We start from the raw sequence: 72,089 nt of genomic DNA on the forward strand, positions 1-72,089 counted from the left end.
AACAGAAAGATGGAGTAGCTATAGGGATCCCTCACAGCCCAGTCATAGCAAATTTCTACATGGAACACTTTGAAAAACAAGCCCTGGAAACAGCAACAAAAAAACCCACTATATGGTTCAGATATGTGGATGACACTTTCACCATCTGGAGCAATGGAGAAGAAGAACTAAACAGTTTACTAGACTATCTTAACAGCATCCACCCAAACATCCAATTCACCATGGAAAAAGAAAATGAAGGAAAACTGCCTTTTCTAGATGTCCTAGTCATCCACAAACCAGATCAACAATTGGGTCACACAGTTTACAGAAAACCTACACACACAGATATCTACAGAAAAACTCCAACCATCACCCAAGTCAAAAAAGAAGCACCATTAAAGCCTTGGCAGGCCATGCTAAAAGAATCTGCGAACCCCTCCTCCTCCAAGATGAACTGAACCACCTAGACTGGGCTTTGCAGGCCAATGGATACTCCACATCAGAAGAGCTGCAGGACCAAAAACAAGCCACGAGAGTAAAGATGAAGATCCACTCAGAGGAAAAGTGTTCTTGCCATACATCAAGGGAACCACTGACCGCATAGGGAAGCTGATGAGGGAACACAACATACAAACTATCTTCAGACCCACCAAGAAAATCCAACAAATGCTACATTCAGCAAAGGACAAGAGGGCTCCTCTCACTTCTTCAGGAGTCTACCGTATACCATGCAGCTGTGGACAAGTCTACATTGGAACCACCAAATGCAGCATTACCCAGACACGAATCAAGGAACATGAAAGGCACTGCAGACTACTTCAACCAGAGAAGTCAGCCATAGCAGAGCACCTGATGAACCAACCTGGACACAGCATATTATTTGAGAACACAGAAATGCTGGGCCATTCTCACAACCACCATGTCAGACTACACAGAGAAGCCATTGAAATCCATAAGCATGTGGACAATTTCAACAGAAAGGAGGAAACCATGAAAATGAACAAAATCTGGCTACCAATATTAAAAAACTCTAAAATTATAACAGTAAAACATCATCCAAACACAGGGAAACTCGAGAGAGGAAACAATCAGGGACAGCTAATCATCACCTCTCAACAAAAGATTCCCCCAGGCACTAACAAGCCACACCAAAAAACTGCCAGGCCATCAAAGGCTAATCAAGGTGCCAACTGAAACATTCGGACCTAGCTCCAACAGACAAGAGTTTTTTGTCCCACCCTGGACATTCTACAAATATATAAACCCCTTTTCCTAGTTCCAACAGACCTCACAACCTCTGAGGCTTATATTCTAAAATGGAGAGCAAATAAGGTAAACGTAAGTAATGAGAAAACCATATTGGATTGTTCATTATATGCAGCAAACTGAAACCTGCCAGAAGAACAATAGCTGGCCAACCTAATTGGCTCTCTAGTTGCATCCATGACTAATTCAGATGGTATGTATTGATCTTTAAAGCTTCAAGTGGTCTCGGACCAGGATAAGAAAAGGATTGTCCCCTTCTACAAAAATATCTATTTACATACTTGCATTGTGCTTTGCAGCCCTAGGTGGGTGGCTATGTGGAGACAGGGACTTTTTGGTAATTGATCCCCAGTCTTTTGAGAATTTCTTCCTGAGATGTTTTCCTGAAACCCTCATTTTCCCTGTCTTCTGATTCACGCCTGACCCAGCTTTCTGTGTCCTTCTTTTTGAAGATTTTTAGGGACAGAAAATGATTTTATCTACTGGACTCTAGCATATTCTGGTTTTGATTTCCATCATTTGCTTGTTTATTGTTTTGATTTTAAAACTAAAAACTGTTTTAGTTATATACATTCCTTTTCTTACTACTATGAGCTTCTTTGGAGGTTATTTAGAACTACTTTCCCTTTTCAAAAGGATATTTATTATAGATATTATTTTAGTATATAACATAATTCTATAATAAATATATATATATTGCATTTTCTGCCTCCCCTATCCCCATGTTCTGAACTTTTTTCTAACTTACAGGAACACATAAGTGGTGACTAACTGCAGTATCTCTGTTGTAGTCATACACCCCAGCAGTAGACACAATTGATCCATTACTTTACTTAGACCATTGATCTGAAATGGGCTTTGATGGGAAGTGAAAGGCAAAATGCTCACCTGGAGTTTCATTCTGTAGTGCTTTTTAAGTTAGTGCTCCAATTGCTGGTAGAAGCTGCTAAAATTCAGCTTTATGGAACTTTCATCAGGCACAGATAGATATACCTGAATGAATGGATGGAGATAACCCATCCCATAGCATCTTTAAAGGACTCCCTACACCAGACATTGTTGGATCTTGGTTGCTTACAAACATCACACATAGATCACAGACTTTATCATAGTGCAGCAAAGAAGCACACATATTAGCCCAACTTTAAATATATTAAAGCAAATGTAAAACATAGGTAGCACAAAAACCCCTGAATCTACCTGTTTCACCGGATTAATCATCTCAGAGGATACTGCTGTGTTTGAAATTTCATACCTCTATGTTGAGGGGGGGGGGGGGGAGGAAAGAAAAGATGTAGCCATATTAGTTCTCTAGTTCAAGGTCAATAGGAGATAAAAAGATTTAGATTTCCTATTTTGATATGGTCCTAATCAAATCTAAATGGGACCAATATGAATTGGGATCTCTGGGATCTGAATGGTCACTACAAAACTCATATCAAATGGTGAGCTGTGTGCGCCCCTACAAAAGGGAACTATAAATCAACTTTAGCTTTAAATACGTTTTTGATGAAGCTTTCCATTAATTTGATCCAAAGGCCAGTGAAACTATTTCTGAAGGGAAAAAAAGATCATACTATGAGTAAAGAACTAATTTAGGGTGGGCAAGAGGATTTTTAATACTTTTCCAGGGAAGAAATTGACAGCTTATTATGTTACAGATTATTTCCTTTGACAGGTAGTGATGTTTTCTTGTCAACACTGCCAATTCTCTCTACCAAGAAATCAAAGAAAATTCTAGGCTAGGTCAGAGATATGTTGTGATTCTGTCAGTTATAAAAAAAAATGCAAGTGCTTTTTCACAGCACTTGCTGACTATAATCCTGTGTACTCTAAGGACCCATTGAGGGCTTGCTTACATCAGTCCAAAAACCTCCACTCACCAAAAATGGTTCACTGCGATTGTATAGTGGCTTCAGGTGAGTATTCCAGGTTTATTTGTTTATTGAAAAGTCAAGATACTATGGAATACACTTGAAACTCCAGAATATACCAGGGATTTGGATAAGGTCTGATGCACTGTCCAAACAGACAGCACCACAATCAGCATAGGGAAAAGGAATGGGCTTTGTCTGTGTCACCACTGTTCCTAGTTGGTCATGCAGTTCCTTCTAAGCACCTGACTGTCACCTCTGCTGGCATCAGAATTAACCCCCTTCTTCTTGCTAGTCACATAGACTTCACACTGTCATATCAGCACAGGCAACTTTTGTGGTCAGGCACTCTGAAGATGTTCTTTGGCTTGTTTAGGAGGAGCAGCAGTGATGACTTACAGCAGATAGATGTCCCAGGCTGTCTGGACAACAGCCTTGAATGCAGCACACATATTCTGGATTCAGCAGTGCTCCAGGCCAGATTTACATCAGACTAATCTGCTCCATGTAGATGAGCCCTAAATTCAACAGAGCTTTTGGCTGTGTGGTTGTATACACATATTTAGAAATAATCCTTACTGAATCAAGCAGGGTCATGTTTATGCATAAGATTGCATCGTTAGTACCATAAATTCTGTACTCGATATGGGATCTCATCTCTCCTTTCAAAAATCGTCCACACTTGAAGAGCCTTTATTTGTAAAGACTTTCTTATAGAGCATTTTCTCTCAAATGCTAATATATTTTAGAAAACTAACAAACTCAAATGAAATTTGTAGGTGCATCTATTCCAAGTACGTAGAGGCCAGATTATTCATGTCAGGCATGGAAGTATTAAAATTAAGGGGCATCTCAGGAAAATGATGTGGCAGCTCACTGCAGAAACACAGGGATTCAAATTCTGACTTTTAGTAAATACTCAAAATCATTCTGTTTTGCTTTCTGCCTCGTTTCCAAACATGAAAACATCTGTCAATTTTGATAAATTCATATCACAGATGAAAAACCAAAAGTTCACCTATCCCTACCCTGGAGGAACCTTAAAGATTTTATTTGTGTTTATGAGAAAGAACAAAAACCCAACTATATCTCATGCTGTGCAGGAAATGCTAATATATGCTGAAGTGCATGCCAGGACCAACAATTTTTACTTAATGTTGTTTGGCTTCAACTAAAATCTAATAGACTGTGATCTAATAAAAAGATACATTTACAATAATATACTGATTTACTTCCCATCTGTTTGCCATTTTCTGCCTGAAGCTGCATTTTCTCAGTAAGAGGAACAAAATATTTTCCTCAACAAGAAAACTATCAAAACTACTACAACAGAGGTACCAAGTTTACAAAAAAATTAAAATATTTTCAGATATTTTTCTTTAGCTGTATGTCATACACCGCTATTTGTATTATCAGTGGACATACAGAAAAACAACACCTAGGAGTTATATATGTAAGTCGTGTGCTTTGGTAACGATGCTGCCTTAAAAAACGTAGAAAAGTAGACAAGAAAGCAGAGTTTCTATGCCAGTGGTGCAGTCTCAGATCTTCAGCCAAGCTAAACTTGAGAGACTTCACTAGCTGAAAGAAATGATGTCAGTAGAAGAAAACAACCTTCATGTCAAACTCTTTGATATTCATGGAAAATCAACTCTTAAGCATGTCCTTGTTTTTATTCCGATGTTTACTCTCCAAAAAAGCAGAATATTTTCTTGGTCTGCATATTTAACAGTTTAAAACATGGCTTTTATTTTCTTTTGTCTCAAATACTTCACAACCCAGTAATTTCTGCAGTTTACTGGTTGCTGTTACTGTACTATTGGCACATTAAGCTTACATGGTAGAGTTAAATATTGCAACCTGTGAAGTCAATAAGATAAAATGGTTATTTTATTTGATGTGGTTCTGCTGCTACCAATTTAGAAATGATTGAATAGAAAAATGAAGATGTGGCAATGTGTTTAATTTTCTTTCGATCCCTAGAGCAGATGCAAGAAATTGCTATAGACTAAGAATGGAACCAGGGTACACAAAGAACATAGGCGTGACTAACGGGTTATACCACAATAACATACTCTTCTTTAGACTATTCTGTTTTTCTACCCATACGAGATGTTGCTATCCACTCATAGACTTGAAAAGTAGTTTTACTTTTCTATAGAAATGAATTTTTGAGTCTATTTGAGGAATGCATGTAGATTTAAAACATGGCCTTGAAAAAGTGCAATTTCCAAGTCTTTTGAAACTTGAGTGAACACAGAAAGCCCTTAACACAATATATTACATAGAAAGTCTTTTACTGTTGTTCTTGCTGTTGTCTGGTTCAAGAGTTGCTTCAAATATTGTATAAAGTAGGACAACATTGTTTGAAACAATTTCCGCATAATGGCTTCCTTTACCATTAGCAAGACATCACCCTAGTAGCATCAACAGCTGATAGGAAAGTGTGGAACATCTGCAGAAATGTATACATACAACCTAATCATCTACACATAATGTTGGTGAGAGGAAAAGCCATTGTACTTTTAAGTGACTTAATATGATACTTGAAATCTGTAGGCCCTGACTTTATTTTTTAAAAAGACTTCTATTTTTGGATAATGTGTTTTTTAAATTTTATTTCTGAAAAAAATAGCAAGTGTATTTGAAGAAAAGAAAGGAAAAAATAGAATACAGTTAAAGGGGGAGGGGGGGGGAATAAGAAGATACAATGACTTCCAACTTTCTTTACAGTGCTTATAAATCATTTAAAAATTACTTCTCCATCCATCCAACCAAAAAAATTAATACAGTAAGATCTGTATAACTGCAGCACCCATATCCATGGATTCACTTATCTATGACCAGCTGCTGCAAATGCAGAAATGAATTTCCCAGCTAAATCTATGGTATACTGCACACAAACGTTATTTTAGTTTATTATTTACCCTATTTATACCCTGCCCTGAAGGGGACTCAAGGCAGCTTTACATATAGGCAACTATTCAATGCTATAAAACAATATACAATTACTGGGTTGCTGAAATTTTCCAGGCTATATGGCCATGTTCCACAAACATTCTCTCCTGATCTAGATGTAGGCTAAATGTCAGAAGTGAATGCTTCTAGAACCTGGCCATACAAAGCTCAGAAAACTCACAGCAACCCAGTAATTCTGGCCATAAAAGGCTTCGACAATACATTCAACATACAATTAAATAAGCATTTAAATTAAGAATTAAAATTAATGCACATCAAAACATTTTAAAAACATTACATTCACTGCTAAAAACCACACCATTCAGAGTTGTAATCTGGGGCCATTCCAGTAGTCATTGCACACAATCTATATCTATTATTGCACTACAATTACTCTCCGAAGGCTTAATCCTAAAGTCATGTTTACACTTTCATTCTGAAAGCCAGGAGGGAGAGAGGGGTGATCTAATGTCACTGGGAAGAGAGTTCCACAGCTGAGGGGCTACTAGTGAGAAGGCCCTGTCTCTCGTTCCCACCAGTTATGTTTGCAAAGGAGGCAGGATTGAGAACATGACCTCCCCAGAAGATCTTAACCCATGAGGTGGTTCATAGCGGGAGATACATTTGGATAGGTAAACTAGTCCAGAACCATTTAGGGCTAAAGCCATCACCAAGTTGCTTAGGAGAACTTCAAAAATCCTTATAAAGGATTTTCATATAGAAAATGCTGAGTTCCCCAAAATAACTCAATGTTATTCTGAGGGCAGAGTCGAGGTAATTCAGTGGTGTTCACTTAGGACCTCTTTCCACATGCAATTGTGGGTGAAACGAAAGGTGCACAGGGCAGCTAGTGGCACCCCAAATGCCTTCCCACCCGCATCATACAGAGGGGATGGGAAAGGGGGCTTTGGCATCCTTTCCCTCCCCCATCAGATGGCAGAAAGGGTAGCAACATGTGGCAATGTGTGTTGCCCTGCCGCCCTTTCTGCCATCACATTCCTTGCCCACATTCCTCTCTTTTTGAGAGGAATGTGGGCAAGGCCTGCCATGTGTTGTGTGATGGTGCACGGCAAGCCCCATCCTTGCTTCGCCAAAACTGGGCAAAAATGCCCTGTGTGAAGAGATCCTTAATGTTATAGCAGTCTGACTAGGCATCTCCAGAAGATATGTGAGTCTTACTGTACTTCATATACTTTTTCTAGTAATTCAAAGATACCATCATCCACAGCTAACGTATTATCCTCTTTTTCTTTTCTTTTTTTTTTGTAAATTGAGATCAGATTACCTGTTTTGATGCCTGCCTTGGTCAACACAATGAAGATGGGAATTGTCCATGTCCAAGATGGTTGCTATTTACTGTGGAGGTTATAAGTTGGATATTTGTGCATCAAAACAATATGCATGGGTGGCCTAAAGGAAGTCTAGAACAGTTTTCTTCAGTTTGTAGTGAGCTGGAATTTGTGAATTCTGCCTCTCAACTCAAAGCATCTTCCTTTGAGATTTGAGGATAATGTTGAAATGCATCATGGAAATCCTGAGTTATTAACCCTACCATCTTTTGCATTGGTAAATTTAGGAAAGAAACAATTATTTATGTGTAAAAGGCTAAAAAAGGCTAGAATATTCTGAAAAAAACACCCTATTGATCATATTTGTAATGGCCTTTTAGACTCTTTTCACTTGCATCACTTGGAAATGTATTCAGGGATTCAGTATTCACCCTACTAGCTGGGAAAAAGTCTCAATAGTAAAAACAAACAAACAAACAAAAACAAACAAAAAAAATGGCCAGAGCAGTCTGGTCTTACTCTTTGTACACATTACATTTTGATTTCCCCCCAGGACCAAATATGATTGGGGTGTAGCTTTTCAAGGCCTCCTGAGGTGCCAATGCAGCTCTCTAACATTCCATAGCAACACACATCTTTTTACATAAAATGTAAGGCACCCTCACTTTTTCAATAATTTAATTATCAGTTTCTCAAGTGATGACTTTTTTCAGTATTTGCAAACTCATTGGTAACTTACTGCATTCTGCCAGAGTATTTATTTATTTATTTATTTATTTATTTCGTGTACTTCTACCCCGCCCTTCTCAACCCCCATTGGGGGACTCAGGGCGGCTTACAGACAGGCACAATTCGATGCCTACACAGTAATACAAAAACGCATAAAAACAGCAATTAAACAGTTATAACAATTAAAACAATCACTATATATCACAATCAATAACCAATGTCAAGCTCAGCGTTTGCCACTCAGAGTCCATACTTCATTCCACATTGTTTATTCCTATCCGTCATCATAGTCCTTTATTTATCTGCCAGATTGCCCAAATGCCTGGTCCCAAATCCATGTCTTCAATTTCCTTCTAAATGAAAGGAGGGATGTCACCGATATAATTGACTAATCTTTACAGAGATAGGTCATTGATGACCCTGGGGGAATTTGCCTACCCTTTATCTAGGGTATGGTATAGCTAGCTAGCATAGACCATGCAGGATGCTTCAAGATGATTTCAACAGTGCACAAATACATTTCCTGAGCAGAGGAACCCTAAGAATAAATATGCTATACATTACCTTCAGTTCTGGCCTTCTTGCTGACCCTACCTAGATATTTCAGAATGTACTCCCATCAAAGCTTTCATCCTCTAAATCTTTTAATTTGACACATGCAGATTTTGTTTGTGTCTGCTGTGTCTGGTGCACTTTCTTCTCTGGCAAATCAGTTACAATCACTTAAAGTCAGGCAATTTTTAAAATATTGCACACTGTCTGAAGGCAAATGCATTGTAGTGCATACAGTTCATTTGTATTGCTCAGCAGGATGACGTTTAACTACCCTTTTGGGAAATGAGCTCAAGCCAGATGTATCACTTTATCTCAACTGCTCCTCACCTATGGCTGACAGATGGTGGGGCGGGGGATATAAAAGTAAAAACCCTGGATGATACTTGTTTTTTTAAAAAAGGAAGTGTAATTAATTTTTAATTTCTAATGCATGTGATTTTGTCTCCCAAATTTGTTTTCATTAACTGCTGGATATATGACAGATGACTCTTCATTGTTTTTGATTAGTGCTCGGATAAATTACTGTTTAGACAACAGCTCCCAGAATTTCTAGTTAGCATCACAAGTGATCATGTTGACTGGAGTATTCTGGAAACAATATTTTAAAATTATGTAGTATTTTACTAGGGTTACAGGTATTGCCTTATTTGATGGGGGAAGGGGAAATTATCTCCTCCATGTTTATTAATAATAATTTGTTTTCCAGCTCCTTCTTTGCCTCCTCTGATAGCTAATCTCCGTACAGAGCCAAAGCACTATCCCACTTGACGGCAAAGGAAGCCAATTTTCTACAGGAACTTAGATTTGAGGAAATACAATATGGCATAGGTGTTGACACTTGAGCTTATAATATCAGAGGGGATCTAGTGCCTTTAGGATATGGACTGAGCATCCCTTTTCCAGAATTTTGAAATTCAAAATACTCCAAAAACCAAAATTGCTCACCTGGGTGACTGAAATAGTGATATTTTTGTTTTCTGATAGTTCAATAAATACAAACTTTGTTTCACACACAAAATTATTTTTAAATTGTGAATAAAATTACCTTCATTTTATGTGTATAAGGTTTATAGGAAACATAAATGAATTTTGTGCTTAGAACCATGTCCCGTTTCAAAGATATTTCAGTATGTACGTATATGCACATACAGGTAATCCACAATCTGAAAAGAATCTGAAATCCAAAATACTTCTGGTCCAAAAGATTTTGGATAAGGGATATTCAACTGGTACCCTTTATATATTTCATATCAAAAGCATTGCATAAATTAGTATCACACTGATAAAAATAGAAGGCGCGTAGGCGGCTAAATATCTTTTGACCAAAAACGGGCAATAGCAACGGCATTGTCTGTAGCCTCCAACAATTCCTACTCTGTACATGAGGCAGGGCACAGTGGACAAGCATAAAGATATGGAGTTGTCTGTTCTGCTCCACAGTCACACAAGGTTTGGGATTTTTTTTAGGTAGTGCCATTTTGCCAGGTTGTCTTTTGATCTGCCCACTGCACTTCTGAGTCTGTTCAGGGACTTCCAAGTTGCCCATTCTTGGTTTGCCCCTGGAGGAAGACCCTTGCGGGGGGCCACCCAGTTGGGATTTCCTGTGTTAGCTACCCAGAGGGATACCCTTACTGTTGCTGGGGGGATGCCAAGAAGAGTGGTAGTTCTCATAAAGCTTTTCCTTGATTTGAGTCTGCTGGGAGGAGGCTGGTAGCCATGTAGTGGATGGCTTTCACAGTGTTCAACCTTATTTCTCTCACATTTAGCAGCAATTTCCCGTCGCACATCGGGGGAGGGGGGGATGCCAGCTAGCTTTTAGAGTTTATCAACAGGTGTAGGTTTAAGACATCATGTGATTATTCTGCATGTTTTGTTCAATGCTACGTTCACCTGTTTTGCGTGGGCAGACCGATGCCAAACAGCACAGGCATACTTGGCAGTTGAGTAAGACAAGGCCAGGGCTGATGTTCTTATTAATTTTGGATCTGCACCCCATGTGCTGCCAGTAAATTTTTGCAGGATATTATTGCATGCAGCAACTTTGTGCTTGGTGTTCAAGTAGTGTTTCCTATATGCTAGTGTTCGATCTAAGGTGACACCGAGATATTTAGGATGGAAACAATGTTCAAGCTCTTGACCTTCCCAGGTGACTTTCAATTTCCTGTTGGCTTCATGGTTGTGTAGGTGGAAAGCACACACTTGTGTCTTGGCAGGGTTAGGCTTCAGGTGGTTATTTTTGAAGTAGCTGGAGAGATCTTTCAAGGCATTAGTAAGCTGGATTTCAATTGTTTCAAAGTCTTTTGCTTGTGTTGTTAGGCCAAGGTCATCAGCATATATAAAGCTCTTTGTAAGTGGTGGTTGTGGCTGATCGTTAGTAAAGATATTAAACAAGGTCAGTGTAAGAATGCTTTTTTTAAACATTTGAACTGGTACCCTAAAGGCACCAAATCCATCTCATCTTCAGTGTTCAGCAGGACTGTCTTGGTTAATACATGGATGAAAGACTGCCAAGGAATATCTGGTACTGTATGCTATATTTCTGAAAAAGGAACTAGCAAAACCATATATGAATATTTCTTGCCTGAGAAAACCCTATGACATTCATGGCATTATAATAGCTCATCAGATAAATTAAGACCTGTCCACTCAGATACAAACACACACACCAGGCTGTGAACTATGAATCTTGGTTTGAATCTGAGATAAGAAATCCTTCCTCCACCTCATCCCACTGACCATTGCATTGCACTAAGGGGATACAGCTGGCTTATTATATAGGATTGGTGCAAAGATTGTAACATACTACTGTTTGTGGAGCAGCATTAACACATTAGAGCAGACGAGAAAACCAGGCAGTCTCTTCTGGACTATTCTAAACCCACCACCCACAATGTTTTTAGTCAAAACAATTGATTACAAGAGCAGTAAATTTCCACTTAAATAAGGCATAGGGGTATGCTTTAAGGTATGCTTAATTTCCCTTTTAAATTAGAAAGTGAATGTCTTGTCATTTCTGGTTTAGGAAAGAAGAGGGAAATCCCAAAGTTTGGAAATACATGTAGCCCACAGTTATTTTTAGGAAAAAGTTGTCCATCCTGGAGAATCACTAGTCAGAACATTGTCTTTGAAGGTCTTTGGCAGTTCTAATGTTATTATTCTAGGGGGTCTTCCAATTCCAAATGGCAGTTTTTAAATGTATGTTATGTTACTGCATTTTATTTTGATTCTTGTTGCTTTTTTCAGTCTTAACACATTCAGACAAATCTTACATTGCCGCAAGCTAGTATATGCGGCTCATTACTTCAGTTCTGCCCATTAAGTTAAATAAAGTCAAATGGCATAAAAATATTAAAGGCTGTGAGGTTGGAATCACAAAGAGCAGCGGGCATACCAAATTCACTGTGATTTTCTACAACATAAGATTGTCAGGAGACTCAAATCCTGTCCCTGTGGAGAAAAAAAAAAGGTGACGTTCAGCACACCATTCCACCTCTTTGCACATACATTTTGAGTTTTAAAATGGGGAGTAATGGTTAAAGTGGATGGAAATCAATATATAACAACAATTTCTCTTTCCTTTATGGAATTAAACATTCCTTCAATGCATGCTGAAGGCTCTGGGTGTGTTTTCAGAGTTTGGAAAATGTACCGTAAACCATTCTGTTGAAAGTGACAGTACTAAATGGGCTATGTTCTTTTCTGGTGTGATAAAACATTAAATCTCTGTAAATCTCAGACAGAAAAATCTTGCTATGGCTTTATTAACGTGCCTTTGGAACTGGCATTGCAAGTGCATGTGGCTATTAGTCCAGTAGTGCATGTGATATGAAAAAATGTTTTAGGCATTACTTGTCTGCTAGTACACCAGATACTTATATTAATAAAGATAAAAGCCTAAATCCAATTATAAATACCAATTAGTATAAACCCATTGATTTAATTACTAAAAATAAACCCATTGCTTGCATGGGCTTATACTTGGATTAAGGCTGTGCCTTTTCCCCAGATGTATTAGAAAATTAAAAGAGAATTCTCAGATTGGGCTATCTAGCTCCACATGCTAAATAGATTATCTGGATTCATTTCAGTCTGGTTTCAGACTGGGGCATACTGCTAAAGCAGCCTTACTTCCGAAAATCTATTCTTAGTGAATGATGGGGAATATTACCCCCATTGATTATTCTGGAGCTCTCAAAAGCTTTTTTGATATATGTGACAAAATGAAAATCATGCGTAGTTCACGTTTGATCAGCCCACACACTGGGGGTGGCATTAGCAGCAGCTGTACTAGTTCCCCTGCTGCTTGGAGTTTGAGGGATAAGAGGCAATCCACCCTTGATAAGTGGGACACATCCAGGGGCAGGAATAGAATGGGAGTGAAGCTCCCCACTGAGAGTGAGATCACATGGTGGATAGGAGAGTTAATGACTCTGGACGATGAGTCCATAGTGGAGAGGACAGGGTTTTATCGCTTCCTTAGGCAACTGGTTCCCCACTGCAAGATCCCCTCCCACACCACATTCTACTGCATGGTGATTCCAACCATGTACCACTGCTGTAGAGACTTGGTGGAGAAGTGGATGGACAATGCCAGTCAAACTTTTATCCACTTCATCACAGACCTTTGGATTTGCACCAGCACAGTTCACTCTTACCTCTCTCTAACTGCACATTGGTGTGTGTGTGAGAGAGGGGCACATGGACACAGGGCATCACTTGACCATGCTCCATGTTGAAGTCATGGATGAGACCCACACTACTGCGCAGCTCACTGAGAACATAGAAAGCATGATTGCTACATGGCTTCCTGGGAGACAGCTGCTCACACTAATGCCTGGTTTTGTGGTGTCAGATTCCAGGGCCAATTTGATTGGTAAACCAATGTGACCGGGGGGGGGGGTCAAAGACATTGGTTACCAAGCATGTCATGTCTGGAACACAGGCTACACCTCATTGTCTGTGATGGGCTAGGCCTGTCTATGAAGGAAATTTACAAACTCCTAAGCAACATCTGGCAGATCAGAGAGCAGATTGAACAGTGCCACAAAATAGGGAGTTACTTTCACTACAGTCCAAGGCCAGAGTGACAGAAGAAGTTCTGCTTTTTCCCCAAAGGAGGCAGATGTGTGTGTGTGGGGGGGGGGGGGAGGAATGCCTGTATAGATGGCCAGGCAAGGAAGAAGCCCCTTCATACATGACTAGCCCAGAGAGAGGCAGAGACCACATTCATATTTAGGCTTTAATGTGAGAAGAGATCAGAATTCTGGGAAATGTAGTTTAGGGCAGGGCCTTTCGAATTCTCTGTTTCTACTGACCTGGAAGCAATGTAGTACCTTTGTTTTACAGGTAATTTCTCCAACTTCAAGAGGGAAAACCCAAGTGCTATTATGTGGGAATTGAGGAGAATTCTGAGAAATGTAGTTTAGGTTGGGGCCTTTGGAATTCTCCGCCACAGGAGTCTCCACCTTCAGAAACTTCATTTCCCAGAATTCTGCTTACTGCCTTGTGCCTCCTCCTCCTCCTCCATGTTCATTGTCTAAAATGATTTTGAGATAAAAGAAGGGGGTTGTTGGAAGTTGAATCAACCCTGTGAAGTAGGCAAAGTTGAGAAGCAGCCACTCCAAAGTTTACCTAGTAGGTTTCCTATTATTATTTTTGTTGTGTCAAAGGCTGGATTGGCATCCATTGTGAGTGATTTCACTGTGGTTTTCCTGCCTGGCAGAATAAAGTGAGTTGGACTCCTCCATTTGCGGAATTACTTAGCAAGAGTAACGAAGAATTCATTATATCTTTATAGTTATGATACAATATTTTAGAAACAGTTTAGAAACAATTCTCTCCCCCCCTCCCCCCAATTTCGTAATGAGTATTGAAACATGTTTTCATTGATCACACAGGTCTAATACTTAGCTAATGTAGAAGAGCATTAAGAAACTTCATGAATTGTGAAGATGTATAATTGGAAATTGGCAAGACATATTGTTGGGCATTGGATACTACTGATTCACATAGGCACCAGTAGGTGCCTCAATGTATATCACTACCATTGTGCATTATGTCTTGCTGTGAATTGGGTCTTGTTATATATTGGTCCCCATGCACAACATTTACTTTTGCCAACCCCTCTCCTACATAACAACATAATAACAGCCTCTTGCTGCATACAGACTCGTGAAACTACACAGTTCTATTTCTTACATATAAAAGTGTCAAAGTCAGCTTCAGCCATTATTTTCTGCACAAAAATCACTGTCTTCTGTCTGAAAAACACACACGAATGTCGTGTTTCATACATCTTCAACTATAGCTTTTTTTCTGTGCAGAAAAAAATGATTTCTGGTAGTCTGAACCCCATACAGTATTTTGAAGCCTTTCTTGCAGTAGGCAGAAAATGGCTAAAATTACTTGTTTCTTCCTTTGAAAAAGAAAGAAGCAAAATAATTGCATCATAAGCAGAAATACATTTTCAATAGAAAAATGCATGCCTTTTCTTTGAAAGAAAATATATTTTCTGCACAGAAAAACATATTTTTATGCAGAAAACCTATGTGTATTTTTGTGCTGGTAAGTACTTTGCAAAGTGGAAAAAATCTCATAGAAGGTTTTGCTCAACTGAGAAACCAATGACAACTGTATATTTTCCCCATTTCTAAAATGAAATAAAAAAGGTGATTAATTCTGATTGTTAGGATTGTAAGTACTCCAAGTTGTCTGCTAGTTCTTTCCTTGAAGACTTTAAGCATTAAAATGTTTTTAATTTCACCGTTAATAAACCAATTGGCCAGAGGGTCTTGGGTAGAGAGTATTTAAGGACATTTTCTACACAGGGAAAAGCACTCAGGAACAGGCTGTTCAGGAAACAGGAGGAGAAGAAGCCAAAAGATGAAACTCAAGAGGCATTTCAAAGGAGATAGCCCAAAGAATTCATAAGAACAGCAGATGGCCTGAGGGAAGACCACTAGCAAAAAAAGGACACCATGCAAGACAAAGACTTCAAAAGTTGTCTGAGTAAGAGGAGAAACCCCCTTCAGCTTCAACTTTGGATAGTAGTGGCTGCTCCAGAGTAACAAAAAGATATTTACAGTCACCACATCTGTATTTGTCTGTACAAAAATCCTGTCAGAAAGATGACCATTAATATGCTCATAATGGTCCCTTAAGTTAAGTGAGGTGGGGTTTTATTTATTTATGCAAATAGATTTATCCTGCTGTAATTCAGAATCTGTTTTTTATTCATTTCATGAATACGTTAAAAAAAGGATATGCAGAACTGTACAGGGAGTTGTTATGATTTAACAGTTCATGCAGAATAACTAATAGCTGTAGGATAGTAGGATGCCTTCCAGTCAATTAACTAGGTCATATAGGGGCTTAAACCTTATTTTGTACCAAGGTGGGTTCTTTTTTTGGGGGGGGGCATGCTCAGCTGTGGGAGTGTGTTAATAGGTGTTCAACTATCACACTACTTAATTTTGGATTCCATCTTTCATGAAGGTCCTGCTGCTAAACAGCCTCGATGCAGTGCAATAGATCAACCTTTTCTGAAAGCAATGATAAATCCATTTTATATTTCTACCTTTGTGGTGCTTAATGAATGCTGCTTCATGAACCTTGTTGAAATCAGTGTCAGATTCACATTCTATTAAAACACAGTTGAAGAGCTGTGATTTCACAATGACAATGAAGAAAATCCAGGACTGGAAGCATTTGTCCTGAAACTCCTGAATACTCAAGGGGTTGACAAGTCACCGAGTGATTTGAGGACGCACTTGCATTTGGGGTTGTCACTTGTGTAACTGTGATTTCCTTTCCAGAAATAGGTTTGCTAGATCATACATATTTAAATAGATTATGATGGGATGTTTTTTTTTTCCAGGGGGAGGAGATACATTTAGTGGCATTAAATAATATATACTACATGTCTTTAAATGCATATTTTAATTAGGTTAATAAACAATTCATTTACTTGGTTAGTTGTAGTAGGGAGTGATGCACATTTCTTTAAGAGTGTTGCTTGTATGCAGAAAATTCCAGGCACTTCTAGGATTTCTTAGAGATAGGGAATAGACCAGTTTAAGGCTATCTATTTCTCTGTTCTCTGCTTTAAATGAAGCAAATGTCTTGCAGGTTTTAGAATAGATTTTGACAAGTGTGCACTAGCAAATACTTGCAGTGAATGAAGGGGGATAGGAACCTCAGAGAAGAAAGGCATCCCCTCAACTCTTCCCTTTCCTCTTCCTACCCCTTTTCATCAAGTGGCTCTGCCACAGGTATGGGCAAACCCAGGCTCTTGGGCCAGATGCACCCCCTTGGGCTCCTTCATCCAGCTCTCCCCTGTCTCCCTATCCTCTCAGCATGAGAATGCAGTGGCCCACTGTGTCCCCCATGCTGAGAAGAGAGCCAGGGCAGTCACACGCATCTGCCCAGGGTTCTCCTTGGCAGCTAGATGCAAAATCCTCCTCTCGGCAGGAGGACCCTGCAGGCGCACATGGCTGTGCAGAGCTCTCCCAAGAGCCCCATGCATATGCATGTCAAGCTCTTCTCTTGGTGTTTGTTCATTTAAATTTCAGATCTGGCATGACTTAATGTCAAGCCCTCATTTGCGGAAACAGTTTGATCTTTTGGGCAGAGAAGAGGGCTCATGGATACCATCCTGGGACACAATTGGGCTTGAGAGATGTGGTCATAATTTAAGGTGCCAATGACCTGGGCCTGTTAATGAAGAAGACACTAATTGTGCAAGTCTTGAAGGATTTAAGTTACTTCAGGCAAAGTTGGCATGGAGATCAGTTTGCCTGGTCGGCACTCTTGCCACATCTGAGGTGGCTGGAGGATTGTAATCCCAAAAAGCTCAATTTGGCCTGGGGATTATACTCCCCAAAAGATAATTTTGATCAGAGAGATTATTATTCCAAAAAGCTTGATTTGGCCAGATGGAAGGTCAACTGGGAGCTGAAAATGGCCATGGGGCAAACAAGGGGCTGGATGATCTATACGGAGATTGTGCTCGAACAGCCAGAGTTGTATAGGGCAGATGGAGTACACCTTTTGGAGGAGGGGAAGCTTTGGTTTGTGAATGATTTAAAAGAGGGAATAAAGAGCATGTTGGGCAGCCTAATGGGAAAAGGGGACTTGACAGACACCTGTCCCTTTTAGTGGCACAGTAAAGGTGTAAGAATATAGGGATTGGAATGCTTGATCAGAGAAAGGCAGATCTAGCCCTGCGTTCTGTTCAGAAATGGCAAAATGCTTGCCCAGATTAAGCAGGGCATGGGAGTCATGATGGTGAAGCCAGTGATGACAACTGTGCTGCAAAACATCAAGAAAAAATATCTTTGCTGAATGCATAATCCTAAATGCATGATACATGTACAGTACTCTACACTAGGTTATGGCCATTGTTTTTAGCTATTGACTCCCATAAGAGACCATATGCATCAAGAAAAAAAATAAAACTGATAACAGAACCAAATTGAGGTTAAAGAGAGAAATTATTCCCTAATGGATATGACTGAAGAGAGGATAGTAGTACTAGTATAAAGAAACAAGAAAGGACAATATATACAATGGTGGAGAAGACTGGAAGTGAACCCCCCCCCCCCTTTATCACCCTTCTTTCCTTCCCCAGTTCCATAGTTTCCCCCTTCTCTTTTACTCTACACATGAGGTAGTATTACGTTACCCCCACTATCCCCTATGTCCCACTTTTATATATTGTAAATATATAAAAGTCAACCCAGCTTTTGAACAAATTACTTTGCATGGAGTGGGGAATATTTGTTTTTCTCCAATGAAAGTAGAGGTGTTCTGCGAAGTTGTTTAGATCAATATTTCAACAGCTGCTTGCTTGCATGCTCGCGTAATTGCTCATATATTCATCCTCATAAGGTATTCACAGCACATAATATTTTAAATATTTTAATTCTTCCAGAAGGTCCTCCTTGAGAATTGCCAGCTCTTGCATCAAACATTTCATAGGGGAAAGGAAATTGAACCCAATCTTTTCTGATAGTCCAGAGACAGAATCCATATCCTTCAAATTTCTTGACTGGCCAGAAATAACTCAGATTAATTTTCTGTCACCCCAATTTTTCAGGTGCTTTGTTCTCACCTTACTTTAATTGCTGCAAACTGAGTTCAAAGAACAAAAGTAAATTGCTGCAGATTCTCCTAGATTTTTTAAAAAATATAATTTTTATTGGTTAAGATTGCAAAATTCTAATATTTACAATATATAAAAGTGGGACATAGGAGATAGTGTGGGTAATGTAATATTATCTCATGTGTAGAGTAAAAGAGAAGGGGGGGGGAAATGGTGGATACTATGGAACTGGGGAAAGAAAGAAGGGTACTAAGGGGGGGGGGGATTTCACTTCCAGTCTTCTCCACCATGGTATATATTGTCCTTTCTTGTTTCTTTATACTACTACTACTACTACTACTACTATCCTCTCTTCAGTCATATCCATTAGGGAATAATTTCTCTCCTTAACCTCAATTTGGTTCTGTAATCACTTATATTTTTTCTTGAAGCAGATAGTCTCTTATGTGTGTTCAATCCTTTGTTTTATTATTTCTATCTAGATGTTTGTTCTTTAGCTGGGTTAGTTTGTCTATATTCATTATATCAATTATTTTTTTACATCCATTGTCCTTTTGTAGGTATTTCTTTTGTTCTCCAGTATTGGGTGTATATTATTCTAGCAGCTGTTGCTAAATAATTAAATGGTATGTCTTTATTTTTTTTCCATTTCCACATCTATGATTCCTAGTAGAAAGTATTCTGGTTGCAACTGTAGTTTTATATCTAATATAATTTTTTCTGGATTTATTTCTAGTAATTTTTGGCTATTTACTAGCCCACCTCATGTGAAAAGAATTTCCAACATGTTCTTCACACTTCCAACATTTATCTTGAACATTTGAATAACATTTTGCTAATGTCTGTGTGGTGTATTATATCATTGATATATCATTTTATACCAATTTTCTTTCCAATCATAAGAATAAGTGAATTTCAATTTTGGTTCCATATTTTTCCCATTCTTCTAGTTTAATTGTATGCCCAATATTTGTTGCCCATTTAATCATGCCGTCTTTAACTTTTTCTGCTTCTGTGGACCATTCTAATATATTTTTTATATATTTTCGTTAATAATTTTTAATTTGCCTTCATTATTTTATCCCAGAAAGTTCCTTTCTCCTAGATTGTGTGTTTTTCTTCATTAATAATTTTTGCCATAGCTACATTATAATGTTGTTTGGCCACATGCCCCAGTTTTTAAAAGCCCAAGCACAGCATATGAGATTCCAGTGTAAGAAAACTCTGTCTTTTCAACCCTATGGTGCACAGCTTTGAAGAGAAACAGTAAAGGGAACCAAACAGTTTTGTCTATACTTTCCTTCCAGTTTGCCTTAAATGGTCCTACACTAGTGAAAGCAGTTGCACTGATTGCCAATTCTTCTCTACTATGGAGACACAGAATGAAAGCACCACTATATGTAGTATTTCTTATTGTGGGACTTTCTGCAGGAATAGTCCTTCAGAACATTTTCATCTAGAGCTGTTGAATGTCAGTTTCATTTCAAATGTGTTGTTATTTTTGTTGTTTTTACTGCTGTCTTTGCAGCTCACAACGTGCCTCTACCTAGTAAGTCCTGCCTTGCAAGCCTTTCCTTCAGAGTTTATCAGCATTTCATAGAGCAGAAGTGCTCATCCCATGCCTCTGTTTTCAATTCCCCATTTTTCTCCAGTTTGGCTTGCTGGATTAATTCCAGCCAGTTAATATGGGTATGGATTGCACTGCTATCTTTTCTCAGATCACTGCAATTATTTATGTAGGGATTCCTATTTCACTCCCTTTTGCCTTTGACTATCCCTAGTGGTGGCTGTCAGAGTTCAGACTCTCCAGTCTGGCGCAACAGGCGTGTAGTTTCAGAAATAAACAATCTCAGGCAGCATTCTTCTAAGAGAGCTTTACTAAAGCATCTACTGCATAGGAACTACATTTTGGAACACTAAAAGATGGCGACGGACACAGCACAAGACATACAGGCAAAAGTAAACATTCTGTCCTTCAAGCTGGGTAACTCCCTTTTCCTTCCCTGGGCAAAGGAATTTTCGTTATCTCTGTTTCAAGGTTCTTTCTCTCTCTGCCTCTTACTAACAATTTTAATACACAGCTGAATCCATCTTTGAAAAGCAATACTAATACATTGTAATATATTATAATACTAATACAAACACATTGAAAACATACATACATATGAAATAACTATAACTACTCTGACAATTCCCCCTCTTTTTCAATGTGTTACAATACCTCTCTTTATACATACATGTGGTTTGCATAATAGTAACTTCTTGACTCTTAACTCTCAACTTCAATATTCACTTATTCTTTACTCTTTGACTTTTATAATAACTTCATCATACATTTGCTTCTCTTAACTTCTCTTAGCAATCTAATGACATTTCTATTACATACAATCATATCTTTGTTTGTTTCTATTACATCTTAAACACATATTATACTTCTTCCATATTACTCTGCTTGCTTCATTATAACTTTTCTACACACAGTAACTTTTTTCATTACATAACACATTTCTGCAAACTTATAATGTCTTAGTACATACAATCATGTCTCCATACATTTCTGCATCTCTTTTACATATTAACTCTATATCATTACTGCTCTTCATTTCATAATGTCTTTCTGTAATTCTGTAATCTCTTCAATACACACAATTACTCTTCTTCATTACTTCTTATTACATATCATTTCTTAGTACATATCATTCTTACGTTTCTTCTTAAAGTACATCATAGCTACTTAATACATCATATCTTCAATATAACTACTATTCTTCGTTACCTCAATACTTTAATAACCATTACCTTTAATAATCATTTCATAATAATTGTAACCTTTTACACTCTATAACTTTACACCACATGATTTAACTTCTTAGTCTCAATATATCAATACAACAATACAGGGGAATAAATGCATCATAAAAATCTTAGCAATACACATAGCAAAACTACAAAGAACATAAAACACATTGCATTTTTGCAAAGGCACCTACGCTTTTTTAGTTGAACACAATTTCAAACATCTTGCACTATTACATTTTTGACAATCTGAACCAATTCATAACAAACTCATTTCATTTCAAAACATTCTGGTACTTGCTGGTTCTAGAAATCACTATCATCCCAGCTGGTGTAATCTTTCCCTACTGCAACTGTATCTACGCCCCCAGTGGCTGAATTATGGTACTGCATGTATTTCACTGCATCTCTTTCATTCATGACACTAATTTGCTTTGTAACTATTGGCTCTTCAGGTTCCTGCTTAACTTGCAAACTCTTTCTTTCAGGTGTTTTTGTCATTTCTCCTTTACTTTGTGGTGATTCTGCTTCTGACTTGTATGTGACTTCTCTTTCCTTTGAATGTGTACCTCTTTCTGCCAACTCTTGCACCCTCTGCATCACTTCTGCATATTGCTTAGCTATTTTCTCACTCTTTGTCTGTGTGTGTGTTCCTGACTCATGTCTCTTTTTCACTTCTGTGCCTGTGGCAACACTCCTTTCCTTTCTACGTGTATCTGGCTCAATCTTTACCTCTTGTTTCTGCTTCTGCTCAACCTGTACATCTGGTGCAACTTTTCTCTCCTCTCTCTTTGTGGGTAAACCATGTAAATTCTCTTTGTTAGTGTGTATGTCTTCCCAGTCTCTCAATCTTTGAAAATATGCCACTCTAGCTAACTTGACTGTTTGTGGTGAACTCAAAAATTTTAGATAATTCTTATAATAGCCTATGAAAAAAATCTCACGATAACGGTTGCGTTTGTTTCTCTCATTCACAGGTAATAACACATTTGCACAGTGTCCAAAGATTCTCATGTGTCTGAAACTTGGTGCATAGCCATACAACTTACGAAAAGGAATATCATCCAACACCTGATCCCATAAACGATTCATTATATAATTAGCTGTGTGAATTGCTTCCGGCCAATAAACATTCTCAATCTTCGAGTCTTTGAAAATACATGTTTTCATTTCATTTATATACTCCATTCTTTTATCTGCAATTCCTTCCTCATTCTTAAACTGACTCATTTCAATGACTTCAATTCCTTCTGACTTCACAAACTGTTTTAACTCATCTTTACACACTTCAGCTCCTTTATCAATATACAGCGTCTCCAGTTGCACATCAAAAACATTCTCAACCATTTTTAACCAATTTCCGAGCTTCTCAGTGGCCTCTGACAAATCTTTCAAGAAATATACAAAAGAAAATTTAGATAATTTCTCCACTATCAACATAGTAAATCTAGAATTTGCACCACTTTGTTGGTAAGGTCCTGCAATACTAATGTGTCCTATTTGGAAAAGTCTCTCAGCTCTAATTTTGGACTTCTTGTAACACTTAATTGGTTGTCTTTTTACCTCACTGCAGATTGCACATTTTAAATCAAAATAACATTTTTCAAGCTCATATTCTGGACACAAATTTAAAGTTTTCTTCAAGACTTCCATATCAGCATGCCCCATAATCCTATGGAGTAAATGTATGCACCTGTCATGTTGAATCTCATTTTTAACACATTGCACTTGTACATTCTCATTGCTCTCTGTCTGATTCAATTTCTCAAACATTAAGTACATTTTATCTTTCTTCACACCCTTGGCAATCAAGACACCCTTGGGGTCAAAAATATAACAATAAATTCCCTTGAACTTTACTTGATAATTATGTTCAGTCAAAGTTGCTACACTTAACAGATTAGTTCTCATTTCTGGTACATACAATACTTTCTCCCAACAAACATTAAGACAAGGGATATAACACGTCCCAAACTTTTCAAACATGAGAAAAGACCCGTCAGCCATAGTTACCATACTCCCCTGGGTATATTGGGTGCAATTAAAATAACGTAGAGAATTCGAAATATGATGTGTCGCACCCGAATCTAGTACCCATCTGTCTCTTTTGATGCCATCCAGTTCTCCTACAGCGGCAACCATGATCCTTGCTTCTTCGGCTTGACTTGAGCTATTTCTCCCATAATAGCCCCCTCTGCTTCCGCGACCTCTCTTTACTCTAACTCCAGGGACACGGCCCCCTCTGGACTGGTATCTTCTCTCCACACAATTCCGAGCATAATGTCCAATTTTATTGCAGTTGAAACACCTCCGGCCAGCCTGGGCAAATTCTTTGGAAAGTTTCGCTTCTCTGGCTGCAGCTGACACCACACAGGAATTTATCTTTCTGCTGCTGTTTCTCTGTTCATCTTCACAGTAACTGGTCTCGGCTCCATATCTCTTACAGGCCGTTCCACTGAGTTGAAACTTCCTCTCTTTGCAATCTCTTTTATAATGCCCTCTTCTGTTGCAAAAATAACACCGATGACGGTCTGCACATCTCACCGACGATTCATCACATCCATCACTCCGTCCGTCATTCTCATAAGTTAGTCGGAACTTTGAAAAAGCCATTTCGTAACCTCCGGAATCCCGGATTTAAGCCCAGCTGTAAGAAAAACAGCTTCTGGCAGTTTTATGGCTTGGCAGATTCCAACATCAATCACCTTCTTAATCACTCAATTGGCCCAGCGCGCCCCGCTGCGTATCTTCTTTCAAAACTCAGCCTCGTTACTCACCGCAGGCTGCAATCTTTGTCATCAACTCACACTGAATAGCCATGGCAAAATTCTCTCTTTTGCTCCGTCAGGCTGTTTCAGTTCCCATGCTCCGTCAGCCTCTTCTGTCAACTGGGTTGCAATTCAGGGCTCCGGCAGCATGCTTACAGGTCTGCTCCTTGGTACTCTTATCATCCATAAATCTGGTCATAATCCTGGGCATAATCTGGGCCCATAACCAAATGTCAGAGTTCAGACTCTCCAGTCTGGCGCAACAGGCGTGTAGTTTCAGAAATAAACAATCTCAGGCAGCATTCTTCTAAGAGAGCTTTACTAAAGCATCTACTGCATAGGAACTACATTTTGGAACACTAAAAGATGGCGACGGACACAGCACAAGACATACAGGCAAAAGTAAACATTCTGTCCTTCAAGCTGGGTAACTCCCTTTTCCTTCCCTGGGCAAAGGAATTTTCGTTATCTCTGTTTCAAGGTTCTTTCTCTCTCTGCCTCTTACTAACAATTTTAATACACAGCTGAATCCATCTTTGAAAAGCAATACTAATACATTGTAATATATTATAATACTAATACAAACACATTGAAAACATACATACATATGAAATAACTATAACTACTCTGACAGTGGCAACTAACAGCAATCAGCGGGGCAATAGAGTAACATCACAAATTACCAATCAATAAAACAGAGCCAGGAGCTACATATAAAAGTAATCTTGTATGGGATGTTAACTGTCAATTTTATGTTTGTCTGAAACAGAACAGTTTTGTTATCAACAAAAATGCAAGAAGAGAAGAAGATTCCAAGAATTCAATAAGTTGGTGTGTAGCCCGAGAGCAGGATACTTTTTTTTTGTCCTGTCAGCTGTGCCTTGATCACACAGGATAGAGGTTTTGTTAGATTTCATGCTATGCAGGTGTCCATAATTGTTCCTTTGTATGTTATCTTGTAGAACAGGCATGGACAAATTTTGGACTTCAACTCCCAGAAATCCCAGCCAGCTTACCGGTTGTTAGGAATTGTGGGAGTTGAAGTTCAGAATACCCGGAGTGCCAAAATTTGCCCATGTCTGCTGTAGAACAGCATTTATGTATAGCAGTTCTCTGCTCTGTCATCTCCCCTATGAAACCATGTGTTTTAACATGCAACATGTTATATATCAACTTTTATCTGTTTTTACAGAGGATTAAACAGGAGTGTTTTTCTCTGTGTATGTGTGGGTGGGTGTTTCACTGGTTATTGTTCATAATCTGCCTTTGTCAATTTGATTTCTTGAGAGACCCTGTGCTACCTCAAATATTTTTCTACAGAATCATCACTGTATCTTATAGGATGAGCAAGTATAGAAAGTGCATGTTTTTTATCTGGCGGCAGGTAAATCCACAAAAAATGGATTTAGCATAATCAAAATGAATTTTTAAAAAATATCACATATTATTTTAGCTTATCTTTTGCTTTTGAGCATTAGTGTTTTAGCCTGCTAAGGTCTAGGATTATGGTAGACCTTTTCTTTGCATGATTGCCTATAATTGCTCCCATTGACTGAAGTGGCTCTATATGCAACTCTTTGATTCCGGCCTCTCTATTGAAGAGAATGACTGGATATAAACATGCATATTAAAATGTTGCATTTGCAAACTATTTCTGGTTTGGAACTCAAGAATATTGAGTACTATATAGTTACTTTGCAATTTCTTTTATCGGGCAATCATTTGAACATCACAATGATTAAAGACAATTTGTCTCATCTTGAGATCTGATAATAACAGCCATTCCTTTTGATTTTTAAAAAAGAAAGATTGGAAAGCAAGTTTTACATGTGTGATGTAGATCTTTTGTATTTTTATCTTATAGGTACAAAATAGAACGCTTGTGTTGCACTCCAGGCCTGGAAACACCTATGATCACAGCACCATGCATGAGTCCAGAATATCAGCAAACAGTTTGTTATAAAAACATTTTTAAAATGTAGGAAAAATCAGGAATAAAGAAAGAAGATGTATATCCAAAAAGGTTATATATGTCAATCCAAAAGGAATCCAAATGTCTCATACAGATTCAAAGGTACTACAGTCCACGAATAGCCAAAAATCACAAGAATTGTTTAAATCCACAAGCAAAACATATGCTTCATAGAACTTGATCATGAAAACAAAAACAGGAACATAGAAGCTTCCAGTATACTTGAATCCCAAAACCAAAGGTTTGACTTGAAACAAGAACCAGAGAACTCAGTCCTAGCTTCTCACTCAGATGCTACATTGCCTGAACTAACTTTAAAGTAAATAACTTATTTATTTATTTATTTATTTATTAGTACACTTGTATACCGCTAATATCTCAGCCTAAATCGGCGACTCATTGCGGTTTACAGCATTTAAAAACAACAATATTCAGATTAAAAATATAAAACACAAGTACATATACAATACACAGTATTGGGCCACCAATACAGACCAAAGCATCTCATAATTAAAATCATAATCCAATTTCGTTGTCTGTGATTGCCAGTCCATGATCGAAAACTTCGTCGCATCGGATTAGCCGAATGCCTGTTCAAACATCCATGTCTTCAGTTTTTTTCGAAAAACCATCAGCGAGGAGGCTGATCTTATTATTATTATTATTATTATTATTATTATTATTAACTTTATTTGTACCCCGCTAGCATCTCCCGGAGGACTCGATGCGGCTCACACAGGCCGAAGCCTCAAACACAATACAGTAGAAAGTATAACATCACAACAACAAGGCAAATCAAACAATAAGCAAAATAACATAACACCACAATACTACGCAAATCAAGCAATAAGCAGAATAACAACAAAGACAGTACATCAGGACATTATTAAAAACTGGTTCGGCCGGCGCACTGGGGTACAAGGGTTAAAAGTGCTGAATGGCAGGAGGCACGTAGGGTTAAAAGTGCGATGTGCAGTGACAATTTGTTATGCTAAGGTGCTACTAGGACTTGGGGTGGGGATTCCTAGTCTGGGAAGGCACAACGGAACAGCCAAGTTTTTAGGTTCCTTCTGAAGACGGCTAGAGTGGGGGCTTGTCTGAGCTCTTTTGGGAGGGCGTTCCAAAGTCGGGGGGCCGCCACAGAGAAGGCCCTGTCACGTGTCCCCACCAAGCGCGCTTGCGACGTGGGTGGGATCACGAGCAGGGCCTCCCCAGATGACCGGAGCGAGCGTGTGGGTTCGTAGATGGAAATGCGGTCACGCAGGTAGGGTGGTCCCAAACCGTTCAGGGCTTTGTAGGTGAGCACCTGCACCTTGAATTGGGCTCGGAAAATAAATGGCAGCCAGTGGAGCTCCTTGAACAAGGGGGTTGACCTCTCTTGATAATGAGCTCCAGTTAGCATCCTGGCTGCTGCCCGCTGGACCAATTGTAGTTTCCGAGCCGTCTTCAAGGGCAGCCCCACGTAGAGCGCATTGCAGTAATCCATTCTAGAGGTGACCAAGGCGTGGACTACCCCGGCCAGATCCGCCTTCACGAGGTACGGTCGCAGCTGGCGCACAAGTCTCAGTTGCGCAAAGGCCCTCCCGGATACCGCCGACACCTGGGCCTCAAGTGTAAGCGAAGAATCCAAGAGGACTCCCAGACTGCGGACCTGTGTCTTCAGGGGGAGTGTAACCCCGTCCAACACAGGTGACCACCCTATACCCCGATCTGGTTTGCGATCGACCAGGAGGACCTCTGTCTTATCGGGATTGATCTTCAGCTTGTTCTTCCTCATCCAGGTCGACACAGCGGCCAGGCACTCGTCTAGGACCCGAGAAGCCTCCTTGGAGTTAGGTGGAAAAGAGTAGTAGAGTTGTGTGTCATCCGCGTAGAGATGGCACCCAACTCCAAAACTCCGGATGACCTCTCCCAGCGGTTTCATGTAGATGTTAAAAAGCATGGGCGACAGAATAGAGCCTTGCAGGACCCCACAGGTCAAAGGCCAGGGGTCAGAGCAGGCGTCTCCCAGCTTCACCATCTGAGTTCGTCCCTCCAGGAAGGACTGGAGCCACGACAGAACCGTGCCCCCAAGGCCCATCCCGGAGAGACGACCCAGAAGGATACCATGATCGATGGTATCGAAAGCCGCTGAGATGTCCAAGAGAACCAGCAGGGTCACACTCCCCCTGTCCAGCTCTCTGCGGAGGTCATCCACCAAGGCGGGAGGGCATTCCAAAGCCGCGGGGCCACCACAGAAAAGGCCCTGTCTCTCGTTCCCGCCAGCTGCACCTGTGAAGAAGGTGGGATAGAGAGTAGGGCCTCTCCCGAAGATCTTAGGGTCCTGGTGGGCTGATAGGCCGAGATACGTTCGGATAGATATGTTGGGCCAGAACCGTTTAGGGCTTTAAAGGCCAATGCCAGCACTTTGAATTGGGCCCGGTAGCTAATCGGCAGCCAGTGGAGCTGGTACAGCAGGGGAGTTGTATGCTCCCTGCGCCCTGCTCCTGTTAATACCATGGCTGCCACCCGTTGGACTAGTTGGAGCTTCCGGGCCGTCTTCAAAGGCAACCCCACGTAGAGAGCATTGCAGTAGTCAAGGCGGGATGTAACCAGAGCGTGGACTACCGTAGCCAAGTCAGACTTCCCAAGGTACGGTCGCAGTTGGCGCACGAGTCTTAACTGTGCGAATGCTCCCCTGGTCACCGCCGAAACCTGGGGGTCCAGGCTCAGCGATGAATCCAGGATCACACCCAAACTGCGAACCTGTATCTTCAGGGGGAGTGCGACCCCGTCTAACACAGGCTGTAGCCCTATACCCTGTTCGGCCCTGCGACTGACCAGGAGTACCTCTGTCTTGTCTGGATTCAATTTCAATTTGTTCGCCCCCATCCAGACCGTCACAGCGGCCAAGCACCGGTTCAGGACCTCGACAGCCTCCTTAGTAGCAGGTGGAAAGGAGTGACAGAGTTGGACATCGTCTGCGTACAGATGACATCGCACTCCGAAACTCCGGATGATCTCGCCCAGCGGCTTCATGTAGATGTTAAACAACATGGGAGACTTGCTAATTAAAAGCCACCCATGAAAGCATTTTGTCTCCCATGAGTTCTCTTCCCTACTTTCCCACTCAAATGCTCTGCCCTGTGATGCCCATTTTCTGCTCTGAATTGTAAACAAGGGCCTTTGTTGATTTCTGTATCTGCAGGTGGTTTTCCCTGGGAGCCTTCAGTATCACTTAATTCTCCACTCAATGTTCCAGGCTAAACTCCTTTGACTAACCTTGGAAGCCTACACTTTCCGAGTCAGACTTTTCACTGAGAGAAGCATCATTCCCTTAACTTAAATTTTCATCACTTTGTGCCCCAGGAAATCTCTCAGGCAATCCCACAATCCTCTCTAAAACATCAGTGAACCCATCAGTCTCGGGCTGAACTACAACAACTAGTGCTTCACTGACACCAGCTGTTCCTAGAATCACCTTGTCTTGAAATATTTGAAAATATGGTTATCTATTCTCTTTAAAAATTAAATTGACTGCCCTTAATCATGCCACACATCAAATACATCCTTTTGCTAATTATCTCATCAAGAAATTTGTTTCTAAAATCCCTTGATTCCAATAATGAAATTCTAGCATACCAGGAAGATGCAGCTGTAATACCACTCATGGTTTTTAAAGAAGGTCTGTGATTCACACAATTACAGATAAAACAAAAGGGGGGAAACAACAAATGAAGGAAATATGTTTATTGTAAATATATGGTTCTCCTGTAAAGGTATTTCATTGATTTTCAAAGCTACTTTGAAAAGCTTCCCTCTTCTTAGGCTTATTTCATAGGCCGGGACTCAGTGTGTGGTACAGCACAGTAAATATGTTATTATTACATAATTGCAACGTGAACGCCTGTGCTGCTTATCCTGGTCACAGTGCTCAGTCAGCTTATGATTGGAAATTCATTGTGAAGTGGCTGTCTGTATACTACTCCCAAATGCTGAATTTACCCTGAATTGGATTTTCATACAATCCTGCATATGCAGCTGGATCATTTATTGGCACAGCTCTGTCAACACAAGCCCTTGTATTATGTCAAAAACCAGCTGAGGATGAATGAACAATGCACTCTTTCAGTAATTTCACCATATGCCTTTAGGCTAGAAAGTCAGTGCACTGACTAAAATGCACAGTGGTCATGTGAGAAGAAGGTCATGTGAATTTGTGTGATTTTTGTAAATCAAGGCTCAAGCCTAACATGATATTCACTGGATACTTTATTCTTAATTCCTTAAAAATCTATGGGGAGCCATGGCTTGTTTTTTTTTTTTTTATCATAAGCCATGTCTCCATCTTTAAGTCTTTAAAGTAATCATCTGTAACAAATACTAATACTAGCACTTTTTTACTTGTTTGAAATATTGTTAACATTAATATATTGTAAATGCTTAAATGTGCATTCTTATAAAAATGAAGATATAGTACTGAACATCACGCTATTCATCGTTGATGTACAGTAATAGTGTAGATAGCACAGTTTCCTTGTAAATGACTTTGTCAATGTATTGAAGGCTTTCATGGCTGGCATCACTGGGTTGTTGTAGGTTTTTCAGGGCTATATGGCCATGTTCTAGAAGCATTTTCACCTGACGTTTCACCTGCATTTATGGTAGCTAGCCTCAGTGGTTGTGCAGGGGACAACAGGACTCAGAGTTGGGCTGTCCTTCCTTTGTACAGCCACCTGGACATAAGAAAAGAACATTAATAATCCGACACTTCTTCCAGGAGGTCTTGCCCCATTTTCCAAGATGTCATTTCCCCTTTTTCCAGGGACAGATTCTATAATCCCATCACTTTGGACAATACCAGACATGGACTACAATGGACCTGGGCACCACAGTGCCTGACCCACCTTGATGGTCACTCACAATACAAAGTACAATCCCATAATGATCAGGGGCCTAATGATCCCAATTTGTTTGTCTCAGTGTTGAGACATAGCAAAACAAAAGTCCAGACTGCATAAAAATGTGTGTTTTACTCTTGCAAAACATGTTGGCTTCCTTTTCCAGCTTACCACGAGCTGTCATCCTTTCCAGCTGGATTGAATAAATTACCTTGGTGGCTTCTTCTTCAACTGGTGAGACTTCTTGATTGGGGGACATTGGGTTATAGCTTCTTTGTCTCACCCTGCATGGATCCCCAGGCAGCCTGCTGCCAGTACCCATTATCTGCTTAATGGATCTCAGTATCAGCACTTTGGGTTTTACTATCCGTAGTTCGGATCTCACTATCCGTAGCCCTTTCAAATTGCCCAATTTTAGTTTAATCCCATCCAATTTGAGAATGTCATCTTTTGGACTGTGCCTTGTTTTATTTAGGATTGTCTCATCTTAGAGTTTTCATGGTAAAGGTTTAGCATGCCTCCCTCTGCACAGAACTAACAAACATTAGTTATGGTGTCACTGCCATTGTCTTTGAAAGATCCTCCACCTGTGTCACCCCTTTCTACTGCTGATGCCCAGTAGCTGCTTAATCATTTTGTACATTCAATCTGGTTCTTCAAGAAAAGCCTATCTAACATGGAAGGCACAACCAGCAGCACTATTGCCATCACCAAAACCTTCTGTCTCACAGAAGCTTGTAATCCCAACATTATTGCGAATGGAGTGCCAATGATGGAGGTATACCTATACCAAATAAAAACTATAAAAATAATACTTGTCTTTCACTTTTAAAAAGAGAAAAGGTGGCTTTGAGTTTTTTTAAAGTTGCAAACTGTTTATTCTATGCTAATATTTCAGCCCACAACTCTTGTTGTGACTTATAAATCACTTGTAACTCAAACTCACAGGCTCAAAATGTCAGTTCTCCTTATGTCCATGATTTTAAGTACTGGAAGTGTCTTTTTTATTCCAGACTTTGGACATTTCTTTTCAAGTAAGGAAAATGCCAAGGCTTAATGCCAAGTCTCATCTGACTAATTTTATTGGTATTTAAGAGTCTGTTTAACCTATGTGATAACTTTCCTGAAAATTGTGTGCAAGAAAGTTTCTGCTCAAGTCCAGTGTGTTTCCTGGGGGAGTTTGGAACATTTGCTTATACATTCACTGGCTTGGAGATCTGGTTAATGGTCTGACTCCAGCATTGAGTACAGTGAACTCCTTATGCAACCTGCTTAGATATGCTCTCCATTATAGTCAGGGGCATTCCAGATATTGGAGTATTTTAGTGCAGCCACATGGAGCCCATGGAACTCTTTGTGTGACTTTTGAATGCCATGGATTATACCAGCATTTATTTAGGAATTACATGACACAAAGGGGATAAATATATGATTGTTGCAACTCAGAGTAAGCTTCCCCTTGCTTCCAAACACTACCACACAAGAGCTGTAGTTTTATAGTTTATTGAGGAAAAAATCCAAGTCAAAATAAAGAATAAGCATTGCAAAGTTCCAAAGAATAAGGTTAAATGCAGAATATAGTTCCAAAGACCTTCAGGTAAAAACAGGAGACACAATCCTATTGGCAAAGTTCAAACCAGAGTCCCAGGTACAAGCAATGAAACAATTGCCCCGTGAATCACAATGCAAGAAATAGCAAGCGTACTGCTTTCCAGGCTAAGGTTATTCCATGAAGCTTCCAGGCTAGTAAGCTACGTTGAACTGACCCTTTCTCAGACTTTGCAAAAGGCCTAAATACCTTTCTAACATGAAAACATTAGACTCTCATCATAATAAAAGCATTGCGACGACCTTTCACTGAGCTGGCTTCTCATCTGCTGTCCAGACGAGAACTCTGACTGACCCAGAGATCAAGGTGAGCTTGCTGGGTCAAGTCACTATCTACACTTTTGATATCAGCGTGGGAAGGCAACTGCTCGCTATCTCCTTTGTTAAAATTCCTTTCTGGTGGAAACGGCTGTGTTGAGACTGCACTGTCTGTGGGAGTCTCAGAAGCAGGCCCAGAGATTTGAGGCACAGACAAAGAGCCAGGAAGCTGAATCCCAGAAGGAATTTGAATCCTATCATCCTCATCATCAGAAAATAGCTCAGCCACAACAAAGATGCAGACAACTAGAGTCAGTTTGTTTTTGTTTGTTTAACTTGGTGAAAATGATTTTGGACCTGCATAGTGTCGAATATATTGTGTTCATGAAGTGATAACAATCTCAATTATATCCATTTAAATCCAAGGTTGTAACACAACAAAATGTTGAAAAGTCAAGGGTGTCTGTGAATACATTTACAAGACATGCTATGCACACAAGCACATGCTATGCACATGTTCTTGCATGAAGATTGAACCTGAGCCAATCCATATTTACTCAAGGGTGTGCCCCAGTGGATATAACTGGACTCACTCTTAAGAAAGTAATGGTTAGTTCTATAGTATTACTCTGTATGAGATATAAGCATCTAAGGGGAAAATAGACTGGGTTTTATTTCACCGGAGTCCCCGGTGGCGCAGTGGGTTAAACCCCTGTGCCAGCATGACTGAAGACCAACAGGTCGCAGGTTCAAATCTGGGGAGAGGCGGATGAGCTCCCTCTATCAACTCCAGCTCCTCATGCGGGAACCTGAGAGAAGCCTCCCACAAGGATGATAAAAACATCAAATCATCCGGGTGTCCCCTGGGCAACATCCTTGCAGACGGCCAATTCTCTCACACCAGAAGTGACTTGCAGTTTCTCAAGTCGCTCCTGACACGACAAAAAAAATTCACCACAGGGTGCTGCTTTTACTCCCACTTCAAAACAGAATCCTTCTCTTGGATTATTTTCTGTGTCAGTTTGAGATTTCTCATAGTTTAATTCATTTATTTTATTTTATTAAAATGTTTAAATAGCAATCCATATGTGAGGAGCTCAAAGAGGAACACAGTAAAGTCATTTTGGAACAGTTAAAACACTTAACAATATTTTTAGAAACCTAAAAGCCTATTAAACAAATCAACATATATATATAGGTAAAGGCAGCATAACAATGAGGACAAAATTGCTAGCCATGAAATAGGACATTGTGACCCCTTTTCCTTCTTGTTTTAAACATCTAGCAGAATGCAGCTGGGCACATTGAGGCAACTGGACGCACTTAAGCTCCATTTTATGATTGCCTGATGTAATGGGGTGATATGTTGAATATAAAGAATGATCTGCTGGCCAGGCTGCTAAAATGTTAATTCTGTACCTCATGCCAGCTTGACAATGCTCCTTGCTCCATATGGCCACTTTTCTGGTTGAAATGATATGGAGAATGCAGCACACAGTGTCCCTAAAGAGAGAGCTCTTTATGAATCATACATGACCTGCAACTGTGGATCCTTCCTGTCTAAAATCCTTGTGTATTTCTGCCTTACAGCTTAGAAAAACATCAACAAAATTTGTATTTTACCTTTGGTAGATTGGATTTTTTTTAAAAAAAAATAGGAGCTATTTCTTTACACATACAGTAGCTTGTGTATCAGTGACGGGTTCCACAAAGCACAATTCTTTCTATCTTCAAAAGTGCATATTGTCTTTTGAAATGCTATCATTACTATGCAGAATATGTTCATTTAACAAAGGCCTGATATTTTGCACCCTCCAGATGTTGTTGAACTGCAACACACCTTTGAATGGAGTCTACTGAAGGTAAAAGGAAGCTGTTGCAGCCGCTCCTTATTTGTGTGTTTTTCCTGATAACAACTTTTGCTATCTTGTCTGCACCCTGATGTTGCTTGACCATGTGTCCCATTCATCATCTGTTGGAGGGTTTATTCACCCAGAAATGGTGATTTGAGGCACATCCACCCTGCTTGGTCCACAGTTGTTGAGGTCAAAAAAATCTGGTCTATTTGCTGAAATCAAGGGAAGTCCTGGTGCCCCTCTATTCTGCTTTGGATAGACCTCACTATCGTGGCCTGGTCAGATTCTGAGTGTTCAGAAGATGAGGCTGGGGATACTGGAAGAGTTTCAGAGGGCCCAGAGGGAAATGTTTTGGAATCTTCTGGCAGCAATGTTTTGGTTTTGCCTGGTTGTTCCCAGGAGAATGGTGAAGGCCATTCCCATGGGAACCTACTAGAAGTGCTGTCCAAGGAAATTGGGGAAGATGAATGTTTGTCAAGGCCAGAGAGAATAGAGCTACATTAACAGGGCTGGCAATTAAGGACTCGCTTCTCCCTCTGGCTCAGAGATAAGGGGAACAGGTGCAAATGAAGTGATCTCATGAGAGAGATTTTTGGGGTTTAAAGGTGGTTCGTGTTGATATCGTTCTGAGAGCAATGCTGTGTTCACGTACAGACCTCTTAGGAAGAGCCATTGAATTTGTGTAATCAAGTGTTCCTGCATTCTGATTTTGTGATGCATAGTTTTGCCTGTCTGGGATTCATGTATCTTGTCTTTGAATGGCGTAGTTTTGCCTGCCTTTGATCTATGTACCTTTAGGGACTCTTGGCTCATATGGACATAACCTGGTGAACTTTGATTCCTTTTCAATATTTGCTCACTTTTCATATATTAAGCTTTTATTATACTCTGGTCTTAATCAACCCTTACATTGGATTATCTGCACAGTGTGCGGTTTGTGGTGAAAAGAGGCTTCAGGGCTGTAGTGCAACACTTACTGGAATACTATGTCCAAATTGGGGAACCACAATTTCAAAGAGATACTGACAAGCTGGAAGATGTCTAGAGAATGCCTTATGAGGGTATGTTTAGCCTGTAGAAGGGAAAGCTGAGAGGAGACATGATAGCCTTGTATAAATATGTAAAAGGATTTCATAAGGAAGAGGTAGCAGGCTTGTTTTCTGCTGCCCTGGAAACTAAGACTCAGAGCAATGGGTTCAAATTGTAGGAAAGGAGATTCCACCTGAACATTAGGAAGAACTTTCTGACTATAAAAAACTGTTCAGCAATGGGACTCTCTGCCTCAGAATGTGGTGGAAGCTTCTTTCTTGGAGGCTTTTAAACAGAGGCTGGGTGGCCTAAGTGGTCTCCCCCAACTCTATGATTCTATTACTTTTTATTCAAAATGGCTTCTTAATATGATCCCTCTTCCTACAGTGACATATAGATAAATTTACACATAAATTATCTTGTAATAAACTAAAGTTACGAGGCAGTTTTGAAAAAATATAGCCATTCAGCAATTACTTTAATGAACCACTCTCTCTCTCTCTCTCTCTCTCTATATATATATATATATATATAAACATCAACATGTTCATCACTCCCAAATAGAAAGTGCCACTGGTTACTCTGTTTCTTATATCATGTTTTGTCTAGCCTCTAAGGAAGTTCTTTTGGCTCTGTTTTATCTTTGGTTTTAAATAACTAGACAGTAGTGGAAAACTTTCCATATTGAATTATTCATCCAATATGGTTGTGCTCCCCCTATTGGCTTGAATAATGCTGTAGTTGTAAATAATTTGCTTAGAGAGGATGATAGTGTGAGAATTAGTAGGAGCAGCTGGTACTTACTGGAAGAGGGAATGAATACATAGTTGTTCTGCCAGTTCTTTTGGTTTGTTGATACTCCTTTGCTAGTCCAAATGCATAAAGATTTGTGGCCTTGGCAGGACCTGAAGGATCACATCTGGTTCTTCCCGAGGAGTTATTGTTATTTTGTTCCACAGTCTAGTGGCTGATGTTTTTTTTAATCTCATAATGGGTGCACAGTTACTTAGAACAGAAGCTGTGAAAAAGAATCCCTTTGTGCCCCTTTGTGTTCAGAACCCAGAACACTCTAATCCCTACCCACTATAGGTTCTGTCTAAAACAAGGGTTGCACAAATATGGCTTTTGGGGCATTCTTTAAATGCAACTCCCACAATCCCTCAATATTTCATATGCTGACTAAGACTGGAGGCAGTTGTAGGCTGAAATGCTGTCCATCTGTGCCCAAAACATCATCTGTACTTTCTTTGATATAAGATTCAATAGTTGTAGGGCAGAGCTGGATCCAAAATTAGGAACTTGCTATTTCCATCATTTCTTTCTCTACCACTCCAAAACAGATAGGAAGTACATACATGGAATTTGGACATTTTCTTTATCTTCTGTGCTATTGGTGACTTGAAAAATTGCTTGCTTAGATTCCACAACGAGATCATCACATGATAAACTTGTTCATGGGCTCATCCTTAAATAGTAGGTGAGAAGTTGCAGGAGTAAAGAGTTCCCTATAAATACAGGCAGTTTCCAGGTTATTAACAAAATAGGCTCTAGAGCAGTGGTTCTTAACCTGTGGGTCTGCAGATGGTTTGGCCTTCAACTCCCAGAAATCCTAACAGCTGGTAAACTGGCTGGGATTTCTGGGAGACAGTTGTAGGCCAAAACACCTGCGGACTCTCAGGTTGAGAACCACTGCTCTAGAGCTTTGCTCTCAAGTTGAATTTGTATGTAAGTTGGAACAGGTACATTGGAAAGTGTAAATTCAGCCATTTTAAAGGTTTTGGGTAGCATAGGGAAGGGTTACACTCCTGTAACTTTTGTTTTGCTGCCCATGCCCCCATTCAGAATATTTTGCCACACTTTCTGTTCCTGTGACAATTGGATTCTGAAAATTTTGGGTTGCTGTGGAAACAAGGATTTGTGATAAAGCTTCAGTGGAGACACCTTTTTCCCATGACAACTCCTACGGGAATTAATTTTCCTTCCAAGGGGTAGATATCCTCTCACTTCCTGTTGTCTCACCCCTGATTCTAACTAGGAGTCATATGTAATTTGGATGTTTGTAATCCAAGAACTGCCTGAAACCATTCCCTTTCTACATTCAAAATTATGTGTTTGGGAAGACACTTTATATGCTATCATTTTTGTGTGTGTGGTGTTTCGTTATGTTAAAAAAGCAACACATCAGATTAAATCTCATAGAATAGCTGTGGTTTGTTTTATTTTTAAGCTATGAAAGCTGCAGTTGTCATAGGAGGGTATTTGATTGTAGGGGACTCCTTCCTTTTTCTTTCATCACAGAAACATGTTTCAAAACACAGATCAGTCCTGTTTTGTTCCTTCTACAAACAGTATTTGACAAGAGTGGGGGGAAAACAAGCACACCAGCTCTAATCCCCTTTTGATATTCACTTCTGTCATTCACTTTTCCTCTCTTTAGGTGGTTCTGAAGGAAATTGGGAGATTATTTAAAAAGGGGGGGGTGAGTGTCTTCAAAGATATGACACAGTATATCTCTTGGCAAAATAAGTTTAAGTATGGGTTAAATAGTCAATGTTTTATTTTGACATGGTTTTTAAAATGTAAACAATATTAGGTTGGCTCACTATACATAGTTTATTGTGTTGCAATTATAGCCTTCATAAACTTATCTGAATTCAACTACGTTCTACTTTCTAGCTAACCAGAACCTACACTCACACTCTGTTGAACCATCAACTTTGTCTGGAAAATCAGTATGCAAAGGGGTCTTATGGCACCTTAAATTATGTCTTTACCAGGTAAAATAATCTGGGTACAGTCTGGAATAGTCTACTCTGGAGCTGCCCCCAATATACTAAAGTAAGCATGAGCACCAGTGCCCTGTCCTCCTGAGATTGTCACTGTCATTTCACTGCTCAGAACAGCTCCCTAGCAATATCTGGTGAGATTACAATGAGGTGATTACATGGCTAGCTGCCATGTTGTGGCTTCACCAGAAGTGACAGCAACAGCAAGACTCTGCCAGGGAGCTGCTTCTGGACAACTAAACAGCAGTGGATCTTTGGATGTGTGGACACTGGATTGCCCCAGATCAAGCGTGATCCAGTTGTCTGTGTATCAAACATACATGATGTCCTTCCAGAGTTTTCTGGAGGCTCAGGAGTATATTGTAGTTCTTCTCGAAATGGACTCTTATTTCCTGCAGTCCTAGACATCATATATCCAGCCAATGCTCAGAATTCCAGTCTAGCAACTGAAGGGCCATGGATTTCTATATCTACAGCAAAACTGTTTGCTCTAATTGTCATAGGAATGGTGTGCCTGCATCAGGGGCTTGGGTACATGTGTGCCCTTAAATATTGTCTTCTTTTAGGATTTATATCCTGTTTTGCTTTTGTTAGGACAATGGTAAGGGCTCACGGGAGTGATAATTCATGAATACTTGGCATCCTTTGTGTAGGATCATAAATCATTTAACCATTTTCTTGAGGACCTGCAGCATTTTTCTTCAAGAATGACTCTTAATCATACAGTATTTTTATTGCATATCTGGGAACTTTTGGTGTTGGAAGACCTACACAGCTCTTTTAATTATTATTTGTAATTTGTTGTGCTAAAGAATAAACACAGATATCTACCACATCTTAATATATTGTTAGTAAGTGGCCACTGACGGACAGTATATTAGTGTAGAGAGTTTGTTATCTCTGCCTAAAAACAATCAATGGATAGAAAATGGGAGCAGGGAAAAAGAATATGCAAGTTTCAGTACAAAAATTAACTTTAAAAAATAAATAAATACAAGTATGTTGTATGTTTCAGATTAAAGGAGATGTTTTATAAATGTAAAGGCTTAAAAGTCTGGCTGGGTTTGCCCTCTACCTTTTTGTTTTGTTTTGTTTTTAAATACTGTATATATGAAGAAAAACAACAACGACATACAATTGTCAAAATTCAACAATCAAAATACATAACTATTAATTTTCCCAGTCCCGCCATCTCCCCATTCCCACCCGTGAGTCACTACCCATGACTTCCAACACCACACTATATGGATCTAGTATGTAACAAAAGTCTGCCCTTCTCAATACACTAATAAATCCCCCATTTGGCTTTTTCAGAATCTATTTTGTCTTCCTTTTTTAATAACCAAAGACCAGTCTCCATCTTCTAACAAATTCATTTTTGTTGCCTCTCTTTAAGCCATTGGAGAGCTTGGCCATTTGGATATACTTTGCTACTTTTCTTCTCCAATCCTTAAGAAGTAGTTCTTTTTTCGCTCCTTTCATGATTTTGCTATAATAATTCTTGCTGCCACATAACTATATTGGCAAATTTCCAATTGTTGCTTTGTGTTTTTCATCAGTTGCCACACTAACAGTTTCCCTGATTTATTCGTATTCTCAAAGGATTATGTTTATTGTACATAAGTCTAACGTTTAGGGCGGAAACTGGGCAAATGACCCGGGAGGGCCGCATCCATCCTGCGAGCCTTAATTTGGGGGCCCTGGCCTAGGGCAGCTGAAGGATTAAAACAGAGGTTTAGTGCATTGTTAAAGATCTTTGTAATCAAAATATTTTTATCAAAATAAAAAGGAAGCTTTGCTGAAAATATGCTCATTAATCCAGCCAACAAATAGATTTGCTGGTTTTAAGAATGTAATTTATGAGCATTATTTCCTGTAAATTATTGAAGAAACTTCCAGTCAGTAACATAATTATTAGATGCATCCCCCAAAGCAATCTGCATATTGACTCCAGTAAGTACCTTGGGAAACATTCAATTTAGTTGTAGACACAGAGGTAAATATTAGTGTTTGAACAGTGCTTAGAAGACATAATTAAGCACAACATTTGAATGTCCCTGCTTCATTCATGGAAGTGGCACAACTGGAATTTAATCTTGATAGTTAAATGAACTTAGTCCTTTTCCCTTGAGGGATCTTAAAGTTTTAATATGTATTCAAATGCTAAATTATTCCAGATATTCCGATTTCTCAGCTTTTCATTTAAAGCCAAAGTCTATTATTTAAAATCCCAGATAAAATTTGCTCACTGTGATTTTAGTTTCTTTGAATGAGGTATAGTATCTTAAATTCAGCTGACTCCCTATGCTGAGTCAAACAAGACTTAATAGTATGCTCTCATGAGCATAGTGTCTTACAGTGATCTTTTTGTTTCAGTTCCCACCATGGCCATTGCTGATATTACACCAAGTCGCAATTCCTCATACATAAAACTTTTAATGTCCCACCAATTCAAACTATTCATAAGAAAACCCTTTGAAGCTCCGGGCTTTAACTACTGGTTATAGACAACATAGAGCTGCTGCAAATTTGTCCTTGGTCTCTCTTCTTCTCCACATTTAGATCAGGGGGAGTCAACATTCAGCCTACAGGACTCATGTGGCCCACCATCATTTTTGCATTAAAGTTCCTTTAGTTACATTTTCCTTGCTACCAGGCATGTAGCCGAGGGGGGGGGGGGCTTCAGGGGCTTCAGCCCCCCCCCCCCTGAAATTCTCATGGTGGTTTACGAAAAGGCCTTACTGGTGCATTATTTAAACTGTTATGTTTATTCATATCATGATCTGATCACCATACTCAATATATCCCATATGCATGGGGGTATTGGGGTAATGATACAAAAGGTTTGCTAGGCTAGACCCTCTTTCACTCAGACTCAGCCCCCCCCCCAAAACTCAGCCCCCCCGAAACCCGCCCTGAAAATTTTTTAGCCCCCCCCCCCCCCCCCCCCGGAAACAAAATCCTGGCTATGGGCCTGCTTGCTACCATGGAAATTTGGGCTAGCATTGGTGAAAAAAGATTGCTTACCCTAGAAATACAAATATCCTCTAAAACAAAGCATGTACTCTTGTATGCAGAACACATCATGCGATGTGCGGGGCTTGATGAATGCAAAGCTGGGGTAAAAATTGCTGGAAGAAACATTAACAACCTCAGATATGCAGATGACACCACTCTGATGGCAGAAAGCGAGGAGGAGCTGAGGAGCCTTCTAATCAAGGTGAAAGAAGAAAGCGCAAAAGCTGGGTTGCAGCTAAACATAAAAAAACCCCAAGATTATGGCAACAAGAATGATTGACAACTGGAAAATAGAGGGAGAAAACATGGAGGCCGTGACAGACTTTGTATTTCTAGGTGCAAAGATTACTGCAGATGCAGACTATGGCCAGGAAATCAGAAGACGCTTACTTCTTGGGAGGAGAGCAATGTCCAATCTCGATAAAATAGTAAAGAGCAGAGACATCACACTGGCAACAAAGATCAGCCATGGTATTCCCTGTAGTAACCTACGGATGCAAGAGCTGGACCTTAGGGAAGTCTGAGCGAAGGAAGATAAATGCTTTTGAACTGTGGTGGAGGAAAGTTCTGAGAGTGCCTTGGACTGCGAGAAGATCCAACCAGTCCATCCTCCAGGAAATAAAGCCCGACTGCTCATTGGAGGGAAGGATACTAGAGACAAAGTTGAAGTACTTTGGCCACATCATGAGGAGACAGCAAAGCCTAGAGAAGACAATTATGCTGGGGAAAGTGGAAGGTAAAAGGAAGAGGGGTCGACCAAGGGCAAGATGGATGGATGGCATCCTTGAAGTGACTGGACTGACCTTGAAGGAGCTGGGGTGGTGACGACCGACAGGGAGCTCTGGCATGGGCTGGTCCATGAGGTCACGAAGAATCGGAGACGACTGAACGAATGAACAACAACTCTTTTCCCCCACTAGGGGCAATTTTTCCAGTGCTGTCAATTTTCACGAGTGGGTTTATCAAAGCACCCTCCTATTTTCTGGTGTATATGTGTCATCTTAATCCACATATCCTTTCCTTTCTTTCTTTAGGTAAACTATGCACAACATCACAATGCACTAATAAGCAGGGCACAACATGAAATGAATATACCACATGTGCATCAAGAGTGGAAAAGAGACAGTGACTACTGTAGCAGAGTCATAGTTCTCATTATTTTTAGTGGTGCTCTGCACTAAGCCAGGTTGCTTCATATTTTGTTTCCACACCTTGCTCTCTCTTTATCTTAGGGAAACACAAAAACAAGATTGGTCACATTCATGCTATCCAACTTTAATGCTATTATTCTACTTTAAATGTCATATTTATCCTATGGTATTCTGGAACATGTAGCTTGTTAATGTACTAGAATGCACTGGCTGAGAATTCTAAGCACTTCTCCCTAAATTGCAGACTTCAGAATTTCATAGGATGAAACCCTGGCAATTAAAGTGGAATCATAGTGTTATAATTTTGTAGTCTGAATGGATCCATGGAAGCCACCACTGTTCATGGTATGTTATCATTTTCTGTTTTCTTTTCTTTTTTTTAGCAAAATCTTGAACTTGATGACAAATCTCAAAAAATGCTTGAAAGAAAAAAATATTCCATGATATAGCAAGAAAAGTAACTTTTGTTCTTCTCTGTTTGAATCTGACATAACAATTGAAGCTTGAGAAAAATGTGGAAGATTCTCATCATGTCAGGAGCTGAGAACAATAAACATCTATTTATGATATAGGCATTGAACACTTATTAATCACATCATTTCTCCGATGAGTTGAGTGAACATGCACAAATTTTATCCTCTCAACAAATCAGTGAGGTATAGTAATCCAAGAGTTCATACTGTTCCGAGATCTCTCAGATACATCAATGGCTGAGTGGAGATTTGAATCAGTATTCCTTCACATCTACTCCAGCACATTGTACTGTGCAAACATATCCCTCTTACAGGATGCGCAATATAGCAGAGAGAGAGAGAGAGAGAGAGAAAAGAAAGATTAGAGAAGCCCCGTTTAAATTCTGAAGCTTTCTTTTCATGTTCTTATGTGCTGAGGCAACTTATTAGATCTGATGGTATTTGCAAGCACTGTCCTTTTCAAGATCTAAGCTGCCCAGCTTTCCTCAGTTTCAAAAGCAAGACCTGCATGCTATATTATTTTTGATATAAAACACAGTTACATGCACAAGGTAGCTTATATGGGACTGAATTCTGGACTAAAGTGCTCCTGTACTTTAGCAATGTAACAAGAACCATAAGGCTGGGGGGCAAAAAGTCCATTTAGCTTGGTGATAATGACATACTGTCTCAAGCTGAAAGTCTGGGACTTCACTCAAACGTGTCAATGTTTTTGGTTCCTGTATTAGTAAATGATGTTTTAGTTCATCCCAGCAATAATTGTGCACTTATTTCATTCTCTCTTTTTTTTTATTCTGTCATGTGAAATGTTATGTGCCCTGAAGAGAAATGATCCTGTTGCAATTCAATATAGTCAGTGAAAAGAATTAAACTTCCATAAATTTAACTGAGAAAATAATTTCTCTTTTAGCTCTGGGCATTGTTAATAATTTTCAAAAAAAATATTTGTGACAGGGGAATAATTTTGGGAATGGTGGTGTAGGAATACATAGTGCTCAGCGGACAAGTCTACTGACCACATTTCTTTCAGGGACTTAAGTACTGGAGAAATCCAGCACAGTATACGAGCTTGACTAAGACTCAGACTAGACTAGGACTCAGATTCATAGTTAGTCAAACAAACCTACTGGGTGACCTTTGGCAAGTAACCCTTTCTCATCCCCAGAGTAAGATAATGGCAAACCTCACTATGCAAAGCAGACATATCATGTTCAATGTTCACAATGAAGATTCAGAAGCTGTTCCCACAGTAAAAATGTGTGCATTGTTTAAGGTAAACCCACGTTATCCAATGGTTCTAACCCACAATACTTCTTTCTTTACGAGGAAGGTTCCCATTGAAACCAGCTTCACCCATCCCCAGGAACATCATCAGCATTTTCATTGTTGTTGAATGGGGAAATTGCCTTTAATCATGAGCTCCCAAGGTATTCCCATTTTTGTCATCAGAATGATGTGGGCGGTCCCCAGTTGGTCCCTTTTTTGTCTTTCTATATATCAGTGTTTCTCAATCTGTGGGTCCCCAGATGTTTTGGCCTTCAACTCCAAGAAATCCTAACAGCTGGTAAACTGGCTAGGATTTCTAGGAGTTGTAAGCTAAAACACTTGGGGATCCACAGGTTGAGCACCACTGCTGTCTGCTATCACCTGCTGATATTGCTATATCTGGTGGCAGAGAAGGAAAGGACCAGCATGGCCCATATTTTCCTCTCTAGGTGCTATATGTCTTGGAGGTATAGTTCACAGAGCAGTTGTGTGGCAAAAAGAATGAGGTACATGACATCCATCTTTCTTTAAGAAAAAACTTCTGGTGAACTGAGAACTTACTACTGAGAAACATGCTTCTGAAATCCTGTTTACTCTTCTCCATGAGAAAATGTGATTTTGTTGTAACATGATTTCCTGGATTTTTTTAAAACATCACATGTGCAACCAATCAGACAGAATGGGAGGAGAAAGGCTCTTAGTATATGATAGGGAGGAATGCATTTTTAGATACTTAAAAATTATAAGAGTGTGGTGTGATGGGGGAGAGTTTACTTCCGTCTTCTTACAAGATGGAGCTTACAATGGTAAGGCACTTATAAATTGCATGGGGAAAGGTCCTTAGAATGGATATATCATATCTAATCACTGCATCAACCAAATCATTTGATTTTGTTTGGAAACACATGTGCCTCAGCTACCATAATTCACCATGTAATAGTCACACTTTTAATCCCTTTTTTGTAAAAAGAAGAAAAGAAAAAAGGAGTAGGGTGGGGGTGCAAGCATTATGCAAAGAAAAAAATGTGCAGAGTTATCTGGGGTTTTCTCTCTCTTACATTTGAGAAAGCAGGACACAGAAGGAAGAGCCCCAGACCAAGCCCCCTCCTCAAAGGTTAGACTTTTTAAAAAGAAATACAAACAGAGCTGACTTGCAACTTCATCACACAAGGAAATTTCAGCATCCTAGGACAGTCCTGTCCCAGTTGAGCCACAGAACCTCACACCACCCATCACTTGACGTAGCCTCACTTCTGGTGGGGCTTCATGGCTCAACTGGAGTGGCAACATCTTACAATGATGAGAGCCTGTCTGTACTTCGTTAGGAACAATCTTGAAGGAAAGCAGTGCGGCAATGCTTCCTCATGTATGATGGGGAAGTGTCAGCTGCCAGCGAAGTAGGGTGCAGGCACCAGGATTGCCCTGCTGTCCTCTGATTTATCATGAAAGCTGGCGAATTGATCCGGTGGATCTCATCAATGTCTTGAGTCTGGGGCTTTCTCTCTCTTACGCCCAAGGAGACAGGAGGGGAGGACCTAGCTGATTCCATTTGAGAGAGCAAGGTTTTAAAACTGACTTACCACTGAGGAGGAAGAAAAAAGGGCCCCAGAGGAAGTCTCCTCCTTGAAGTTGACAGTTTTTTTAAAAAAAAGAAACGCAAACAGAGCTGACTGGGTTTGGGGCTTTCTCTCTCTTGCTTCTGAGGAGACAGGCAGGAGGAGACCCAATTGACTACATTTGAATTTCTGTTTTAAAACTTCTTTACTACCTAGGAGGAAGGAGGGAGAAGGAAGAGCCCCAGGGAGCTCTAATGCATATGAAGAAATGAAAGGTACTAACTTGGAGGCCAGTAAAAGGGGTGCAAATGTTATGTGGTCAGTTGCAATATTCCATTAAACCAAAGTGAAGAAAGCCTGAGATCAAGTCAGAACTGGGAAACCTTACATGTTTATTTATTTACAGTATTTCTATACCGCTTTTCTCACCCCTAGGGGGACTATAACTTTCACATTTCCACTAGCCAATCATGTGTTGTCATTCCACATTATCTCTTTATATAAACTAGAATTCAGAAAAATAGACATACAATTGCAATCATATGTACTGAACTTGAAGATGCTCATGATGTGCAAATGTTTTAATAAAAGGTTCCCAGCTATTTAGAAAGATGCCTCTATGTGGTATGCAACAGAAATGATGTGAACCAGTATCACATTCCAGAAATAAAAGACATTTCCTATATAAAGTATGTACCATACTAAATTGTTTGCTTCCTTATACCAAAAAGCTTTGTGATTCAGTACACAAATTTCAGGAAGAGGAAATGTTTACACTAGCAGATTATCATATTGGGCAACTGTATCACTTAGATCTTATGCGGAAGCATTATTTATGATGCTGCCCATAATGGCTGATGTACTCTGCAAAGCCAGAACTGTTAGTCCACCAACTGTGATCATTTATTTAAAAATAAATATCCAGTGGAGATAAATAAATAAATAAAGGAACTTAACTGCTATATGAATGCATTTCTGAAAAGTAATCTGCTTATCAGATTGCAGTTCCAGGGCATTACAGGGTTATTGTCATGCCATTTCTCAGCTGAGAGGGAAAATAACAGTCTCCTCCTTTAAACAGCATGAAGCATTATTCCATATTTTATGATTATAGCAGTACACTGGTACATTCCAGTTTTAAGACAGTAAATGGGCCCTTTGGAATGATGCAATTTACATCTTATGTAACCAGTTTAGAATCAGTCTAACACAGAAAACTGAACAACTTGTTTGCTGCCTGAGTACCTCCTTGTGTTGTGATTACTTCTTTCAAAAACAACAGCAACATGCATAAAGCTTAAACAGACAACTTGCAGCTTGATTGCAATGTATCAACCATGGACCTTGGATCAGAGTGATCTGATCCTTTCCTAGCAACCTGGGCAGGGAGGAGGAATAAGAGAGGGAAGACTGTGGTGAAGAAAGGAGTAGAGGAGTGTTTATACTCGTTTTTGATTTTGAAAATTGCAGGCTTGCCGTCCACAAACAGTGGCAAAAAAAGCAATGCAATTCCAGACTAATTGCCTAAATACCATGAAGGTTCCAGATGCCATGTGATCTTGGATGCTAAGCAGGATCAGGCTTGGTTTAGTACTTGAAAGGAAGATCAACAGGTAAAAGCCCTGCTATAGCTACTGTATATTAAGAGGAAGACAACAACAAACTACTTCTAGTACTTCTTGTGTAAAAAAAAACAGAACAGCAGTCTACATATTGAAGGAAGTAATAAGGAGAACCTCGTTCTGTGTCGGTGAGATCTTCCTTAGAATACAGCATCTGTTTCTGGGCAAGAAGGTTATTGACAAGCTGGAACAGGTTCAGAGGAAGTCAAGGCTGTAAAAATAAAGCCCTATAAGGAAGAACTTTGGGAGCTGAATCGCTTTAGCCTGGGTAAGAGAAGACTGTAAGATAATGCTTTTTAAAAAATATCTGAAAAATCTTTAAAGATCTGACAGGTAGATGAGGAGTAGAGCTTGCTTTCTGCTGCGTCAGAGAGTAGGATATCAAACAATGGATTTAAATGGCAGGAAAAGATATTCTGATTATGCACATGTATTATTATTATTATTTATTTATTTTGAACATTTATATTCCTCTCTTCTCACCCTAAAGGGGACTCAGGGCAGAGCACAACATATATATGGCAAACATTCAATGCCAGCACAAAAACAAACTATAAACATACATAAACTCTAAAATCAGTTATCTTCACATTAAAAACAACTGTTAAAACTGTCTCAAATCATCCTTATTGAATCCAGTCAGCAGAGTAAAGTTTCCTATCACTGTCTTATTGCACTCTCCCAAAGGATTGGTCCCATAGCCAAGTTTTTACCATCTTTCAAAAGGACAGGAGGGAGGAGGCTGATCTAATCTTGCCAGGAAGCGAGTTCCATAGCCGACGCAACATGGGAGTTGTGTGCTCCCTGTATGCCACCTCAGTTATTAACCTGGCTGCCTCTCATTGGAATATCTGAAGCTTCCAAACAGTCTTCAAGGGCAACACCATGTAGAGTGCATTGCAATGGTCTATCCTAGATGTAACAAGAGCGTGGACCACCGTGGCCAAGTCTGACTTCCCAAGGTTTGGGCACAACTGGAAAAAAGTTTTAATTGTGCGAAAACCTGAGGTTTCAGGCTCAGCGATGGTCAATGTTCCTAACAGAAGTATTTGACTGTGGAATGGTCTATCTTCGAATGTGGTGGACAGAGAGAAGATAGCCAACTTTCATGTGAGCTTTAGCAGTGAATTCTGGGAAGCTCAGGGGATAGAACTAAAGGACCCTTGGGGTGCCATTTAATTCTACAGTTCTGTGGTCCTATCATTACATTGACAGTCTTGGAAGCTAAACAGCATCAACCTTGGTTAATACCTGGATGGGATTGCCAATGAATATCAGGTGCTATAGGCTTTATGTCAGAGGAAGAAATTAGCAAAAAGACCTCTGGCTATTCCTTGTCTAAGGCCGCTTCCACCCAAGTCTAAAATGTGAGTAAAACCAGCATTTTCAATGCCAGTTTCACTAACTGTAGAGGCTGGATGGTGGCCCCAAATACCACCTTTTTGGGGTTTGGGGCCTGCTGGACAGGAAGTGGCCAGATTACTCATCCCTGCTGATTTATGATTGGCAGATGTAGGCAAGGATTGGCTCCCATTTCCTTCCTGCCCCTATTTAGCATTTAAAAATAAAACAAAAGCCTTGGTAGGAGCCACAAAGATTGGCTTACCTTTCCAGGGCTGGAAAATGAAACTAAAAACTTTGGAAAGGGAAAGGGGGACTTTCCCCCTCCAAAGTTGGGGAGGATAAATGGCCATGGGGACTGGCTGCTTGGATCCCAAGTGGAGATTCCAGGAAACACTTCCAACTGCCTCTATACCTGCAAAGGTTGGGATTTTTCAATAAGATCTGAAACTTTGCAGGTGTCTTTTACACCTGGATAATCAGGTTTATTCCTGGCTGAAACAGATTAGCCAAAATGTCATTGGATAACTCAGGTTAATCAATTTCCCACATTATGTGGCTGTGTCAATGGGGCCTAATAAGAGTTCTGAAATTCATGTGGTTAACACAAATTGACAGGCAACTTGAAGGCATCACATACACATGAAAGGTAAATTTGCCCTTTGCTAATCTGTAACTTGTTTCCTAAAATTTCCTCTAAAACATTTCAAATATGTACCGCTAAAATGTGTTTTCAGGATATTGTCAAAGCAATTGATTTAAAAAATGTTATTTTCTACTATGTAAGACATGGCAGTTCACAGGGACTAAAGTAGGTAAAAGGTGTCATTTCTAGCAATCTTCTTCCCTCAGGGTTAAATCTTAAAAGCCTCCCTCAGCCACACCCAGAGTTCATCTGTCCGCACTTCTTAAAAATACTCATGAGAGATCTCTACAAAAAAATCTTCTAGACAGGCATTTTGGTGGGTTACTTAATTGCTTTTCCTCCGCCTAGCAGTAGTCAAGCACTGCCATAATATGGGTTGCAGGCAGCTCTCTGGTATCACATTATCATCATTATTACCCCACTTTTATTTTCAGAAATAAGTCCCATAGCAGTTTGCAACATTAAACATATAAAATTAAAAACAAACAGTAATATTAAAAATAGAATTCATCTCTGGCAATTATTAAAACAATTCAGTTGAAATGCAATTTAAAAATAAACAAACAAATACCTGTTAAAAACAATTCACTAACACCTAGCTCATTTTTTTTAAAAAAACTCTCTGCCTGAATAAAAAGTTTTAGCTTGTTGCCAAAAGGACAGCAATGAGCATTCTGGTTTCCCCGCAAAGAGGGTTCTGGAGCACAGGGAGAACTGCCAAAAAGGCTCTCTCTTATTTACCCACCAACTGTGTTTGCAATGGTGGTGGGACTAAGGCTTTATCCTGAGAATCCAAGAGTCCAGGCAAATTCAGAGAGGGAGATACAATCTGCTGAAAGAATTGGACATGAGCCATATAGGGCTGCACCTTGAATTGTGCCCAGAAACATACTGGCAGCCAATGGAATTATGTGCTCCCCTTGCCAGCCCCAGCTAACAATCAGGCACAGTCTTTGGACCACCTGAAATTTCTAAACAATCTTTAAAGACAGCAGGAAGTAGAGTATATTACAATAAGACAAATGGGTTGTAACTAAGGCATGTGCCACCATGGCCAAATCCAGTGTCTCAAGGCACAGGAGTAATTGGTATACACAAGTTTTAAATGTGCAAAGACACAATTTACAAACTGGCCACAGAAGAAACCTCAAAGCTGAATCCAGGAGTACAGCAAAAATGCAAACCTATGTCTTCAGGGAGAGTGTAATCCCATCTAACACCGGCTGAATCCTTTCCCACTGAACAGGAGTTTGTTTGTCTTCTCTGGATTAAGTTTAAAATTGTTTGTCCCCATCCAGTCCGTCACTTATGATAGACAGATCCAGACAGTGTTGCTAGGCATCCCAGAATTTAAGGGACAGCCAAAGAGAAAACCAAAGTGCTGTTCCAGCAGTCACCAGCCAACCTCTTTCCAATGCCAGAGATACAGCTTAATGGTGTAACATTAGAAAATGTTGACTATTTCCGCTTCCTTGGCAGCCACCTCTCTACCAAAGTCAACATCGACACCAAAATACAACAATGCCTGAGCTCTGTGAGTGCAGCATTTTTCCGAATGAATCAGAGAGTGTTTGAGGACTGGGACATCCGTAGGGATACCAAGGTGCTTGTTTATAAAGCTATTGTTCTCCCAACCCTGCTATATGCCTGCAAAACGTGGACTGTCTACAGACGGCACATGCAATTCCTGGAACGATTCCATCAGCGCTGCCTCCGGAAAATCTAGCAAATCTCTTGGGAAGACAGGCGGACAAACATCAGCGTGCTGGAAGAAGTCAAGACCACCAGCATTGAAGCGATGGTCCTCCGCCATCAACTCCGCTGGACCAGCCACGTTGTTCGGATGTTGACCACCGTCTCTACTCCGAACTCAAGAACAGAAAATGGAATGTTGGCAGACAGGAAAAGAGATTTAAACATGGGCTCAAAGCCAACCTTAAAATCTCTGGCATAGACACTGAGAACTGAGAAGCCCTGGCCCTTGAGCACTCCAGCTGGAGGTCAGCTGTGACCAGCAGTGCTGCAGAATTTGAAGAGGCACAAATGGAGGGTGAAAGAGAGAAATGTGCCAAGAAGAAGGTGCATCAAACCAACCCCAACCGGGACCGCCTTCCAACTGGAAACCAATGCCCTCACTGCAGAAGAAGATGCAGATCAAGAATAGGGCTCCACAGCTACCTACAGACTCACAAGAATTCTGATCCTGGAAGACTATCCTACTTGGCCAACGAGGGATCGCTTAGTAAGTAAGTAAGTTAAGTAAGAAAGTAACAGTAACAGTAGCAAAATTAGTTATAGCAAGAAATTGGAAAAGGGAAATAAATATACAAATTGAAGAGTGGTATAAGGAATTATGGAAATTGGCAATAAATGATAAGTTGGCATGCAATTTAAAAGTTAAAAGAGGAATATGGAAAAATAATTTTGATGAAGTTTGGTGAAAATTTATAGAAAAAATGATTTAAAATGAAGGATGGATACATCAGAGGAAATGAAATTTTGGACAGAGAATATAAAAAGAAGTGACTCAGAGGGAGCGGGGCACTAAGGTAAATATAGAAATATAGACAAGACTGGAATGCATATTAGACCTTAAAGGGAACAATATGTCTACTGTATTATAAATGTATCACAATTGTACTGACTCATTTTATATAATAATAAAATAAAATAAAATTTAAAAGGAGATACTCATTCTCTAGTGCTCTCTGGCCTAGAAGTATTCTATTCATTTTCCATTAAGATTCCTCTAGAAAAATGCAAGAGTACAGTTTCCAGCAACAACAAGCCATAATTCAAATAACACAATTTAAAATTATTCATAAGTATATACTGCAGAATTACTTGGACAAACACATAACTAAAAATAATTCCTCTGACTGCAAGAAAATCTGTCTTGAAAATGCTTTAAAATATAATTAGTTTTCTTTGTTTTGTACAGTTTTATTCTAACTTTGGCATGTTTTGTTGTTATTCTCTTTTCTTGGCTTGTACAAGAGTTAACTCTTTCCTAATGCCAGACTTAAAGAAGAGCTTTATGAAGCAGATTGCAAATCTTGGTTAGCATTATGATCTCAGAACAACTATGGTAGTTCATTGTGTGCTGCATTGATAATGACTCATGTTGTGTACATGAAGGAATGAGCCATGTTAATGTGACTAGTGGGTGATTTGTAATAAGGCAGATGGTCAAAAAGGGGAGTAGCACAAAAAGTTGAAGTCATTTTTGATATATTTATCAGGGTTAATGATTGGTTCTTATATGGTTTGCTCAACATGTACTAGGCATGGGTAGGTACAGTCGTTATCTTCTAAAATTGTTATTATTTCAGAAAAAATATCTTTTGAAGCGATATCGAGCCATGCAGGAATAGCGGGAGGAGTAATTCCAAATTTAAACCACTTACCCATTGTTCAGAATTATTTTCGGATGTCTCCCACAGTTATTCTGATTTTTAGAACAATTAAGCAACTTTGGCAAAGCCTCGCGGTTTCCATTGTTGAAGGCCACATTTTAAAATCACACAGTTTCCCTTCCCTGTTAGTTTTAAAATCTCGCGGTTTCCCTTCCTCAGCTGGCGGTGAACATGGCGCTGAAGAGGGACAAGGTGGGCATGGCTAAGAACAGCTCTTCCTGAAGGCCACTCCCCCAGTGGCTTTCAGGAAGAGCTGTCACTCAGCCAGGCCCACCTCGTCTCTCTTCATTGCCGCCAGGGAAGGGAAACTGCAGGATTTTAAAACTGCTTAAAATCTTGCAGTTTCCCTTCCCTGACGGCAAGCTGCCATGCAGAGGGATGAGGTGGGTGTGGCTAAGCACAGGTCTCCTTGAAGGTCACTGGGGGCGTGGCCTTCAAGGAGAGCTGTCCTTAGCCACACCCACCTCGTCCCTCTGCATGGCAGCTTGCCACCAGGAAAGGGAAACCGTGAGATTTTAAAACTAACAGGGAAGGGAAAAACACGAGATTTTAAAACTGTTTCTTTAGGCTGACTTTGTCAAAGTTACTTAATGGTTCTTTCTGGAGGGAGGGAGGGAGGGAGGGGCACCTTCCATTAACGACACAAACAAAGCGATTTGGATTTCCTGCTAGTGCCGATCTTTTTCTCAAGAAAATTTCAGAAATCATTTTAAAATCGAATCGCCAGTGCCCCCTATATACGAAACAAGTTTAGAACCATTTTTTTCTTGATCGTTCAAGCCTAGTATGTACTGTCTCCTGCCTCATTTGGCTGTCATGCCTATATTGGTCAATGAACTCGAGACCATATGCTTTCCATATATAATTTTTAATTCAATCCATCAGCAGGAGGAGAGAATCAGTACCTTCCATTAGTACTAATCAATCTTCAATAAATATAATATCTTCTGAAAATTAGAAGCCAGTTGTTGTGCTTTATCTCTGCAAGAAGCCATACCCAGAATAATTAAGCTAAAATGAACCCTCCTTTTTCAATCTGTTTCTATATGTCCACATGGAGCAATTGGGCTTGGAGCAATGTGCATGGGGAAAATGCATTATTGTCTTACAATTTCTTTTTAGAACACAATGGGTACATTCAGCCCTGGTGTGTATTCGCTGAAGCCGGAGAGGCATGAATTTACTTCAGGATCTTAGCTTCCACTCCCTATGATACTAGCTGGAGAACAATAAGGAAATATACCATAGGTTTGAGCAGTTAAATCACAAACAAAATAAGGCCACATTTTTAAAATAAAAAAGATATGAAAGATTTTTTTTAAAAAACTAGAAGTGAAATGAAAGCTGAAAGTGCCTGATGCTTAGGATTTTGCAATAAAAAATCCTAAACAAGGGATACATTCTTGAAACATGCAGTCGTATCATGCTCAGAATTCAGCATTGTGGAAGAAGTCCTTCTCAAGTGGAATGTTAAACATCTCTGCAGTTCTTCATCTATATCACAGTCCAACAAAATATAATTTTTTGGTGAAAAAATATGAAAGAACAATACAATATTTAAAATGAAGAACAATTTTTACTAACATAACCTTACCAGTATTTCAACTGGAAGCAGAGGCGGCCCTAGGTAATTTTCAATCGTAAGCAAACAGTATTTTGGTGCCCCACCCCAACCAATCACTGATATATATTTTCTGTTCGTCGTGGGAGTTCTGCGTGCCATATTTGGTTCAATTCCATCACTGGTGGAGTTCAGAATGCTCTTTGATTTTAGGTGAACTATACATCCCAGTAACTACAACTTGCATATGTCAAGGTCTATTTTTCTCCAACAGTGCCTCAAGAGCGCCCCTGTGCAAAATCAACTATACTGCGAATGCTTACTTTGCGTAATGTGTTGAACCACCCCTGACTGGAAGTGTGGGACTGCTTTTGACTGATGAGATAGTTGTTGTTCTTGTGTACTTAGGGCTACCCTAAGTCTAAAGTTTAGAGCAGGGGATAGGTAAATGACCTTGGAGGGCCATATCCAGCCCACAGGCCTTAGTTTGGGGGACCCTGCTCTAGGATCGCTGGAAGTCCTCCATAATATCTAGAACACTTTCCCATTTCTCCCTGCTTTCTACTAGCCACTATGCTGTCATGAAGGGATAGACATGAGGAAGGGGAGGGGGGGTAGTTTCTTCCTCTGCTGCTGAGCGAAGACCATTTGTTAATATTTAAATGAGACTTGGATTTATTTTCTTTTTTATTCTCTCCTTGCTTTTGTAACTGAAATTCTTATTGAAATGTATATTATTGCTTTTTAGTATGACAGTTGAATATTAGGTTCTAAACACATTCTTTGTATTGTGCATCAGCTTTGATTTTCATGTAATGAAAATGTTTTCAAGATTTACATGCAGTAGAGTCTTGCTTATCCAACCTTCACTCATCCAACATTCTGTATTATCTAATGCAGTTTGCTTCTCACCTGGATCCACAGCTGATTCAATAAATTTTGATATTTTGGTGCTAGATTTGTAAATATAGTAATTATTACATACCGTACTGAACTGCTTTTTCTATCGATTTGTTGTAAAACATGTTTGGGTGCTTAATTTGTAAAATCATAACATGATTTGACATTTAATAGGTTTTTCCTTAATCCCTCCTTATTATCCAACATTTTTACTTATCCAACATTCTGCCGGCCTGTTTATGTTGGCTAAGTAAGACTCTACTGTAAAGAAATACTATCAGAGACTATGCAGTGTATTTGATGCCAGGACAAATTGCTTGTAGTGATTCCATGTTCATCTCTCATTAGCCTGCATGAACTAAACCTGAGTTTAGCTGAAGATTGCCAGTGATCCTTCAGAATGCACTGTATAATCTGTCCCCAGCTTTACGCTTTAGTGCTAATCTCATGGGTACATTTTAGGAATATGAAAATTTTATTATTAAGGCCTTATATGGTGACAGTAAGCTCAGATGTAGCAACTTGGGACAACTTTCTGATGAAATATCCATGTCCAAAGGAATCAGACAAGGCTGCATCCTTGCCCCTACCTTGTTTAGTATTTTCATCAATGATCTGGAAGAAACTTTATCAGAGCTCAGTGGATATTTGCCCAAGCTTGGAACAAGGAGGATCACCATATTGCTTTATGCTGCTGCTATCAATCATAGGAAGTCTAAAATTATAGTTTTTGAGGGAAAAAAAAGTCTTCACACCGATGGTCCCTCAATGGACACACTTTTAGAACACGTTAAAAGCTTTCAGTATCTGGGGCTCCTTTTCCATCACCCTCTGTCCTAGTCCATTCACATATCTTTGATTTCCTTGAAAACACAAGTAAATAGATCAGTCATTTTATGTTTTAGCATTACCAAAAGGGGTTGGTATCTACCATCGGTTATTAAAGTATTTAATGCCAAGACAGCTACACAATTGCTGTATGCATTCAGCATCTGAATTGGTGGTTTAACACCTAAAATAGACCAGAACAAATCACGGTTTTTGGGAGCCCTCTTCCAGTTCCACAGATGTGTGCTATCATGTTTCTTGCTGTTAGAATCCGGGAAATCCCAATGTCAACAAGAGTTTGGTGGTGGGCACTTAAATATTGGCTTAAGAGCAATGTTTTCAGACTGGGCTCAGATCTGATTCACCATCTAGCCCAGGGTTATTACACTAGCAACTGGTTCAAGCTTAACTCTAAAAAAGCCTCCTCTATTGGCCTTTTTTCATCCCTCTTATCACATCTGGGTTTTGACATGGAACTTAAATCTATTAAACAAAGGCATTGCTTTCTGAAAGCTGCACTCTCACTCATATGTTTCTTGTTCCCCAAGCACACTGAGTATACACTATGCTGGGCCTCTCCATGAAGCAAGTTATTCTGAAGAACTTAGCTGTGGCCATATATTGCTGCCTATTCTCCAAGGCAAGGTACAATTTGTTCCCATCTAAGGTGCTTTGAGGTAGATTTACAGGAGTCTCATATAATGCAAGACTTTGCCCATGTGACAACCAAGATGTTGAAAGTATGTATCACATCTTATTGTCCTGTAGTTTTTACAAGCAGGGTTGGCTACATATGATTAACCCACTATTGAGAAACCTACCCAGTAGATCAGCTTAATCCCATGTAAAGTTTTTACTAGGTGACGATTTCCCCCATTTGACCTTCTCTGTTGCCAGGTTTCTCTCTGAGGTAGCCACAAGAAGACAACTTCCTGTATTAGACTCAAGTTTTACCCTTGTTCATATGCATCTTGCATTGCACTCATTCTGGTCTTATCAGTTTATAAATCTGTTGAGCACTTTTTATCTCTGAACAAATTGGACTGTAATAAAGTCTAACTGAAATATTAGGAGAAAACCAAGATCTAGCTCTAAGTATAGGGAGATTTCAAAATAATGTGGAATTCTTAAATCAGATATTGTGTATTCTTTTGCTTTTCAGAATGCATTGTTAAACAATCCAGCTGAACAATTTAGACATTTTAAGGGGGAAAGCACTGCATTTGTTTTTTCTCTTTATGCAAAACAGAGGATATTTATAGTTTTGTTTCCATGTTGACTGGCTACTAGAATGCAGTGCTGTTATTTTTTCCCCACTCTGTTTTTATACCCAATATTCAATAAATGTTACTTCTTATCCATGGGAAGCCACAAATGCAGACTTAATCAAATTCAAAAATGACAATTAAAGCTACTTATAGTATGTATTAATCTAAAGTAACATTCAAACAGTTCAATAATATGTATTCTTATTAAGAATTAAAGCCAATCAAGTAGATTGCCTGAAATGCATATAGCACTACAATGCAAAAATATGTTCAGTTGTACAGCTTTTTTTCAGAAAATATTTTTTTTGACATCATACATCAGCTTTTTAAAAAGCTGCATATAAGGGTCATTTTCTGCTGCTGAAAGACTAAAAGGTTGGTGCCACCAGATCAACTCTTTCACATAATTCTCTTTCTTTTTTATCCTTTGTGGATGAGTCAATGTACATTATTTGAATATGTTAAATCCCAAAGCTCAAGCTATTTCATATGCAACTCTCAGAGTGAAAAAAGTTATTGAGCAATGATCTGAATCAAGTAGTTATATTAGCCTACTCTACCAAAAGTACAGAATTTGACACAGTTAGCAATTAGCATTTCTCAGCCATCTTCAAAACAGAATGGGAACCGGTTTTGTCATGAGCAACATGGCTTTTGATACTAAATACAAAAAGTGGGTGAAATATAACTCCTTCCCCTCACAGTCTTGCCAGCGCTAAATAATGACAACACAAAAGTATGAGTCTGCTTCTAATAACAAAGAGACATGAAGTACGTCACAGTATAGCCTAAAGTAGAAGCAGGGTGGTAACTGGGAGATAGAATTGAACAACCAGTTTAGTGCATGAAGACTCCCCACTCTTTCCTCATAGAACAGCAAGACAATCTGTTCATCACCTATGGAGTGGATATTTAAGTGGTGTAGCCATCCCAAGGCATTTTGCTGCTTGAGGTGAATGAAAAAGTAGGACTCTTTGTCAGGATTTTGGCAAAAAGCCAAATGTGGCAGCATATCCAGATAGCTAATTGGTGGGTCAGGATGACACTGTGAGTTTGAATGTATGATGCAAGACCATGAGTTACAACACAAAAGCATTTTCCTCATCACAGGACACTTCATCTCCATTTCAAGGGTGAAGAGTTCACAGAGCCCATCAAATGATGATTGCCTACTTCCGGCTGTCATCCATTGCCCTTTGTTCTTGAAATGAATGTGAAGCTTGTTGAAAGGAGGGAGCATGGCCGAGAAATTGTGTTCTGAGCCCCTGGTGTGTACAAGAACAATTGCTAACACCAAAAAACAAAACAAAACAAAAACAAAACATGTGATGAGATCTGACAGATTCACCCATGGTGGATCATTTCAGAGATGTGAAGGAATGGGCATTCCTCACCACTTTGCTGTCACTTCATTTTCTCCTTAACAGTAATGTAGGCTTGGAATTGTACTTTTCTTAGCACTTTAACATAAGACTAACAGGAGCGGATCATTGGCAAAGTAGTTTATAATTACACTGGTCTAATGAAGGGGAGCGCAGGCTTGCTAAAGGACATTGTTGCAAAGGAGTTATAATTACATTGGTCGTCCCTCCCTGTCTTCCTTCCTCATTCCGTCTTCCTTGCTTTATTTCTCTCTCTCTCTCTCCTTCCCTCCTTCCATCCCTTTCCCCCACCCTTTCCCTCTTCTCCCCCTCATGTCTTCATCCCTACCTTCCTTCCTTCCCCCCCCCCTCTCCTTTCCTTACTTCCATGGCAGAGGTTTATATTTACACTGGTCTGATTACACTGGTTCCTCCCTCCCTGCCTTCCTCCCTCATTCCCTTTCTTCCTTCCTTACCCATTTCTTTCTTTTCTCTCTCCCTCTCTCTCTTTCCCTTCCTCTCCCCTCCCTTTCCCTCTTTCTCCCTCCCTATCTTCCTCCCTTGTTCCCTTTCTTCTATCCTTCTCCCTCCCTCCCTCTCTCCCTTCCTTCCATGACAAAGTTTCCCTGATTTTTTTTAAAAAAAGAAACATGGAGAGGGAGGAAAAATGGAAAAAAATAAAGAGGGAAGCACATATGATTCCCTTCACTAGACAGATGGTCCCTCACACTTCTCAAGATCCAGGTGGGAGGTCCATAGTGTCTAGGCACCAGGGATTAAGCAAGCCCATGGGATAGTGTCTAAGCACCAGGGATGATCCAACCCAATGATGGCCCTTAGAGACCTAGGTCCCTTCCACACAGCTGTATAAAATCCACATTGAACTGGATTATATGGCAATGTGGACTCAGATAACCCAGTCCAAAGCAGATATTGTGGATTATTTGCCTTGATATTCTGGGCTATATGGCTGTGTGGAAGGGTCCATAGAGCTAGCTTTCCTCACTCAATAGAAAGAGTACACAATGATCCCAACAATCTTTTCCAATTCCATATACAAAAGCAAACTGGAGTAGCCATGAATTCTGACTTTGAATCTGTGATAGGATGACATTGTCTACCACATCTGGGGCTATTTGGTCAGCCCTTCAAAAATAATGCTAGTAAAGCAATCATGAATTTAAAGTTTGTGTTCCTTTCCAAAGAAAACTCTATGAAGTCCTTGAGGTTGCCATGAATTAATAGGCAATTTCAAGGTGTACATACACACAAAAATCTATAGCTGCATAATGCCAGCATGTTCTGGGCATTTATACTAATGTAAGGATGGAAGCAACTGGTGAAAGATGCTGCAACCTGGCCCTTCCATCTATTAGGAACACTTTGAAGTTGAAACACATGTAATATACAGTTTGTCCTTGATGGCAGTTCAAATGCTGAGGCTCTTAATCATCCCCATGAAGTAACATACATAAATAGTGTTATGACATTACAGATACATCTTTTCCCCTTATATTCTAGAATACATAGATTGAGATGCTCACCATTTGTCCATCAAGAAACAAAGATGCTTTCAAATGTTAGAAATTTCAAAACCTTGAAAAGATGAACCTTAAAATAGTTTTCACAGAAGCCCAGCCTGAGATATCTGGTGAAATGACAATCATGCTTGAAACACAGTTAGGAGATTCCTTTGTTCCCTTAGCTTGCATTCCTACTTTGCAAGGCCAGGGAGCACTGGTTGATGCATTTCAAGCTTTGTCAGTCACAAGGCCATAGTTTTGTAGAGATTGTGTAGCTTTGGCCTGTTTGTTAAAAAAAATGAAACAGACGTAGGCCTCCTTTCATACAAAGAATACTCACCTGGCAAGAACAATAACAAAAAAATTAACCCCTCTTAGTTGAATCAGCTCTTTTTTCTTTTCTTTTTTGTAAGTATGATTTGCCTCAACTCCTTTATTTTTATTTATTTATTTATTTAGCGTGCATACCATGGAAGCAAAAAGCATCAAACACTCCCTTTGATCTTGCTGTGGAGGATTAGTGGAAAATAGGCTTCAAACCAAAGATGTTCAATTTGGAATCTGCCAGGAAGGATTTCAAAGCCCCATCTCGATTCTGATGGCAATGGAGATGTAAGCATCAAAATGTGAATTTCTGGGTTAGTCTTTAACCTTCCATGAATGCGACTCAACTGTATAGATAGAGTTCAACTACCACACATGACTTTCTTATACTCAGATGGGTTCATCTGTTTTCCCTGACACTATCATGGATATTTGATACAGAATCTAAAATGGTAAAGGGAAACAAATCCTTCCTCATTGACTTCAGCAGATAGGATTAGGTTAGTATAGGATATTATTGAGTCTTCTGGCACAGCATTTTGCGGGGACTGAGTGGGAGAAGGAAATACCCTCATGGTCATGAACTTCTGAACATTTTTCTGAGTGGAAGTGTGAATGGCATATCTCTTCTTTTCCTCATCCCTACCCATCCCTGTTTCCAAGCAATATGAAGTCATGCCATCTCTGATAGCATCTGGACAAAAAAGGACATCATGATGTAAATCAGGAGTTGTCAAACTTTTTTCAGCTGTGGAGCCCTTTTTGAAACAAAAGTTTTTTCATGAAGCCCCAATACATTTTTATATTATATTATGTTATGTTATGTTATGTTATGTTATGTTATATTATATTATATTATATTATATTATATTATATTATATTATATTATATTATATTATATTATATTATTACAGGCATGGGCAAACTTTTAGGCCAACATAAACTTAACAGTATTTCAGTGGAAGAACCCAGGGGCTTTCCAGTCCAATCTCCTTCTGCCATGCAGGAAAAGCACAATCAGAGCACCCCCAACAGATGACCACCAAACCTTTGTAATAATAATAACAACAACAATAACAACAACAACCACAACAAAAATCCTAGAGGCCCTCCTGTCCAACTCCCTTTCGCCATGCAGAAAGGTACAACTAAAGCACCCTTTGAGTGGTGAGAAGGAAATACGGATTTGAGGGGAAAACAATCTGGGTGGCAAGAAAGGTGAGGAAAAAAGGTTTTTGACAGCAAGGGAAGCAGGGGAGGGGAGGAACAGGAAGGAGGGGGGAAAGGGGGGAGAAGAAAGAGGAAAAGAGTGGATCCCCTTGGTACCCTTTGCGGAACTCCAAGAGCTCCCTGGACCACACTTTAAGAACCACCAGTGTACATAAACTGTTACTCCATTTCCCAGGTTTCATGTTTTATAAACTCTTATAAAATAGAAAGTTTTGTCATAATTGTGCCTTGTCATAATTATGCCTTGTTATTATCTTTTGAATAAGCTGGAAATGACTATCTTTGAAAAACAAATTGGCATCCAGTAAGGTTGTAGGGGGTAAGGGGTTGGGGTGGGGGGTGGGGTGAGAGAGGAAGGAATCACATAATCCCCATAACCCGTTTTCCCCCTCCCCATCAGTTTGGCTGCAGTATTTTGAAGTAACTGGAGTTTCCAAGAAGTATCCAAAGGCAGTCTCATGTACAATATATTACAGTTAGCCAGTTGGGATGTAATCAAGACAGACTATTCTTCAGAGGAAAACATTTTTTTTCCATTTCATTTTCACTCAAAGAGAAAAAAGAGCAAAACAGAAAGGGAAAGACGGAATAGGGAATGTTTTATTGGTATTCATAGCAATATCAGGGCATTTACATGTCCAGCCATGTTTCCTGAGCCATTGTGCCATACACTTTTGGAAGCAGTAATGTAAAGTCATTGACACTATTATAGTTTATAAAATAAATATCACTGAGGGCTCTGTGAGGAGGAAAATTATTCATACTCCCAGTCTATTTCCCCCACATTGGCAGTCATAGAAAAGATGTGAGGTGAGGAAGCTGAGAAAGTTCATGCTAGTCTCTCATTCACTGTCCTTTTGTCTGACCTGCTGCTCCCTACCTTGAAAAAAGTCATTGTGACAAACGCTAAGTGCTTTGTGAATAAATAAAATAACCAAGATTCTTCTGTTCTGAAAAAAACAAAACAAAAACAGAGGCACGTGTTATGGTGTGTAGTTGTACTCAATAATTCAACCAAGTAGCTTAAGATGTCTCTGTCCATGGTTTCAATATGTACACTTTCTTTTTTTTCTACGCATAAGAGGATAACAAATTAATTGTTCTTACATAGTTGTTTCTTATGCCACTATAAATCTGCTAGTTTCTAATATACTAAGAGTATGTTGCTTTTGTGTCATCAGATCAACATGTCATGGCTGGAATTACTGGGTGGTTGTAGGTTTTTTTGGGCTGTATGGCCATGTTCTAGAAACATTCTCTCCTGACGTTTTGCCTGCATCTATGGCAGGCATCCTCAGAGGTTGTGAGGTCTGTTGGCAACTAGGAAAAATGGGTTTTATATCTGTGGAAAGTCCAGGGTAGGAGAAAGAACTCTTGTCTGTTGGAGCTAGGTGTGAATGTTTCAATTGGCCACCTTGATTAGCATTTGATGGCCTGACAGTTTTTAGGTTTGGCCTGTTACTACCTGGGGGAATCCTTTGTTGAGAAGTGATAAGCTGTCCCTGATTGATTCTTGTCTGGAGTTCCCCTGTGTTTTAGTGTTGTTCCTTATTTACTGTTATAATTTTAGATTTTTTTAAAATACAGCCAGATTTTGTTCATTTTCATGGTTTCTTCCTTTCTGTTGAGATTGCCCACATGCTTGTAGATTTCATTGGCTTCCCTGTGTAGCCTGACTTGGTAGTTGTTAGAGTGATCCAGCATTTCTGTGTTCTCAAATAATATACTATGTACAGGTTGGTTCATCAGGTGCTCTGCTATGTCTGATTTCTCTGGTTGAAGTAGTCTGCAGTGCCTTTCATGTTCCTTGATTCGTGTTGGGCACTGCGTTTAGTGTCCCTATGTAGACTTGTCCACAGCTGCGTGGTATACAGTAGACTCCTGCAGAGATGAGAGGATCCCTCTTGTCCTTTGTCGGATTTTCTTAGTGGGTATGTACTGTAGATAGTTTGTAGGTTGTGTTTCTTCATCAGCTTTCCAATGTGGTCAGTGGCTCTCTTGATGTATGGCAAGAATACTTTTCTTCTGGATGGATCTTTGTCTTTACTCTCATGGCTTGTTCTCGGTCTTGCAGCTCTTGTGATATCTGTGCTGGAGTATCCACTGGCCTGTAAAGTGGGATACTGAATAAATGAATGAATGAGTAACTAAAATAAATAAATAAGCAAAGAGAAAGCATTGGATACTTTTGCTTCTGGTCCTTCTGGGAAGAGTTATGATGTAACATCATATCAGCATTAGAAGCTCGTATAGCTTTGTTTCCATCACTAAACCGAAAATTGTAAGTGCATAGCACCTTTCTATTGTAAGCAGATATTTCAGTATCATGTTCAGGAAAGCAATTAACAGCTATTATTTTCTGGTGAAATAGTTCTACATAATCATAGTAGCTAGTATTCTAAAAATACCGCAATCACACATCTGCCTTGGTGAAAAAGCCACTCTCTGTGTGTTGTTTTTGTTTAATGATCAAACAAAGTTTATGCTGGTTAAATGATATGTTCAGATTCATAATTGTAATAAAAGCTCCTTCACAGATAACAGAACATACTAAGTGTTTTTGACCATATTCACACCTTGATCGCATTGACAGTTAAAGGGTTTGTTGCTTAGAAAAGACAGAAAGAAATAATTCTGGATTTCTGGAAGGCAAAAGGTTCCACCACCACGGAGCCATATCATCAAGAAGGGGATATGGTTTGTCATTTTGGATATTGCAGCATAATTGAACTTCTTAGTCAGTCTCCATTTAGACATTAATTACAATAAAATAAAATAAAAATGATTAGAAGCTCTAATATGCAACAGACATTAATAAAAAGTGTTTTCATTAGTGTTTTCAATAGCCAGATACTAAAATGAGCAATGGCCAATAGTCTGACATATGTTTTAGTACAGCCCATTTTTATCCCCCTCATATTTTATGAAATGGTTTTTAAGTCACTGATTTTAAAGTGGATATAAGTAATTTTAATTTATGGTTTTATGTTCCATCATTGAATGTTTGTCGTATATATGTTGTTGAGTTCCCTGCAGGGTGAGAAGGGCGGAATATAAATGTTTAAAATAAATAAAATAAATATTTTTTTCATATTTAGGGGGAAAGTTCATGACTGTAATGCTCTTTTGCTTTGGTGTCATATTAGTGAAGAGAAACATCTTGAATTTCTTCTTTGATCTTCTCTGATAGGAACTGGGTAGCTGCTAGACAGTATTCCTAAAATTTGTTGAAAACCAGAAAACATTAGCCATTATCTTGTCCTCTTCTCCCTTGCATTCTTCCTCTCTCTCCTTACAAGATTAAGGATTAATCTGATTAATCTGAATGTATTTAAACTGTTATTAAGATTTTCTGATTTTAATAAACCCTTATAGCAATTGAGAATTGATTTGTGGAATATGCTACTTAGGATGTGGGTTAGATGCTTTTAAAAGAAGTTTACCTATGAAAGAGCTGTTATTAATGGCTACTAGTTGTTAGAGTGCATGCAGCAGTTAGAGATCTTGATTTTAAGGAGCAAACACATCACATTGGAGAAAGAAACTAAGCTTTATTGTAGAAACTCCATTCTAAGATAGTAAAGGTACTCAGGGTGCTGCTAGACAGAGAATTCATGGGAAGATTAGTTGGAGAAAGACCCCCTAGACTTTCAGTTTACATCACACTGTTGATTGGGATAGGTAGGTGTAGAGGAAGGACATTTCAAGACACTCCATCTATCTAACACTATTGCCCATTGTAAGGCATTCTTCACTCTTCAGTGCTAAGTGTTTTTGCATTTCCAACATGAGTAACTATGGCTAAAAAATACCATGGTTCTGAATATCAGCTGCTGGGAAATGGTGAATGGATGGGACGGGGCTATGAGAAAATCAGCATCTGGTTAGCCAGGGTTGAGAGAGAACTTTCTCCATGAGTCCTCTTTTGATCAGAACCCTGAGTAACTTTCCAACCTTAGAATGGAGTTCCAACAATAAAACTTAGTTTCTTTCTCCAAGTCATTGACATGTCATTGACATATTTGCTCCTTAACTACTACTACTGCTATTACTACTACTACTATTATTATTACTATTTGAAACATAACAAGATGAGTCCACAGCAGACACTCTACTGGCTGTTGTATTGGATCACACGTCAGACACTTCCCAAGTGTCTAGCGAATAATGTGTGCAGATCTCAATAAGGTGGCCTTCTGCAGCTGGCAGATGGTAATTTTGTCAGCACCAATTGTGTTTAAGCCAAGGTCTTTAGGCACTGCACCCAGTGTGCCAATCACCACTGGGATCACCTTGACTGGCTTGTGCCAGAGTCTTTGCAGTTCGATCTTTAAATCCTCACATCGTGTCAGCTTTTCCAGTTGTTTCTCTTCAATCCTGCTGTCACCTGGGATTGCAACACTGATGATCCATATTTTGTTTTTTAACATGATTGTGAGGTCAGGAGTATTGTGCTCCAAAACTCTTTCTGCCTGAATTCAGAAGTCCCAGAGTAGCTTGATGTGTTCATTCTCTGTAACTTTTTCTGGCTTGTGATCCCACTAGTTCTTTGTTGCAGGCAGATAGTATTTGTGGCACATGTTTCAATGAATCATCTGAGCAACGGTGTTATGCCTCTGTTTGTAGTCTGTCTGATGACAATCCACTACTCATTACACCTGCGTAGTGATGTCGACAGACTTTACCTGCCCAGAAAATCAGGAGGCAGAGGGCATTCTGTAAGTGAAAGAAATGGTAGAAGAAGAGAAACATGCACTGGCAGATTATGTGAAAGGCAGTCAAGGACCAACATTGAGGGAAGTCAGTAGTAGTAAACTGCTTAAAGTGCAAAAGACAAAGAGTGAATAATACCATAAAAACACAATCCATAGCAGAAGAGAAAACTGGCAAAAGAAGGCTGTCTATGGACAGTTCCTGGGAAAAAATTGAGAGCCAAATTGACAAAGAAAAACATGGCTGTGGCTCACAAATGGAACTTTGAAAAAGGAGATGGAGAACTTGATCCTGGCAGCCCAAAAACAAGCCATTAGAACAAATGCCATCAAAGCTGGAATTGAAAAGTTGACAACAGACCCCAAATGTAGATTCTGCAAGCAAGCAGATGAAACAATATTTTATTTATTTATTTATTTATTTATTTATTTAATACACAACAAGATTAGTACACAGCAAACAAGAACATTATGCTGGCTGTTGTATTGGGTCACATGTCGGACACTTCCCAAGTGTCTAGGACTATATGATGTATTGGCATGAAATGTGTGCAGATCCGCGTAGGGTGGACTTTTGCAGCTGACAGATGGTAATTTTGCCAGTGCATCTTGTTTTCAAGTGCTGTCCAAGGTCTTTAGGCAATGCACCAGTGTGCTGATCACCACTGGGAACACCTTTACTGGCTTGTGCCAGAGTCTTTGCAGTTAGATCTTTAAATCCTCATATCGTGCCAGCTTTTCCAGTTGCTTCTTGTCAATTCTGTTGTCACCTGGGATTGCAATATCAATGATCCATACTTTGTTTTTCCCCCCATGAATGTGAGATCAGGAGTATTGTGCTCCAAAACTCTGTCAGTCTGAATTCGGAAGTCCCAGAGTAGTTTGATGTGTTCATGTTGACGTGTTCATTGTTGTTGTTGTTATATTTATTTATTGCGCCCTGGCTATGGACCTCCCTTCCTTGTGAGATCAGATTGCCCCCCCCCCCCCATCCTTCAGGATGGTAGAAACTTGGCTGTGGGACCAAGCTTTTGGGACAGTGAAATAAAACAGTGATAGGAAACCTTACTAGGCCAATTAGATTTGATGCGGACAATCGAGATGGTTTTAAACAGTGTATTTTAATGCTAAGATAAATGCTTTTAATGTCTATGTATGCATATAATGAATTCTTGTCCCAGCATTGAATGTTTGCCGTATATATACACTGTGCTCTACCCTGAGTCCCCTTCAAGATGAGAAGGGTGGAATATAAATGTTTTAAATAAATACATAAATAATTTATACTCCACTTTATCTCCTCAAGGGGGACTCAAGATCCCTAACTGCTGCATGCACTCTGACAATTAGTATCCATTAATAATATCTTTTTCATAGATTAATAAACTTCTTTTAAAATGAACTAAGCCACATCCTAAGCAGGCCTTTCCACAAATCAGAAGATCCTGAGCTCTGACCCCTCCCCTCAAACAATTCCTTTTCTTGTGAATGATCTGGGACCCCTATAGTTCTTGAACAAATAAAAAAATGTAAAAAGTGTATTTTTAAGTCCCCAGTGCTCCTTTCCTTAGGTTCCTAATCATGGAATACAAGATAAAGTGCTACTTGCTTGAAGCTGATTGGGAACAAAAGGTAAGCCACACAAGTCTTAATCACAAAGCACAAGACTGGGGCGGCGGGGGGGGGGGGGTGAATGGGTTTGCACAAGTTTGCATTGTAGTGATAATGGGAATGATCAAGCTGTCTTACATTGACTTGACATGATCTCTCTCCACCACCCTCCTCAAAGTGATGATGTATTGCAAACTAATTATTTTACTTTGTATATTTAAATCTCTCACTTGCTAGTAAGTTGTTTTGTAAGTATATTCTGATGTTGTCTATTTGATTATTTATTATTTGAAGTGCTTTATTATGTTGTGTTTCTCAGGCATTGAATGTTTGCCAATCTTTTGCTGTACACCACCCTGAATCCCTTTTGGGAGATAAGGTGGTATAGAAATAAAATTTATTTATTTTATTATTGCAGGTTTTATGATGACATGTATAATGGTCATTTTGTAGATTTTGATGCACTCCTGTAATTGTGAAGAAAATTTTGCTCAGGTGCAAGAAATGACGTGACACCTCTAGTTGAAATCCTGAACTAAACACTAAATGATTATTCAGCCACCACCTCTATAAAAAAACCCTCTAAAATTTCAATTATTAATCAGGTCTGCACAATGTTTAATCATCTCCATAACACTCTAACTTAATGGAAGTGTTTGGAATCACTTGCCAGACTGCAGATTACAAAACACTCCACACAGTCTCTAAGCATCGATACGGCTCCTTTTGAGAACCAGAGCTCAGTCTGTGCACTCTAGGGCAAAACTATGGATGTCCTATCCAGGTATGTAATGGATTGAAATTTCAGGAAAAGAGATTCCACCTAAATATTAGGTGGAATCTCTTGGCAGGGGATTGGACTGGATGCCCACGAGGTCTCTTCCAACTCAATGATTCTAAGAACTATCTCCTGCTAAAAGCTGTTCTGTGGTGGAATATGCTGCTTCAGAATATGGTAGAGTCTCCCACCCTGGAAGTTTTTAAGCAAAGACTGGATAGCTATCTGTTGGGGATGCTTTGATTATATTTTCCAGTATGGCAGGGGGCTGGACTTGATGGCCCTTGTGGTGTGTTCCACAGTAACTGATTCTGTGGTTCTATCATTATCATTCCCACCTCCTTGTACATGCAAACTATTAACACTGGAAGTGAGAGAGGTAACTTGTTCCTCTTCGTGCATTCTTACAAGTGAATATTTTCCCACGTGTGTCTTTAGACGTGATACCTTTGCTTAAGTTGAGAAACCACTGTAAATACATAATGCAGTAATGGATAGGCTTTTGAAATATGGCAAGCTTATTATGTACCCGTGATAGTGGCTGTCTGTTCCTTTCCAAGCCCTGGGCCTAATTTTTAAGTGCAGGAATTTGACCTTTAAAACCATAAACAGTTTGAGAGCAGATTAAATTGAGGATACCTCACTATGTGAATCAGCCTCAGACTTAAGATTGGCCTCAGAGGGCTTGACTGGTGGCAATGCCATCGAGACAAATTAGTATTCTCTCATTTATCTGCTTCCTGTAAAGTGTTTCTTTGAGAGCTACACAGCAGGGTATGTGCTTATTTAAACTACTTGTTCCTGTAGGTACAAACAAATAATCTAATCAGTTTTCTCCCTGCTGCTGGAATTCATTAAAAAAAAACATGCCATTTTGGAAGATATTCTCACAGAGAAACACCTGTTTCATGCTTTCTTTCAGTATGGGACACTGCAATTGTCCTCTGGGGTCTCTGGAGAATCCCCAGAAGGTCCCAGAGCATGCTTGCCTTATTGTGTGCTTACTATCAGATCATACATGGCAACAATCCTTGGCTGCCCCCTGTCCTACTCAAGGCACTACATATCCCCCAGCTGTCCGGGTTTGTCAAGGACAGTCTGTTTGGACCAAAGGGACAAAAAAGGAGGATTTTCTCCATCCATGCTCTCACTGTGAAATCGATATCTGTGTAAGGGGGTTTTCAGGGATGGGGTAGTCTTGCTTTCTTTTTCTCAAATCTGTTAGTCCAATGCCTCTAAGAAGCCAACAGACAAAGCTTGAAACAGCAATATTTCCTTTTGTACATACTTGTTAGAAAGAAGTGCGCTACCTCTGAACACAGCGGCTCCATTTTACTATTATGGCTGATAAGAAGAGCTTTGATTGGCTGATATGAATAAGGTAGCATGAGTTCTGGGTGGATGTGGTGAATGTGGCTTAGTTAAGATATATTTTGCACACTTTACATATTGTGACACATAAACACTGTTTCAGTTATGAATTAATTGGAATAGCTGAACCATAAATTATTCACCCAGACAGAACTAAAAAGGATAAAAATTAGAATAGCAATTAAAATTTATAATATGTAAAAGTTATTTTCTTTGGGGAAGGAGTTCCAAACATTGCTTGCACAAACCACTGCAATAGTAATAGAAATAAACCTATTACCACTCTTTCTTTTCTTTTTTTTTTAAGAGGGAACTCTTGCACATTCCTATAACAAAAGAAGTTGAGAATGTTCAGTTATTTATTTCACAAATAGACTCTCTAATGTCCTGAAGTCATTTCATGCAAACCCCAAAACATTATGAACTTTCATGAGATATCAAACTGGATTTATTGTACTTTGGATATTTCAACAGTTGACATGAGGTGGAAAGAAATGAAAGATTTCACTGCAGTTGGATTGAATCAATAAAAGTCAAGAAGGCTATTGATGACTGGGTCTTATGGAGATCTTTAATTTGTAATTTTGCATAAGGAAAGCCGACTTGATGGAAAATAACAAAACCTAGTCTCCACACATAGCCTGCAATGAGTCAGGCAGTGGCATTTCAACAGGAGTAGACGTTGTGGACAGTTGTAAAGGAGCAAAAGTTCTTTAAAGAATTCCAGGACCGAGGTGAACATGTGTCCTCACACAAAGACAGTAAAGGCAGTTATTTTCTGATTTTTTAAATTTATTACATTTATATGCCACCTTTCCTCAAAGGAGATTTTTCTTTTCTTTTTCTTTTTTTGTCAGGAGCGACTTGAGAAACCGCAAGTCACTTCTGGTGTGAGAGAATTGGCCATCTGCAAGGACATTGCCCAGGGGATGCCCAAATGTTTTGATGTTTTACAATCCTTTTGGCAGGCTTCTCTCATGTCCCCACATGGGGAACTGGTGCTGACAGAGAGAACTCATCCGTGCTCTCCCCGGATTTGAACCTGCGACCTATCGGTCTTCAGTCCTGCCAGCACAAGGGTTTCATCCATTGTGCCACTGGGGGCTCCTCTTCAAAGGAGCTTAAGATGGTACATATGGTTCTCATTTTTAACTCCTATGACAAATGGTCAACTTTCACCAAAAATTCACGATAAATATCATTGGAGGACCTAAGAATGCCTAGATAAATGCTCTGTCTTGGAATCCCCAGGTTCTCCAACAATGTTCTTGTGATCACACTGACTAATGTGCAGGCTAGAATGCTGTTTTTCTCTGAATTTTGCAATTTAGACAATCTTAAAATGGAATGCAGGTTTGATATGCAAGATATAAAGTGTGGAATAAACAAAATCTAGATTTAAACATCAGCAGTGAAGATGGGCTT

The sequence above is a fragment of the Anolis sagrei genome, chromosome 1 (genome assembly GCF_037176765.1).
Source record: "Anolis sagrei isolate rAnoSag1 chromosome 1, rAnoSag1.mat, whole genome shotgun sequence".
In the NCBI taxonomy this organism is placed as follows: Eukaryota; Metazoa; Chordata; class Lepidosauria; order Squamata; family Dactyloidae; genus Anolis; species Anolis sagrei.